Source organism: Trachurus trachurus (genome assembly GCF_905171665.1).
Source record: "Trachurus trachurus genome assembly, chromosome: 22".
In the NCBI taxonomy this organism is placed as follows: Eukaryota; Metazoa; Chordata; class Actinopteri; order Carangiformes; family Carangidae; genus Trachurus; species Trachurus trachurus.
The window spans coordinates 8,898,189-8,970,277 of record NC_139907.1 but is presented as its reverse complement, the minus strand read 5'-3'; the positions used below and the strand labels follow the sequence as shown (position 1 = coordinate 8,970,277).

At 41.6% G+C, this 72,089-nt stretch overlaps 2 protein-coding genes across 3 annotated transcripts; both read right to left on the bottom strand.

Annotated features, from left to right (window-relative positions):
• Positions 1–5,193: 5,193 nt before the first annotated feature.
• tmem229b (transmembrane protein 229B) lies at positions 5,194–5,790 on the bottom strand (the record flags this gene model as incomplete). The annotated part of the gene is made up of 1 exon (XM_083997547.1): positions 5,194–5,790. One exon carries the CDS (start codon positions 5,788–5,790, stop codon positions 5,194–5,196), a length of 597 nt encoding a protein of 198 aa, XP_083853673.1.
• A 15,757-nt stretch (positions 5,791–21,547) lies between these two features.
• Positions 21,548–65,159, bottom strand: mta1 (metastasis associated 1). Of its 2 annotated transcripts, none has more exons than XM_083997889.1 (18): positions 65,039–65,159; positions 53,145–53,212; positions 49,843–49,936; positions 37,756–37,882; positions 36,347–36,410; positions 35,931–36,048; positions 34,125–34,227; positions 32,922–33,021; positions 32,278–32,466; positions 30,687–30,761; positions 30,230–30,288; positions 29,682–29,914; positions 28,038–28,189; positions 27,447–27,636; positions 27,198–27,287; positions 26,432–26,587; positions 24,467–24,616; positions 21,548–22,172 (listed from the first exon to the last, which is right to left on the bottom strand). In XM_083997889.1, the coding sequence occupies exons 1-17, from the start codon at positions 65,064–65,066 to the stop codon at positions 24,507–24,509; spliced, it is 1,956 nt and encodes a 651-aa protein (XP_083854015.1). In that variant the 5' UTR covers positions 65,067–65,159; the 3' UTR covers positions 21,548–22,172; positions 24,467–24,506. The 2 variants fall into 2 exon arrangements, with proteins under 2 accessions (XP_083854015.1, XP_083854016.1); XM_083997890.1 differs by having other exon boundaries at positions 21,548–22,169.
• Positions 65,160–72,089: the final 6,930 nt, after the last annotated feature.

Below are 72,089 nucleotides of genomic sequence, written 5' to 3'. Positions count from 1 at the left end.
CATTGTTTCCCTGTTTTCTATAACCTAACCACAGGCCTCCTGAGTCCTACCCACTCATACTGTACCTGGTGTGATTTTTTTTGCTATTAATAAAATTCATTCCTCGCCTTTTTTACCCATTCACATTTCCTGTCAGTGACAGTCTGACTGGAAACTTGACACTGAGAACAATGAAGTCACACAAGAAAAGCGCGGTGAAACCTAAGCTTAACACGCATTACAGTACACATGTGAACGCAAACCACACTCACATTACAAGCCCTAAAATCTGCCTCAGGGAGGACACTTGTCAACTGCAGTGCACTGATTACAGGTTGGGGGATCTCCATATTTGGAGAACAGGTGACTGATTGGAGGAGACATGATGAAGCCACATGTTGACAGTGTCAAATCAGGCTCGGCCACAGCAGGTTCTTACCGCAGAACGTGTGAAGTGGACACACCCTCGTGAAGACAGGTAGGCACTGCTATAGCCGAGGGCCCCAGGGGCCAGAGAGAAATAACAGCCTATTAGACCATTGCCAAGACATGTTAATGACCCAGATTCTCACTACCTGGCCCAAGGTGTGGCATTAACAGAAAGAAGAGATGAAACATTTTCCCCGGGGGCCTCTAAAGAAAGAAAGAAAAAAAAAAACTAAATCTGTCTTCGCAGCATTTTTAAAACAAATAAACTTGATTATGCTTACATAATGTTGATGTCACAACCTGTCATAAACGCATGATGAGTTAAAACCAAAGAGTCAACTCTTCATATTGATCGCAATGAGGTGGCATGCTGTTGCACATAAAACCATACAACAACTGCCCCTGCCAAGTTATATTATAAGCCAATATTTGTCCCTCCTTGGAAAGTCCAGTCATAAAAAGCAGTTTCCTCAACAAACTAATCTTTGAATGCAGAGACTGATGATGACTCACAATCAACATGTGTCCTCGAGCGGTTTGATCACAGCCGCTCTGTCTTTTTTGGTGAAAAAGAGCCATCATGTGGCCACATCAATGATCTGCAGCTTAGGACAGAAATAGACAATAGATGATAGATAATAGATGATAGATGAGGGGGTTGTGTCTTACACCAGGGCAACAGGTGGGAGTATGCAAATGCAAATACAGTGTAGCCTACATAAAGTGTAAGTATAGGCCTAGGCCTATATCTTCATGTAACTTGTATAACTGGTGCTGTGACAAATAATCACAGACATGCTTACAAATCATAATGTTTTACTGTCCCAAACCCAACCGGTTGAGGCAGACCACATCCCCACCCATCATCCTGAGTCCCAGTTCTGTGGGAGGTTTCTTTACGGGAACTGCTGGGTTTCCTCACTAATGCTTGACATTAATGTGTATTGTGATTTATTGCAACACTTAATAAAATTAAAATGAACTGCTGAGGTTGAATCTTAGATAAACACTGAAGGTCATTAGGTCATTACAACCTCCCATCCTCCACAACAGACTAGTTGCCAAGCTAGCAGCATCATAAACTTTGGCTAATTCATTTTCTCTAAGCTAACGTTTGAATAACACAATAAATAGTTGTAAAGTAGGTTACTTACCACTGCTGACTGATTCTTTCGGATGAATAAAACACATTTAGTCCGCAACACGACAAAAACAGAAATACTTTTAACTTTTTTATCCCTGAGTTCCGATTCTTTTTTTGAGTTTCTGATCCAGGTAGCTAATGGGCCGCCGCCATCTTTGTTTTGATTTCCCACTGGCCTTGCGACCTGGGAAGTAAATAAAAAGTAAGAAGAAAAAGAAAAAGAAAAAGAAAAAAAAGAAAGAAAGAAATACAATAAAATTAACATGCTAGTTGATAACGAGAGCAGATGTCAATGTCGTAATAGGCTATAGTAATAATGTTACAGCAATTCAAGGGTTAGGGAAGGTTAGGCTTCAGCCTCTTTTATTATTGCACTTCTGCACAGTGTAGGCTACTATTAGCCTACAGTACCATCATTGTAGTGTAGGCAATATTCAGGATATAGAATAGCCCAACTATGACTTGAGTCTGTAGGCTACTTTGGCTTCTAATGTATTTATGACTGCATATGTATGCATCAGGGTATGTTTTGTCAGCACACATAAATGAAGATGTTTCCAAAACACATTTAATGATCAAATAAATACATTTAATCCCAAAGTTTGATAAATCATACATGAACATAATCAAAGTGAGTGATACAGTACAGTCAGTTCACTAAAAACCTGTACATTTTTATTTAAAAAATAAGTAACCATTACAGTACATGGGGATAATAACTTCTACTTGGATAAAGTCAGAGTTTGGAGGAGAAATTGAAAAATTTTGGACATGCAGCCTTTAGAATAAAATATCGGAGATTTAGTTCAATTGTAGTAGACTATAGGCTACTGTACATGCACATACAAATACAGAGACCATGTCTCTGTACAACACACTAAACACACTCACTTAGTAGGCTACTCCTCCATTCGCATATTGCAGAGAACAAATACACTTTGTTTTGCATGTTCTTGTGATTTGTCTCATCAAAGCAGTAGAATTTGATTAAGATATAAGCTGCATATCAGTTCTCATAATGTAGTGTAGTAGGTTTTTAAGAGAAAAAGGTAACGGCCTTGAGCTGAATTACATTGTTGGGTCAGAAGCCTCTATTGCTTTTAAGCCTGTTTGTTTGTGTATGAAAAATATGCACATTAGACATTAAATTTAAATAAAAAATGTGATAGACACCACATAATAACTTTCTTTTCATTGATCCCGATCAGGATTCTTGATCTTCATGTGTTTTGTGTTCATTTCTTAATTCTACCAAGACCATGCATAATAAGTTTCCAGTTCTAGTATACAAATTGTCCACTGGGTGGCAGCACTTTATCTGTGATGGCTAATAACTCCTGCCATACACTCTGCTCTGAGCTCCCCAGCAGACAGTTATGGAAAACGCTGCATGGCATTGCAGCCACACTGATGGAGGTCACAACTTCACTTATTAGAGTAGTGTTGTTGGAACATGAATTTGGATTAGATTTTTTTTTCTTCTCTTTTTTTTTGCATTTGTCCTATTAATAGTTACAATGGTGAAAAGCTGAGTTCATCTACTGTCAGCACAAAACGCTGTCATTAAATCTCTCATAAATGCTCCTTCTAAGGAATTCTTTTACGGTTATCATATTTTCATCTCATGCATGCTGCTAATCCACTGTCCAACCTGTTTTATATTTAGCACCAGATTCATTGACTGAGGCTAAAAACGTTCCAGTCAGCTCCTGCATGCATGGAGGTGAATGTACTTGTATTTCTACATTAGAGGTCATCTCAGGTTCCACATGGAAGATACAGTAACAACACTGGAGGACTGAAGTGTTATTCTGTGTGTTTTTACCTGTTTGAAGTTAAGAACGTCACTAAGACATTAGTGCTGTCAAGTTAAGTTTATATTATGTTAAACCGACTGTGATCACCCTGAAATCTGCATAATGTGCAACTTCACTTTTGCTGCTTTTTTTTTTTGTTATAAAAAAAAAACAGAGTCAAAGTCCAGTAAAATACCTCAGAGGTCGTTATTCACCAGGGCAACCAAATCTATTGTTGCTGCACAAATCATGCATGAGCAGCCAACTCTGTTTCTTGTTAATCCTGTGATATGTCAGTGTCTTCTCATTAAATAATCACTGAGAGTTGCTGCTTTTTTCTTGTCGTGGAACGTGTGAAAGTGTCAAATGTGAAAACCAGACAACCATAAACCTATTGATCATGTGCTCTCATGCACATGTATACCATTTCACGTGCTTGTCATTCAGCTCTTATATTTAAATATTGCTGTCACACTTAGAGTGTAAGAGGAAATTACACAGTATTATATCAATGAATGAACACTTTGCAAGAGTTTCTTTTTCACCGGAATGACTTTTGACTTCCAGGGAATGGGAATTAAGAAATGAAGTTGATATGTCTGAGACGAAATGAAATGGACACAGACGTTCAGTTATGAAAAAGAATTACGAAAAACTGTCAAATGAAAAAAAAGGAAATTAGCGAAAGGTTTAATGCTTTATGCTGATGGTCGTGACTCATAATTACAACCATCAACAGAAAGTCTCCCCTGCTATTATGATGAATGGATTACACATATTTAGTGCCTTACAGTGGCTGATATTAGCCTGCACACACACACCCATTCATACTTCAACAGCAGAGAAGCTGCCATGCACGGCTGTGACCGGCTCACCAGGAGCAGTCTGGGGTTCAATGTCTTTGACACGATTTCAGGATGAAAACCAGGAGTCAACTGTGATAACTAGTTGTCCGGCTCTAACTCCTGAGCTCCTGTCATCCCCCTCACACACACAAACACACACACACACACACACGCATACGAGCAGCAGACTACTTTAAAAGAGACACACGGTATGACTTGCTGAATGAGCTCTGTAAAAAATGTATATATTATTATATAGGAAGACAACTTGTTTTTTTCCATGCATTTTTTCCAGGCATTGTGGGTATTCACTAACTGCAGAGAACATTCATAATGGCGTAAGCCGACACATTGCTTCAGGGTGGACATGTTCTTAAAGAGCCTTTTCATAGCTACATTACTACAGTACTTTGAATAATACTAAAGGACAGTATGTACATTTTAAAAAGGACATATTATTATAAATGCAGCTACTTTTTTTTTTTATTATGTTTCCTACGCAGTAAGCATTCTGCTTTCAGATAGACTGATGTGCCCTTGAAACACAAACATATGTTGTCTTTGTAATCTTTGCAACAGCTGTTTGTTTTTATCCCGAGTTCTTTTGCAGTCTATGGGACAGCAGGGACTGAGGGTGTAGTCCTGGTCATTTAAGACCCTGATCTCCTTAAGGTCAACCCCACATGGAGATGGGTGGGTGTGTTATGAGATGCAGCAAACGCAGCAGCATGGAGATATTGTGCCTCCTGTTGACAATAGAGGACACAGTGAGTGATATGGGCGTTTTAAGCCCTGGTTAGGTTTAGTTTTCTGGCTGTTTCTGGGACTCTGCACACCTCTGCACACCAACCCAGTCTACTTCGCTGTCTGTTTGACTTTACTCCAGACAGTTAATGGGGAGGACTGCTCATGGAAGAGGCTGAGGAGGGCAGAAGAGGTGTAGCAGAGCGATTGGGCTGGTTTCAGACTATATGTTCTTCGTTCATCAGTATATATTGTTTCATTCCCCTTTTAGATAGCCATTAGAACTATTTCCTGCCCCTCTGCTCCTCTCTCTCCTCCTCCCATCCCCCAATGTTCCTCCTACCCCTCCTCCGCCCCCAGCATCCGTCCGATGTTTCGACCAACCGTCCTCAGGCCCCCCGTGGAAGCGCAGCCGCAGCGTTTTGCGGATCACCAGGCGCTCCACGATGAAAGAGGCGCAGAACCAGGGCACGGCGTATTCTGCCGTGATCAACCCCATGAAGTTGTAGCGGAACTCGGAGTAGTCCCAGGGGCAGGCGTTGAACTGGCGCAGCAGCAGCCCCGTGCCAAACTCCCACAGGTATGTCCATAAGGTGTAGATGATGCAGCGCAGCAGCACGGGGCAGGACCCCCGCAGCTGCAGGTACATCCGCTCCACGATGAGGATGCAGGTGCCGTAGATGAAGAGCGCCCACACGCTGGTCACGCCTGGGAACTTCCAGTTGCAGTTCACCACAAACTCCCAGGCGGCGGTGAACATGACCTCACAGAAGTAACCGTGGATGGCGTAGAGATACCAGCGTGACAACGCCGTCAGGGGCACCGGAGCCTCTGGGGTTTCCAAGGTCACCATCTTTCCTCCCCTGCTTGGGTTTCCTGTCTAATGCTAATGGACGCAGGTCTCTGAGGAAGAAAGAGAGAGACAGGTGTAAGAAGGTGAAACAGCAACACACAATGTTTCCACTCTGTGCATAACGTTTTTCTGCAGGAGCCATTTAATCCATCCGCAATTGCACAAGGGAACCACTGAAAACTATGCATAGATGTAATTTAGAATGATTTCATCTCATTGATAACCACCTCACCATTAACTGATGATTCTCTATACATCATGATGTCAGGGCTGTCAAACGCCAGGCAGTAATTTTCACATTAGACCAGTTTCAAATATCGTAGGGGCATAATGGATTTTAAAAAGCAGCTTCAGTGAGCTGCTGACAGGCCTCACATCTCCAACAACTCTTCAGAAGGGAAACAGCTCCTCTCACTGCGCGCTGCTGTTGTATAGAAGACTTATTGTGCTGTGCACAGCATGAAATTGTCAGGGTTGCTCATGACTTAATGGAAAAACCTGATTACTGATTCTTTATTAAAACACAACTTTTGTCTGTTTCCTTTTTGTCTGTGACGACATGTGCTGTTCCAGTCACGGATGCACACGCATTGACTTAACACACTTGCTGTTCACTACAGTAACCATTGCGTTGCCAAACCTGACCGACATCTTAAAGATTACACCTTTCAAACAGTACCAAGGCAAAGTTCAATGAAGGACAAGGCAGTGAAACCCTCGATTGACATCATGAAGATTAAATTAGAGACTGCAGGGCTGCGGAGCACTTCAAACTCTCCGGCCTTTCCTCAGTTGATGCTATTTACTGACTGACTGAGGGGGCTTCTTATGTAAGATATAGCTTTATCATCTGACTGCCTACATCATGTGCTCTTTTTCCAAATCCCGCAGCTTGACGCACACGGTCTTTGTATCAGGTGTCAGGAGGCCCACGCAGGGTTGGATCCTTCCTCTACTCTATTCATCACAGCGCATGTCCAATAAAAAAAAAAAAAACACTGAAGGCAAACAGCATCACACTGAGGTGTTCAACAACCACAGAGCTGAGAAGGCAGCTGAGTGTATATCATCTACTATTCAGTGCCTCCAGAGAAAACTGTGTCATAACAGCAACCATTACGCAATGGATCATAACTGCTGTGTAAAATACAAACTCAGAAAGGTTAGGAGTACAAAAGCTTGTCTGAAGAACAAAAGCCAAGTTTTGGGGCTTTTTTTTTGTCTTCAAAGGTTGGCTGGGGCCCAGGGAGGGCCCATGGGGATTAGCACATTTCCAAACAAGGAACAAGGATTTCATGTGAGGAACTGGGCCACAGCGATGGGCCAACTGACCTCCCTAAACCCTTATACCATCTTTCCACTGCCTGCCGAGGAAACTCTTCCTTCCTCTTCTCATTTATCCAAGTCTGGGTCAAACAGTATTTTGCAAAGATTATAAATATATACTCTAACAGAGCATAATAAACTCACTTTCTTCTTTTCCTGTCTTTTATTTTGAAAACTGATATTAGCATCAATGCAAATAAGTTCAAGGGGACACAACTATATTTGGGAAATGCTCTTTTTCCCGTAAGAGGCCAGATTTTCTTTCCGATCAGTCGTTGCCTGACAGGTTGTTTGAGGCGGATGTGAGCTCAGATTGGTTGCCTGGACGATCAGTGATCCGGCTGTTGAATGAGCAGCTGAGTTTCTGGGCTTCAGGCTCAAGGTCTAAAACAAAGGTCCCAAAGACCGATTTCCTACATGGTGACAAAAGATTAGTTGTATAGTGAATTTATTTTAATATTAGTAATAATAGTGATGTGGCTAAAACTGTAGCTACTCTCGAATTAAACTGTGTGTCTTTCTCTCTCTTGAACACTATTGTTTGATGTCACCATCTTGTTTGAATAAACTTGGAATTATCAATGAACAAACCAACTGGAACTTGGTAAATATAGTAGATTTATCGAACATATTTAATGATATATATGCACAGATTGAAAAGCACATTATGTAAAAGTTACACGCTCAACCTATTGGACATTAGACCAATCTCATATAGTGACACTGTCAGCCCATACAAAAGTTTATGTTTGTATATGAACAGCATGTTAGATAAACCCATCAATATGTTGATATCATATACAGTGGCCTCCTAAGTCTGAGACTTCAGCTGTTCAATTTGCATATAGGTTAAGAATATAGGCTATTTAATTCAACATATCATCATCATCAATCATCAAACATATGGTTTAATATATGTACAAATAGATGGGTGCAAATTACATGTCTGGTTTTCATATTAAATTACATCTTCATGCACTGTCTGTTGCCCATAAAGTTGGCATAACTGTTTTCAGACATATTCCTCTTTTTATTTCTATTATAGAGTATATCCAGTGAGTTTTTACCAATAAAGTTGGAATATTTTGTTTTACCTCTTCTCATGAAATAATTGTGACAATGTGATTTATTCTCGACAGATAAAGTGTATATCTTTATAACTTTATTGATCAATCTCTTCCAAACATATCACTGTGAAAATTAAACCACATTAACCTTTAAAATAGGAATGAAGAGAAGAATGAGCCTGAAAACAAAATCCCTCAAACTTATTGGGCAATTGTGTAGGTGATAAAATGACAGAATCACTCCTAATATACTGTAGGGATAGGGACATGTCATACATTGCACTTCTCTGTGGGCCAGGTTGTGGATGGTCAAGCATGCAGTTTAGTATAGCCTGTAAATGTGTACCGATATCTTACAATAGAGATCTGTGGGTTTTTACCCATTTCCATTCTTCAAGCTATGCTAAGTGGCTGATTCCTCAACAGCCTGAAATCTGCCACACAGATCAGCATCAGTGATATCTTCTCATCAAACTCTCACCAATGTAGAAAAATATTTCCCAAAACATCAAAAGTACACTTTCAACCAAAAAGCTTAACTTCCATTTGTTCTGCATCAAAGCAACACTGTCAGTGATCCAAGCTGTCTCTCTCTCTGTTTCCCACCTTGTGTTTTTTGTTTCCTCTCATCTCACCAGAGGATCACATGCCTTCACCCCCCACCCCCACCCACACCACACCCCCCCTTTTCTCTCCCTCTTTCTCAATGCAGTTTTCCTGCTTTCGTTCTACTCACCTCTCTTTCTCCGCCGCCTGCACAGACACCATTTGTTCAGCACTCACATGCCCACTAAGCCGCTAATGATGAAAATTTTTGGAATGCAATATTCAGCCGTGTAACACTCAGCCTCCTGCCAAAAGGGCCTATATATACTCATAAAGGTGGGAGAATAGAGTTAAGAATGCTGGCAAAGTACAAACTCATTCACTGCACTTACAAATCAATCTTTCATTAAATCTTTATGCATTTTGTTTATGTAAAAATGTGTCTGGATGCACTCGTACCTCTGGCGAATAGATTTCAGGAGAGGTAAAGTCAGGTCATCTCAAACTTTTACACTCTTTGAAAAGAAATAACTTTTCACTGCAAGTATTGACAAAGTGTGGGAGATCTCTTTGTCTCCCACACACCTGTTTTTTTATGTATCTAATATTTAAACATCTTGTGTCCTCTGTGCCTTTTGTTTGCTTATTGTATGACTTCTTAAGAAGTTGGGCAGAATGTCTTGTTCTAATCTATACAATGCATTTTGTGAGCACACAGTTCACCGGAAATCTGAAATTGTTTATTGTGCAAAGGCCGATTTGTTTGTACTACAAAACAGGAAGAGACACTTTTACCACACTTATACTCTTTGATAAAGTGAAAATTGGGAACTGAAAACCCAAGGTCCAACATCCTCTGCTACAGAAATACAGAAGAACAATGACTAAGAGCTAGTTTGAAACAGACTCTATAAATAACCCTAGTACTTACAAATTGTTATTAGAATAAGCATAACCAGGATGTTTTAATGGTAGTAAAACTGATTTGACATGGTTATTATTTCTGCTTTGACATTTTAGACAGTCTAAGTTTAAGCGGATTTTTATCTTAACTATGCTACATTTTACCTTAATTGATTGGTTGAATTGAATGGTTGTAACTTGTTACAAGGGAGAATGGAGGCTCTCTGCCTTTCACCTAGAGTCTCTTGGCTGAAAAATTACTTGCTGCTGCCCCGGTGTACCAGCTCTCGTCTCTTCACACCACGACACAAACGCACCCCGTAACCCGTAATCTCTTGTTTATGACAGATTAAACTACACAAATATACACGTCAAAACATCGTATATGATATACAGTATGTAGCCTAACGTTATCTATCGCTCTATTGATTGATTTCTTGCCATGCAGCTTTGTTGTAAACAAATGCACATAGCAGGAGGAAGGTTAGCAAAACGCTTCCCCTTTAAAGAGGAACTATCAAGTCCAGTTATCACAATTACTCCAAAGCTGTTTGATTAAGGTAAAAATTTAGCAAAGTTAATTTACAAATCCTGCATAGTTCCTCTTTAATGTTACGTGGTTTAACATGTTTAATGGGTCGAATTTGCTTGATGATCATCTTTTCAAATGTTAATTCACATGGTGCTATAAGTTTACAGCAATGGAAGTATTACAGATGGCCCTAAGAGCTCAGTGCACTGTAACTTAAAAAAAAACATATCCAAATGTGTAAATGCGCTACAAATTCAGAAAGCACCCTAAGCAACATGACAACACCTGCACTGCACAACCGGAAGTGTTTCCAAGGGGGACACTGAACAGCAATGGACCTGGCTGGGACTTGCAGTTTGATTGTGATTTTAACCATTTAAAAAACCGAACCTGGGGGCCTCTACAGTTTACATCACCAGACGATTTCCAAATCTCAACCAATTTTTAAAAAAAATGAGGGAGCCCACAGACATGAGGAGAGTTTTAACCAGTTTTCAACATTACAATCCTACGAAAACATCGTTACCATTCACGTCATGAATCATAGTAAAATGGTACGCTGTACACAACATATGCTTGCTCGCATTGGCTTTGGTGGATATTTCCATCAGAGGTAGTCCAATCTAGAATAAAAACCTGGGAGGCTCTGACTTGATTGGGAGGATTAAACTTAATTGTATTGACACAACTCACCTGGACAAGTAGTAATTCAACATAAGCCTCGAACTGGGCCACTCCCCCTAAAATAAAATACCAGCCTAAGCAGTATATGGTCCAAGTTATAAAACAGTCAAAAATGTAGCCTAGCATTGTGTTCATGGTAGAGAAAAGTCCTGTATAGCCTCATGTGTAGCACACAAGCGGTGTAGCCATGCTGTGTTTCTGTAAAATATGATGTGAACACAGCATCAGTTTTAACCACGTACTATAAATGTCATTAAGTTGCTGCTCACCCTTTATGAGTATTTTTGGGCATTTTTACTTTTTTATGAATTATAAAGTGCCCATACAAAATGAGAGGAGACAGATCAGGGATGGCATTAACCAAAGGACGCTGACTGTAGCCTACTACCTGTGGCTGCTGTGATTACATGGTCAGTGTCTTAATACCAAAGGCCTCTGTGACACCCCCCACTTACCCTTTCTGTGTGTATTTGGCCATACTGTATCTATTGACTTGTTGCCTCAGCACGACACAGTTCACACACTGGGTGCTATTTGACTCCACTGCTGTTGTTGTTGTTGTTGCAGCTGTTGTAGGATATCGCCCACCAACCCACCGCCCCAACGGCTCTCTCATCGGCCTGAGATATTGATCGGCAAGGCTCCTGCCAGCGATCGCTGCGGCAAACCCGCTTCGCCGTTGCACTCTATTGAACCCCGCTACGGGACATCACAGTGTGATTGGTGATCAGAATGGCAGATGTGATAGAGCTGCCTGCTTTGTAACCCTCATGATGACCGGTGGGAGACACGACACAGGTGGGGTGCCGTCTGAAGTGAAAGGGAGCCGAGTGTGACCACGCAGTGCCAGGGGTTTGTCTGAGGACACAGAGGGAAGACACTAACTGAGAGTGTGTGTGTCTCTGTGTGTGTGTGTTTTAAAGAAAAGAGAAAGAGAAAGAGAAAGAGAAAGATAGACTGAGGGTGTGTGAACAAGCTTTCAACTGAAGGTTCAGGCTGAAAACAAGGCCGACAGGTCTGTCACAAAGACACACCTCTGACAGCAGGTAAACAGACGAGCATGAGGTAAACACAACGGTATCAGAGTCAGCCAAGGCTGAAGACACACACAAAAACAAGAGGACGCCATGACTGTGCCGACAGCATGCTGACAGCTGTGAACCCTGACACCGAGATTTAATCAGAAACCTAACACATTGCTGACCTCACATCACAATATAATCCCTGTTCATGTACTGTGGCTCTGTGGCTCTGTGGCTCTGGCTGTGGCACCGATCCCAGGCCTATGCAGACTTAGGGAAGGTCACTTTGGGAGGCTGCAGTGTAGCGTATAGGAACCAGCAGTATCCGATGCAGTGAGGTGCCAGTGACCAAGGTGACCTGACCATCGCCTCATCCCCGTTGATGAAAACGCCAGCTGTGAGAAACATGCCCTTGCTGCTGCAGCCATGAAAACACAGCAGATTTAAAGCAATCAAGCTAAAATGCTGAACAGAAGCAGGCTCCAACATTTGACCATTTACTGCTCCTCTCTATTTCATAACATTGTACACTGAAAACCTCCGGGTAAATATGACAAAACTAACTATCTCAAAACATCACCATCAATTATTCAAAAAAAGATTATCAATAATTCAACTAGTTGATGAGAGAAACTATTTTTTGATAACAGTTTCTTTGTCATATGACAGTAAATTATAATTGTACTGTACAAAACAAACTCATTGAATACATCACTGTGGTCGTGTCTGCACACCACATTTCACGGACTAAATATTTAATTGATTAATGGAGAAAATAAGTGGTGGACTGATCAATAATGAAAATAATTGTGAGTTGCAGCTCTGGTGTAGTAACTGACTGGTCGTAAAGTACGACAGGTCGCTTCTTTGAGTGATGAGAGGCGGGTGTCAGGTGAGGAGGAGAGTCAGGAAGATGGACGGGACGAGGGCCGGAGGGGTGAGGGTGGGGGTGGATGGGAGAACCGAGGCAGCACAAAATAAACTGATCGCGATCAATTGTGGGTCAGGCAGGTCAATTAGCCCTGAAACAGCGATCTGGCTCTTAGCCTGAAGAGCAGCACACGTGCCGCTCGTCCAGCCTCAGCAAGTCTTAGACAAACAGGGGTTGTAATAATCTTTAAGGTCTGAGTATGCTTGGAATTTACAAGTTCATACAAAGGGTCATCTATATGCAGAGATGGAAAGATTATTTTGACAGACTGAAACTGTTTGACAAAGAATTAATAGTGGCGGGACACTGTCTGTTTTTGTAGTAAACAGAGTTCAGATTGTTGTTGGAACAAAATGAGACATCTGAAGAGGTTTCCTTCATCTCTAAAGTTGTGAAGGAATTAATTCACAAAAGAAACAACTGACCAACTCTAAGGACAAATATGTTGGGAGCTGTTCCCTGACACCACATAGTAGGTCGGTGGGGTGAAAGGTCGGAGGTCACAGAGAGAGCTGAGCAATGATACCACATTTAAATATTGAGATAATGACAGTCTTTCCTTACAGATGTTCATGGTGTTGCGTAGTGTAAAGATTGTTAACAACTGGCCAATCAAAGCTCTTGATGCTCAGTGGATTGTCAGTTTTGGAGAATTTACTAAATTTTCAGGTGTGCACTTGAAGTTGATTTTAGCTACAGCTTGGCAAACCCACACACGCCTCCTCCACCACTCCTCCACACCCCCCTCCCACCCCGTTATCCAGAGATTCCCCCGGAGACATATAATGTACCAAAAACAAGTTGGGCCTCTGATAGAGCTGGAGAGACGCCATGAGGGCTGAGACTAAAAGCCCTGACGAGTACCGCCAGTACAGGCTCATATAACTTTATAGTAGGCATCCTTTCTATATCTGCAAGGTGAAAGCCTGAACATAACAGGCAGAGTGGTGGGGGAGGAGGGCTCTCTGTAAACAGAGTGCTAGGAGCTGCACTCTGGGGCTCAAATCCAAAAGGCTCTATCGCCTGGGGAGAAATAAAATCATAAGTCTTTGTCTCCGAGATAGTGTACGAGGTGCATCTGTAAATGTGTTTACGTCACCTGATAATAACCTTTTAAAAGAGCCTTTTAGTGACGCACCACAATATACTGGATCACCATATAGACATGTTATTCAGTCACTGTTGTTCGCAAATTGAAAAATTTGCAATTTAATGTTGATAGACTGATAAAAGATATATGTTCTAAATTTAAATATCACAATACTTGACCTCTTAATGTTGCCTATCATGTGCTTCTGTTATCTACAAATGCTGTTCTAAGTTGATTTTTCTATACCAAGAACTGTATCACTATTCTGATTCATTTACCGTTACATATACCACAAGATATAGATAATATATTATGTATTGACAAATTAGATAGACTTTTTTAGAACCATACTGTACCAAAAAACACTGTTTTGAGTTTTAGGTTATATTTTGTTATTTAAACCATATAAATTTTGCTGAATTTAAGCAGTTTTTCTCTCTGCACCAAAGTATATATATATATATATATATATATATATATATATATATATATATATATATATATATATATATATATATATATATATATATATATATATATATATATATATATATATATATATATATATATATATATATATATATATACAAATACAGAGAAAGGGTTATGATCACATGATACAGGAGAAATAAAACACAATAGGTTCACAAAGACAAGGTGTTTGGTATTGGATTGGTACTCACTGTATAGATCACCTCTACTGATGGTGGGCAAATCAAAATGCTGGAGCAGAAAGATCTCCTGGTCGCTTCAAGTGTCACATTACACAGTGCGTGTGTGATCGGACTGGGAGCGCACTGTGGTTTCTATCTGCTCTGACTTTTAATCTATTCTTTCCAGTTATCGGCCTGTGTGTGAATCATCCCCCAATAAATACCCCGGAAATTGCCTTTAAACACAGTGACCTTTACAGTTCAAGCTTCTTCTCCTCTGTGATTCCCCTCACCCTTTCTCCCCAACACAACTCATTACTGCCCTTGAGTTCTGTGCAGTTTAATAGGAGACCCTAAGACATGGGAGCTAAGCCCTCTGTCCCAAATAACATGTGGGTCATGCCCTGTAGATTAGAAATCTTGGAGCAGCCACAGAGCAAAGCAGGAGATTTACTGGTCATCATGGTGCCTCTAAGGGGAGAGATGCATGTGCATGTTAATCTGTCCAGACAAAGAAGCCTTATAATCAATCGTTGACAATGCATAATTGATGCTGGCTGCTGCTGTGCAAAGGTTTTAGGGCCAAAGTTCTTTGAGAAACAAAAGAGGCCCCGGGGCTAAACTGGCACCTGCTTTTAACAAGTCGTTATCATGCTGTTAGTGTTTCCATCAGTGTGCAAAACAAAGTTAATGTGGGCGTTTGTTAATATCTAAATGAGCAAACAGGTGCCAAAATCTTAACACTAAACTCACTTGCATCAAACTGTACGCCCACTCTTACGTCCAACTAAGCTCCAACAAACATCACTTCATCATTAAAGCAGAAGTAAGCGATCCGGTCGTTTTGGCTAACTTCCTGTCAGCCGATGGAGTTAGCAGTCCCCGCCCTCGTCCCTACGTCACCACATTCACGCGCATCCCTTGTCTGCACACACAGAGAGGACCGCCCCTTTATGCTGTTCTCTCTCCTCATTGGATAAAGGTTGTAGGATACAAGGAAAGTTTTCTCCTCGGCTTACAGCAGAGCAGAGTGACTGACAGACCCGTGTTTCGGACCAAACACTTATAAGTGATTCCCGTTGGAAGATATAACTATTTACTGACTTATATTAACACAAATATTCTGCTTACTTCTGCTTTAAGTTCAAATAAAAAGTAAAAATGACCGTTCACAATGAAATTGCAATATCACATATTGCAAGAGTAATATCTGCTCAAAAAGCTCAATTGTGATTTTAGAATACGGTGCGGCAGGCCTATAGTTATAGTTTGTTGTTGTCCCGTTAATGGTGGAGCATCTTGAGGATGCACTCAAACAGCTCTACAGCACATAAATAAGGTTACCTGACTGGGATCAGCATCGTCAAACACAAGGTGAATACTCATTTAGTAGGAAACGCCTTAACCTACAACTTACAGCTGACTTATTGTTGATCATTAGCGCATAAACCGGATTACATCTAACTTCTGAAACCTGAAGACTTGAAAGGATGGTGAATGCTTTTCATTGTGCCTTTTATAATGCTGCATGTGCATCATGAAAGACACCACAGCCACCTGTACACAGCAGGACACAACAACTGAGATGGCCTGAAATGTTTTTTTTTTCTTTCTTTCTTTTGTTTAAACCAGTGTTTCTGTTGTGGCTCTTTCTGGGATTCCTCACTGTGGGTTATAAATACATCCAAACTGTCAATACAGCCAGTGTAAGGCTGAGAGGGAGGGAGGGAGGGGGGGGGGGGGGGGGTATAGGCTGTGGAGGCAGCAGAGGGATTATCTCACCCCAAATGATAGTGAACTGCAGGCCTTATATGGAATAAAATCAATGAGGGATTTAGGAAATCCATCCCCTGGCCCCCATCTACTCACTTTTTTTTTTCCTGCACCAATGAATGTAAAACACGTTAAAGAGTGGTACAAAGGCAGCAGGGATACTTTCTATGGGGATGTGACTATGCTGGATGGACAAAGTCATCTTATTTTGTCCCTGGAAACTACATCCAGTGCGCAGGCCCGGCCGGCTGCTGGGACTCCGCTGCAGCATCACGCCTCCATCCCGCTGAGCAGTGCGGTACGTTCACCCTCCACAAATAAAAATGAAAAAATAAAAAATAAAATAATAGCAACCCTGACATGTAACCTAGGGGACTTGAAAACAAATGTGTGCAAACCCCACACGTAAAGCATGAATGAAATCCACAGGAGTCATTGGGACACACAGACTGCTGCTGCTGCTGCTGCTGCTGATAGTGTCCTCAGCACAGCTTACATCGCAAGTTATCCATATTTTAACAGGTGCAACAGCCCGAGTGTGCACAGCACGGACATCCTGAATGAAGAGGAAGTAAATCAACATCCAGCTGTTTTCTTTGCATATATATGTTAATGCACATTACATATGGGACATGGCTCAAAAACATGCCTTGCACTGCTGCCAACTTGGAGCAAACACTCATCAAGGATCAACGAGCGAAATTCCCCCCCATCAAAAGCCTGCAGGATGATGAAAAAACCTACAGATCCAAATCCCTCAAAGGCGTCATACAAGCACACAGCACTTGCACTAGACAGAGCAAATAAACATGCTTCATTCAGCCTAACATGTTGAATACATGTCGCTGTGTCGGCTCCTGCAGACGGACATGAATCATCCTCAGTGCAGTGTTTTTTGTTTTTTTGTTTTTTCCTCTCTTACCTCCAGAGAGCTCTGCGGTGTCTCTCAGCACACAAGCCGGCCGATCACACTCAGTGCCCGGTCAGAATGTCAAGGATGTGTCGGTGGCCATCAGCTGCTGGTGTGTCGTCCCCGGCTTCTCCTCCACGGTGTCTCTGCTCTCGGATGGAAATGGACCATTTTACTTCACTGCAGCAGCAGCAGCAGCAGCGGCAGCAGCAGCACATGCTCAGACACACTCGCGCAGTTCTTGCATTTTTGGTTTAACCATTTGTTCACCAGAGTCCAGTCAGAGCTCAGGCTGAGTGACTGAGCCCCGGAAGTGTCCTCAGTCAGCCTGTGAGGATCCGCAGGATGTAAACAGCACCAGTTACCTACTATTATAGCACAGTGGTCAATGGTCATCCAAATATATCCGTGCACTAAGAAACCACATTACACTTCCTCTGTCAGTGAAAAGAGCCTTTAGTTACTTTAGTAGCCCAGTTGCATTAAAGTTAGGCCTATTTCATAAAATTATTTTGAAGCTGTCAGCAGATTAAATTAGGATTTAACCGCGCTAATAGCACACTTTTTTAATTTACAGTATTGCAAAGATGCAAAACATAACATCTTCACACACTGCAATATTCACAACACAAAGGAATTCTGGGGACACTAAAAAAGTGATGGAACCACCTGGGCCACACTTTTCTTCTTGACAGATGGGTGTCTGATAATAAATTCAGTTTGTTTGGTTTATTCAGTAGGCCTATTGCATGTTGGGCTGCATGAGATGCAACAAAAAACATCATTTTATTGTGATTATATGGGCAGCCGCAGATTATATTTCCAGTGTGTACCATTTGAATTAGGTAACTTGTATAAGATGAAGGAGCAGGTTCTTAGGTGAAATATGAGTCATTTCATCAATGTTTATTTCAAACCACCATGCTTTTACTTTCAAACTTATTTATGCAGTTTTTTATTCAACTATTTATTCTTATTTATGTCATATTTTAACATGGGTTACATGTAGCCTACAGCTAGTCAAACAATGGCTGACAGGGGTGGGGATGGTTGTAACACCTTTTATCTTTGTTGTTTTATTAAGTGTCACCATCTTTCCTAGAATTTTACCTGGACTATGAGCTGCTTCTGACTTCCTGCTGAAGCTTTCCATTCATACATGTTCACCATTCACTGGTATTATCAGAAGATGATCTTTAAGACAGCTTTCTAATGTAAGGATAACACCACTGTCACTGTTCTTCATTTAGCCATCAGTGATGAGTTCTTTTTGTTCATGCTGAACCACAGAAATATACTTTAGTGTTGGAACATGCACAATAAACTTACATGGATGCATGTTTTTTTTGGTTTGGTCTCAGTTTTTAATCTCACTGTTACAATTTACCCCAGGTTGTGTTACAGCCTACCCTGGTAGTGGGGTAGGTTGTAACAGTGGCACTCCTTGCATTTGACATCAAATCGTGAATTCAGTGATATAAAGGCATTGCTATTTGTAGAGCACAAATGAGGGTAATTTGAGAGCCCTACCATTAACACTCTGCAAGTTATGGGAGCTGAGACAAAAAGTGTTACAACCATCCCCGGTCTCCCCTATTGATAAAATGTGCTGGAATTCTTCAAAAGCACAATTTCCGCCTTGTTTCACTGTGTAAACACACCTTTATTGCCTGCCTGCCCCGCAAGTATGGCTGCAGTCAGTCATGTGCAGGACTTACCTTCTCTTGCTTGTTATGACCAGGAGGTCCTGGCCTCAGGTGGAGTCGGGCCTTCCCATGAAAACATTATCATTATGCTAAATAATACAACTCTCCACTGCAAAAGAAGAGAGCTCTTCACAATACATTAATGAGAAACAACTTTGCTTTTATACTTTCACTTGACATCAACTCAGTCAGGTGAAAGTGATGCAGGAAGCTCCCATCAGTTTCAAAGGAGGAGGCTGCACACGGCTCCAACTGCTACAGATTTCCCTTTTAAAAGATGACACAATTAGCCCATCATTGCTTCATGGTGTACATGTATTTCCTGTTACAGCAGCATTGCCCACTCCAATGAACCACGGAGGAGTAAAAGGCATCTTATGTAAAACCATTAAATGGGATGATATATGATAATGTAACAGAGGATGTAACTCAAATAGAATAGCTGCATCCACTCCATCTGGTTTTAAATGGTCTGTCTACAACAATATATGAATGGTCACTCAGTGATGTGAAGAGCATTGTAATAATGTTATGTTTGCTCAGTTCATGGAAGCACGAAGCTGATATGATTTCAACTGGACATTAATGTCAGATATTAAATACCAGAGACGCCATTCCACAAGGCATCATAAAGATGAGAAGGATGCTCCCTCAGCATCATAAAGTTCTCATCAGTGTCAACCTGTATGGACAGTAACAGTCCACTCTTTGGTAAGCAGAGAGTCCAACTTGCGGATATGATAAATATTGAGTTTCTCCAATGCACGGATAACCTCAGTGACCCCAGTGTTCCCAGTAAGATGACACCGGAGATCAAACAGTAATTCAAGCCTGGACTAGAACCCTATTCAAAATCTATAAAGAGGTGCAGGGTGGAGTATCATGACAATGCTTCTTGTTTGTGTTGATGAATGACTATCTTTTCCTGTGTCTATCTTCTGTAAGTTTGTTCATTGCAGTTTATAAACACAACATTTAATTTGGTCAGTCCTGACAGCAGTTGTCAGGACTGACCCATGTTCTACTGCTGTTCACATTGAACCCTTCTTTTGGCCTTCAGAGTTCTTATTGGCCAGGAGAATACAAGCCGGGATTGGCGGATGCAGACCAGCAAAGAAATGGAAATACAGTCTGAGTGAGGCTCTAGAGTGCCGGGTCTGGCACCAGCAATAGAGCTCCGGACCCCACGTGACCTCCAGCGTTTGAGACGCCATTTTGGCAGGAAACTGGCCAGCTCCGAAGCATTGACTGTAAGCGCCGAAGCAGTCTGAGTTCACATGATCTCACTTAAATTCCAACGACATTGACTTTATATTAAAAAAACATCGTGTCATTTTTTGAGTATTTGAAATGGTACAAAATAAATAAATAAAATTAAATAAACCCAATTAAACTCGTCCGGCAATTGGAGACAGGTGATTTGGGGCTTTTTAGGCTCTTGTCTTTCAGCTAAATGTGGAAAAAATATCTTTTCTTATAATGTTTTGTAAATGAATTAGTTTGTTATTTTTGATTTGTATGTCTCCCTTTTTAAATTTTTTTTATTCGTTTTAGTCCCATTCTTGACTTTATTTTAATGATCCAATTGTATCGAATTTATTGTGCTGAATTGATTCAATTTTATTTTCTCATGTAAAACACTTTCTGATTGTTATGAAAAGTACTTTGCATCTTATTTGAACTTCTGTTTCTGACGTCACGATCTACATTGATTGATATAGATAACACAAAAACAACTGTCAGCAGCAGACATGTTGGACATTCATATATTTTCTCATAAAAAGTGACATTTCCACTGTGACTGATGTTTCTATCAGTCAGCTGAAGAGTCTGTAAACACAAATTAAAGAGAAACACTTTGACAACAAGGACAGAGGACATTCCTGCTTTTTAACTGTTTGCAGACTCGGCTAACAAAACATGTTTGTGTTTGAGCATTGAATCTTTTTCTGATACTGATAATCATTTAGGCACAAAGTACAAAGCTCAATATTGAATTTAAGGGATTGGTGGGGTTGTTTTTGGCACAGGATTGTGTGAGGTAGTCATGAATAGTGGGTATATTACCTGCTTGTGTTGTTGTGCCATGAGGCCACTAGAAAAAAGCTCTTGTAGACATTCTTAAAAATGACCATCAAAATGATCCAATATAAAAATCACAAGCACGCCTCATTGTGCCAAAGTAAAGTGTTATTTTCACACCCCTGAAAATATTCCACATGAAGCCAACATTTGAACAAGTAAAGGATTGTTTCGGTGGCTGTTTTTAAAAAGTGTCTAAAACGTGTTCTTCCTTGTGACCCTGTGCACAGAAACGCAGCTCAGCTTGTCTGTCAGTGCTGCTGGTTGGATCTCTGAACTGGGAGTAGGAAGTTTTGCAGGTAATGCACCAACTATACATCACTACCTCCAACAACCATGTGTCAAGAAACCTGAACTGTCCCTTTAAAAGCCTTGAGTCGTTTTGACTATACTGTACCCTGTTTGCATACTGGTGTGAGAAATAGTAGAGACTGGTTTGAGAAAGAACACCAAGTGCAAGTTGTGACACCGTGCACAGACACCAAAAGAAGAAGGAAAATCAATTGTCTTTTTTAATTACAATATCGAAGCATAGATGCATTACTTGTGAAAAAGGTAGAAAAAACAGCAAGTCTTTCTCAATAAGTTAAACCTCTCTGGCCGAAGAGCGGGGGCCGGCTCACAAAACAGAAGATTTCCCGTAAAGCATTCAAATTCAATGAAACAAAAGACAAGGAGTTAACTCTTGTCGCTGAAATAAAAGTGCGTCTCCTTGTTGAATTTAACTTGTTAAAAAAACAAAACAAAAAAAAACGAAAAAAAAAAACATACAAGATGCAAGTGGCTTATGTTACAGTCCTTCCACCCTTTTCCACAGGGTCTGCAAGCATTTTTTATGAAACTTCACAAGTTCCATCGTTTGATCGACAAACAATAAGCTGAGTTATAGTTGGTAAAAAAATTATAATAACAATAACAATAATTACAATGAACAGTAATAACAAGAAATGTAAGTAATAAACAGTCCTGTACAGTCAGTCTTCTGATTGACCACAGCCAAACTGGTGGATTATGGATCGGTCTTCAGCAGCCTGACGGAGCCGCACTGACTGAAGAAAAAGTGGCCAACGGTGTCGTCTCCTCTCAGCTTCACCCTCCCTCAGCTGCCCTCGGCTGTGGTTTCCTGGAAAATACATTTTCCGTTTCATCCCCTTCTGCTGTTGAAAAGACAAAGAGGAGAGTGATTAAGAACGGGTTGATTGTCTGTTAACCTTAATGAGATCTCCAACTTATGGCGACTGTACAAGTTTCACCATTTCTCTAAAACTGTGACCAGTGTGCATCACAATGTCCCCAACACATCGTTAAATAAATGTCCAGGTTTACGCAAGAGACATTTAAGACACAGAAAGTAGCAAATCCTCACATCTGGAAAACTCAAACGTCATATTTCTGCCATGTTTACCAGAGAAGTGCCTTGAAATGATTATTAAAAATAGTTGCAGAATAACATGTGGCATTTGTCTGTGTTGTTTATTTTACTTTTCAAGCCGGTGTGAAAGCTTTTAGTCAAACCCTGGTATGGACCTGCTGAAAAAGTGGGCATCAGTCAGCAGTTCTGGGCGTTAAAGGGATACTTCACCCAAAATCGATAATTCACCAATTTTCTACTCGCCGTCATGCCAAGGAAGGGTTGGGAGAACTTTCGGAGTCATCAAAACACTTTTGGAGTTCCAGGGGCGATCCGGCTGGCAACGGATTTTCATATAATGGCGGCGGATAGAGCTCACTTTTGAATAGTCCAAAGCACACACTATGAAACATCCAAAACACCTCCATACTGCTCATCTGTACTGACCCAAGTGTCCTGAAGCCGCGACATGAAAACGTTTTTCGAAACAAATTACTTTGATCTGTTTTTAGCCTTGTTGTAGTAGTAGCTGCCAGTGGCTCTGTTGATGTTTGTGTGCATGCGTGAGATTTGCTGCGAGATGTTCTTCCTTGTTTACATCATACATCCAATGGTTTACAACGACGAACGAACATCTCGCAGCAAATTTTGATGACCCTGAAAGTTCTCCAAATCCTTTCTTGGCATGACATTGAATAGAAAATTGGTGAATTATCGATTTTGGGTGAAGTATCCCTTTAATTAGAGCTGAAATGATCAGTTGACAGAAACAAATCAGTAAAAAACTAACCAGTCAGTAACCAACCAACAATAAAAAACAAAAAAACAAATGTCTATCTTTATATCTTTAAAGCAGAAGTAAGTGATCCGGTCGTTTTGGCTAACTTCTTGTCAGCCGATGGAATTAGCAGTCCCCGCCCTCGTCCCTACGTCACCACATTCACGCGCATCCCTTGGCTGCACACACAGAGAGGACCGCCCCTTTATGCCGTTCTCTCTCCTCATTGGATAAAGCTTGTAGGATACAAGGAAAGTTTTCTCCTGGGCTCAGAGCAGAGTGACTGACAGACCTGTGTCTCAGACCAAACACTCTATGTAAGTGATTGCTGTCGGAAGATATAACTATTTAAGACTTATATTAACACAAACATTCAGCTTACTTCTGCTTTAAAGGGATAGTTCACCCTAGAATGATATTTCGCTCATTATCTACTCACCCTCATGTTGACTAAGGGCTGGAAGAATTATCAGAGTCCACCGTCCCTTCTCTGAGTTACAGGGGGTCTCGGCGTAGCAGTGCATTTCAATGCAACGGTTGCAAAGGGACACCGGAGCTCTTCGTAAAAAAACACACACAAAAAAACATCCAAATACCTCCATGATGCTCGTATGTAATGTCCGTCTTGTGCTGAAGCCCCAAATTGCGTAATTGTCCCGAAAAAAATTAAATAAGTCTATATTTTAAGCTTGTTTGTAGCGGAAGCTTCTCGAAGCTCCTCTTCCTGGTCCGTCCAAATCTCGCGTGATTTGCGCCGGCGTCAGTGCGGTTACTGCGAATCACGCGAGATTTGGACGGACCAGGAAGAGGAGCTTCGAGAAGCTTCCGCTACAAACAAGCTTAAAATATAGACTTATTTAATTTTTTTCGGGACAATTACGCAATTTGGGGCTTCAGCACAAGACGGACATTACATACGAGCATCATGGAGGTATTTGGATGTTTTTTTGTGTGTGTTTTTTTACGAAGAGCTCCGGTGTCCCTTTGCAACCGTTGCATTGAAATGCACTGCTACGCCGAGACCCCCTGTAACTCAGAGAAGGGGGGGTGGACTCTGATAATTCTTCCAGCCCTTATTTAACATGAGGGTGAGTAGATAATGAGCGAAATATAATTCTAGGGTGAACTATCCCTTTAATGTAAAATATATTTAAATCCATGACAAAGAAAACATGGATATCAAATTGGAAACCTGAGGAGACACCTGACGGCTTCTGGAACGACACCAACGTTGCGCTGGAGGAGAAAACAACACCTGCTGCCAAGTAAACAAGCCTAACAAACATGGCCTAGGCGTTGCCCAGCAGAGCTCCATGTCTCACCTCAATGGGGTTCGCAGTAGAGGCGGCTCCCACAGAGCGCTCAGTCCAGTTCGTGAACCTCGTCCTGCAGGGAGGCCGAGGGCCGCCCCGCCTCGCTCATCCGTTTGGCCATGATGTCCCACTGTGGAGTCAGGGCTTTGGATTTAGAGCCTGTGGAGGAGGGGGAGAGCACAAGACATGCTGGTTTGGAAAACACACAGAAACACACGCACAGCCGGAGCCATGTGGTACCAGCAGATATGTTAATGTTAAAGTCTTCTGCCCTCTAGTGGCTCCATTAAATAGTTTTATAGCAGCTATAGATCTGCCATGTTCTGCACTCTGGTCTCTGACCCTGTTTCTACAAACTCCTCTCAGACTCCCACAGCAGCTCACACCAGGTTCCCACAGCTCATGTTCCTGAGCACATTTAGGTTGATTCATTTCTTTTCCAGTGTGAAAAACCAATGTGTGATTTACAGAAGTTTGAAGTGATGTAAGATTTGTCTTTAAACTTTCACCCAGTTTCAGCCTCACTTCTCTGAATGGCTCATGAGTAGTAGTTGTAAGTGAACACACTCTCTCCTCTTCACCTGCTGTCAGTAGAAACAAACAGCAGCCGATTTGGTCAAATTACCAGTTTACAATAGAATACATGAGTAAATTAAGATTCATGACGGCTACACAGCCACTGAAGCCAAAACCGGCAACATAGTAAATAAATAACTGTGAGTTGCTGCTGTGCACAGATTACTGAAACAAAAAATGTGACGTGTCCTCATTTAACAACTAAAACAAAAGAAATAAATGCAAGATTGTCACGATTAACAGTTTAAGAATAATAAAATAAAAAAAATTTAAAAAAAGCCAGCAGCGGCGTTTTTTCACCCTCTGCCAAATTACCACGATATGAATGAGCGCGTCGATAAGTTTGTGTCAAAATAAAAAATAAAAACTAATCCCTAATCCTGGAGCCTGGCTCATTTCCAACCCAAATCTCCTCCTGGTGCGTTATTCAAGCCTGGGCCTGAGGTGGGCTCACAGACCAGTGGAGATGCTCTCCCTCAGGATACACTTACTGAGCCTTGCACCTCCTCCTCCTCTTCACTGTTACCATGACGACATAGACTTGTAGCCTCCAGCTAAAGCAGCAAGGCCGATCCTCTCTCTCTCTTTCTGTCTCTCTCTCTCTCTCGCTCTCCCTCTCTGTCTTTCCCTGGCAGACTCTCAGTGTCTTGATCTCTCAGTCTGTCTCTTCCCCTCTCGTATCGCAGGGGAGAGGGGAAGTGGGACATAACCCAAAAAACAAAATAAGAGCCCCACACAAACTCTTAACCCGTCAGCGGTGGAGCTTAGCCATGCGTTGTAGCCACGGAGCTCAGATGGGCCTTCACACTTCGCCTTGAATATTCAAATGACCCCGTGTTTGTACGTGGTGTAATTGAAAATATTAAGTTGGTGTCTGAGCCACATTTGTTCATTGACACTGAATAAAAAACTGCAGCAAAGGCTAATTCCAGTTATTTCCTTCATTTAATCACATCTATCTAATTAAAAGTCTTATATTAAGTCTACCAAGTAATTAGTGCATATGATGAGGTGATCATAATGATCAGATCTGAGCAGGAAAACTTGGAAAATTATATTTCATCATTCTCATTTTCAACTACAACACAAATTTATCGAGTTTATTGCTTGTTTGATATTATTTGCAATAGTTACCAGCTCCTACATTTCCCATAATGCAGTTGCTTGCACACCTTGCAGAAAATATCTTCCTTCCAAATGTTCATGTCTTTGTTCATCATGTTTTTCTGAGGCAGTGTAACCTCAGGCTGATCCACTGTTTTCATCATTTCCTCTCATGGAGACGACACTGAACCAGACTCTGTGTGAAACTGGTGGAGTGGTCTTGTAACAATGATAAGTGTAACTTTCTACTAGAAGCTGAGGAGGCAAACAGGTTGTCTCCTGTAGCTCTCTCACCATCCAGTCCGTTGTGCTGTTCATAGGTGCGTTTACCCAGGATGGTGGGCGAGCCGTTGTTGAGGATGGGAGAGGCTTTGATGGGCGTCAGGCTGGCTGTAGAGATGGACGCTCCGCGGGCCGGTGGGTCGGGCTTGGGTGGACAGGGATGTGCTTCTGAAACATGAAGAGATAGAGAGAGAAGGCAGAAACAGGCCATTAAGAGAAGAGAAGACAAGTCAATGCAAGTGACGTATTATTGTCAACTGCTGATCTTGAACAAAAGGTCAGACTCATGTTGTTGTTGCTGTTGTACTGAGGTCTGTTTCTTCAATATTATATCATGCAAATGTATATTTATGACATGAAAATGCAGATTCTGATGTCTAAATCTAATTAAATCCAAGCACGAGAGTCCTTGAGTTCTGCAGGATCCACAGATTTATCTGTAATTCATAGACATTTACAGACATTTTTAAATGCAGTGCTGCCAACATCAGTGACCTCTGTCAGCACTTTTGTAAAACTGGTCCCTGATCTGACAGATTAATATTGAGATTGATTTGTGGCTTGATGTTGATAATGAATTCAAAAAGACATAATATGCATACACTTGCATGTTTCTGAAAACGTAGTTTAACATTGTTTTACTTCTTCTGAGAGATTTTTTCTTTTTCTGAAAACTAATGTGGAACAAAGTGTCAAAAATCTAAACACCACAATGATCCATTTACACCAAACCCAGTAAGAACAGACTGAACACAGCAGGTGAACGACTTCTTTTTACCTAAATACCGAACCACAGACTCCAGAGGTTTACGTTCCACAGGTTTCATAGGCGAAGGCTTTACCGGCCGTTCTGGCAACCGCAGGGCGCCTGCAGAAATCCATGGTGGGAACACAGTCAACACAAGTTAAATCAAAGAAACAGAAAAGTGTACAATAATAACACAATCTGTCTTGCTACAAATCCTGTCATTCGCTTCCCTTCCATACATCTTAAACATAGAGTGATCGATGTGTGTGTAGTTCTTACATTCGGCCTTGATGGCTGCTGTGTTGACGGGGAGGTAGGGGTGCCGGGCCAGAAATCGTGGCCGGATGATGTCGTGGCAGATGCGGCGGGTCAGTCGCGTCAGGCCGGTGGTCTGCAGGTAAAAGGCCTGTCGCGTCTTCACTGCAAACTTGGGGCTGCCGCTGTGCCGGAGCGGCAGGCCGTGTGGGCTCTGGAGGGACAAACACAACAACATCACATCACAACACACCACGGTCACAATCGACACACAGCAAAAGGCCACAGGTCGGACTCTGACCCAGATGATTTGACATATTAAAGCCAAAACATTTAGTTTACATTTGATTTATTTAGATTAAGCAATGATGATAACAACCTTTAGATGAGGCCTTAATGTACATAACAAACTTAAACGGTCACATGTTACATGTTGACTGTGAGCAGAAGGGGATTTTCTGTGCCTTTAAGGTCAGGCTAAGGCCTTAAGGAAAACAGTGAGGCTGTTGTTTGTGATTTACACAACTCAAATGTCCAATGAGGCATTCATAGTGGTGTGTGTTTCTGTGTGTGTGTGTGTGTGTGTGTGTGTGTGTGTGTGTGTGTGGTGTGTACCATTGCGTTGCGGTTGGGTCCGGGCCTCTCTCCATCCAGTCTCGTGGGCATCTTCAGCCCGCCGTACTTCTTCCAGTACGTCCAGCATGAGGCACACAGGCGACACTGCATGTTGGGAGGTCCCCATGAGTACCACTGGTATGAGCTGCTGGCTACACACACACATACACACACACACGAACACACAGAGCGTGAGTACATAGTATGAGAGAGCCACACGCACACATACGTTACAGAACGTGCACACGGTGAGTCATACAGTAATCCACATATAATCAGGACTCTGTTCTCATGTGCGAGCAAGCGAGAGCAAAACCTTTAATCATTCATCACTGAATTAAGTACAACCACTAAAATAACTCGAACAATACGCTGCTGCAGGGCAGATAACGCTGTTCTCTCCACTCTCCATTTTCTAAATCCAATATCAGATGTGAGCCACATGCAGTCGCCACAGACTCGATTTCAGCTCTTTAAATAAGTTAGAGCTCTGTTGCTGAGATTTTTAAGATCGACGAAAGAAACAGAAGTTGGTCGTACAGTTCAGTGTTTAATATTTAGTTTTTGGCTGAAATCTTACAATGACACAGTACAAAGGATACTGTAGTAATATCGCAGCCTGTTTAAAGCTTTTTAAATACAATTAATGATATGTAAACAAGCCTTTGATGGCATCAGATCGTCCACATTCCTCTGCTTCAGCTCTTCATATCGACTCAACTGGAGTTTCTATCAAGCCTTTCCAAAGCTGGTTTTCCAGAGTGGATAAATATGGCTCAGTGGCTTTGTATGTTAGCGTGTACATGGGAAACTGAGCTACTGCCAAACCATGAAATAAGCTTGCCCAGGCACAGCCTGACACAACCTCTAATGCTCTGAGCGATGGCTCTTTTAAAACTGCCCATGCAGCCTATCACACAGCACCTTCCCTCCCTCCAGTCTTAAACATTTATGCTTTTATGTTTTGTCTAATGTATTTAGAGGTGGCAGACACAGTGGAGAGGAGGATGCCGTTAGACGTGTCCCTGTCTGGGGTTTTGCAAATTGATGTTCAGAGGTCTGAAAATGTTTCAACTACATTTAAAAAATTCACACTTTGGTTGAGACTTTCATAAACATAAAGAGGTGAATGGAGATGGTGGAGCTGGATCGCATCGCAAATTCATATAGTACCTTTCCTGTTCAGGGCAAATTAATAGAAACAGATCAGTGGCCAAATCTGCATAATTGATTTTTATTTATCATTATGATTATTTGTGTGCATGTGGCCTTTATTTCACAGTTGTCAGTCTTGAAAGACATTAGAAAAACTCTTGTGGCTGGGAATTGAACCATGGGTAATGTAGTTACGTCGTGTGTTATGCCCCCAAAGTCCCTGTATTTTCCATCTGAACACACCTTTCATCTATTAAATCTTAAAAAGTTTCTCCAGCTGAGGAGCCGATAAATTGATCCATGAAGTGACTTTTTCAGATTCTGTTTTTCATTTAAGAAAAAAGCACATTTAACATCAAACATTAAACATTAAAGCAATTAATAAGTTCATCATGTACAATTAAGCAGGACTTACTGGAATCTCTTTCAAGCTGCTGCTGCTGCTGCTGTTACATGTTGATTACTGTTAAACACATATAAAAGACTCACTGTAGCAGCTTTCACAGGCTCTGCCCAGGTTAGGGGTGGGGGTTAACCCTGGCCCCAACCCTGGCCCCAACCCTGGCCCCTGTCCTGGCCCCTGCCCCGGCCCCGGCCCTGGCCCCGGCACCGGCACCGACCCCGGCAGCGAGCCTGGAGGTCCCGGGACCCCTGCACCCGCTGCTCCATTCATCAGAGCTGGCTTTACATTGTTACTCAGCTGGTTGGGGTTTGGCTTGTTACTGTTATGGGCAGAGAAGCAGAGACAGGATCAGACAGTGCACAGTCACTAAGAGAATAGAAAACATTCATCAGGCTACAGACACTGACACTGTATTGAGAGCTGTCATGAATACTAATAGAGAGAAAGAGGCGTCTATTCTCTGACAACAGAAGCACATGTCCAACTACTGTACCAGAGATGCTGCTGTGGTCAGAACAACTCTCAACGTTTCTTTATATAATCAGATAAAACAGTGCTGCACTAATGACCTCTGATGAGAATAATCAAACCCAATGCTCCACAAACAGAGACCTGCATCACAGACAGCACTCACTAGTTGGGGATGTAGACCTGCTTCAACTTGCTCTCTGCCTCGGCTGCTTTTAATCGTTTCTGCAGAGACATTAGAGGGAGAAGGAGAAAGTTATGAACCTGGAGCTGAGCAAACTATTTAACTACATTTGAAAAAGGGTGATGGAACAAGATAGACATGTATACATTTGATTCATTTTTAATAGGAATAAAAACAGTTTAATTGTGTTTTGTATTGTTTGTGTATTTTTTAAAATGTAAGTATCTGTTCTATAGGGTAGAGACAAATCAATGAAGATCAACAGAAACTATTTTTAATTAGCCCAAGGTGTATAGTAAATGATCATCATCAGGTTTAATAAAAAATATAAATTTGTAACAGTTATTAGGCCACGAAGAAGTTAAAATCATCATGAAAAAGTATAACCAGTGATAAAATACTTCAAAAGAGACTTAAGCTGCTCATGTCAGATTTTTACCTGCTGTACATATCTGTCCGTGGTCTTCCACATGTAGTAATACTCAATAATACTCGTAAGGGACTTCCAGGGCAGCTGCAGAGAGAAAGGACAAAATCGTCATTATTCAGTCTAATGGTTATTGAAGTGGTGTCCGCAGTAACTGGTAAAAAAAAAATCTGAATGAAAGGAATGGGTATGATTTTTTTTTTTTTGGCACACGGGCAAAAGCAGAAACCTTAGAAACCTTCATTTTCTAACCAAGCGTTTTGTGAGTTTAGCAGAGTAACAATAAAATGTGACTCAATGCATTTATTTCACAATCATTCACAGACAAATAATCAAATGAATGTGTCAATAAAACTTAATAATAAAATAAAACATTCATGACGAACACAGGAGACTAACAGGAGATAAATTGAGTGATGCCAGACTTAACGATTTCACAGCACCGACTTTACATAAAAACTTAAGAAGAAGGTAAATGCAGTCAACAAAGAACAAGTAAGGTGAATATTTACATAGGTCCTTGGGAGAATGAATAGATGTAAGTGAGTTGGACAAATTGTTCCAGTGTGTTGTTGCTTTAAACGTCTCTACAAATTATCATTATGGGCACACACACAAAAAATCTTTGTATGCATGACAAAAACAACACTCTGGCCACAGGGTCTGTGTGGGCCGTGCTGAGGTTGCTTTGTAAACTTCCCTCTGAGAAGTTTCAAAGGAAAATGAGCTGTCAGGCGATGGCCCCACCCATAACGGCGGCGTAGTCCCTGTTGTTTGAGGGAAGGCCTGGGTGGAAACGAGAGCGGGCGGCACCGACGGCGGCCGGCCACCAGGTGGTGGAGTGACGCTCACAGTGAGAGCCGAGCACAATGTGGAGAAGAGAAGAGAGGTCCACAAAGTGCAGCTCCATTCTTCTCAGGCTGAGACGACGACGAAGGGCGGCAGCAGAAACATCGCCTCTCCACACAGATTTCAACCAACACCAAACAACTTACTTTTGCTCAAAAAACACGTCTTTGGTTTGTATTTAGACATGAACGGCCATTCAGTCCGAGTTCGACCATTTTTGACCTACTATCGTGCTTTATAAGTGACCAGCTGAAGGATCAATGTCTGCTGCAGAAGTTCAGCTCTGATTCTGCGGTTTCTGCACTCGCATGCAGCAATTATGGATGCACTGAATACTTAACTGTACACATCTCTTAATTAGATTTGGCCATCCAACACACAAGCAGGCTGGCTGATGAGCAGCATACTAAGTGCTCAGTATGTCTCCCATGTATATCTACACTATACTAATTGATTAAGTGGAAACGCCTTTGAAAAAGTCACTAAATGACCCCCACCACACATGTATAAGATAAATATATAAACGTAAAAACTAAAGCCGTTTCCACACTGGTTTTCTTAGAATAGTAATAAACTTACAAAACATTCATTTGAATGAATTAAAATGTCTTCTCTAGTCGATAATCGACAAAAAAAATTGAAATATAAGGCTTGTGTCCTCATGTTTTATGTTTACATTCTGCTAACTGTCACCTGGCGAACAGCAAGCATGTCTGCCAAAAATATCAAACTCCTCCTTTTTTTGGTTACTCACAAAGTCCTGCTGGATATCGGTGAAATCTTTGCCGTATTTCTCTAGCGCCTCCTCGAACAGGTTGGCCTCGGAGGCGCTCCACTCCTCCATTTCATCCCTGCAGAGGACGGGCCCGCCCTGAGGCACCAGTGCTGCGATGGCTCGAGTCATGTCGTAACCCGTGGCGTGGAGGGTGTCCATGGCGTGAAACTGAACAGAAAATAGAAAAATGTTGGTGTCAGGACTTCGTCGTGTTGTTTTGAACATTTTATGCAATTAAATGCTGCAACATTCTCCTACTTTCTTGGCTTAGTGTGTTTTTTATTTGCTTAAACCATGGTGTTTGTGTGCAGCTCCTTGTGCAAGGCTTTGGGCTTTGGGCTGTGAGTGTGTGTGTGTGTAGCTCGAAGGTCTCTCATCTATGTTTTTTACATGAGGATAAGATCTAGGGCAGAATAGAGCAGCAGAAGGCTTCTGGGGCCAAGTGCTTGTTAAGGATAACCAGGCACAGGCCTCAACAATCACTACACACAAACATAAACACACACATGCACACTATGGATATTTTCTTTGATTAACAGCCCTGTTTCTCTCCTACACTTTTCACCTGTGGTGCGATGCTGATTTAGCCAAAGGCCACTTTCATGTGTGAGCATGTATCTCACCAGGGTGATGTCTCTGGAGGCTGCAGCTGCGCTCATGTGAAGGCTGGGCTGCCGGACAGAACTACTGCAGTCCAAGGCTCTGGCAAATGTACCTACTGACCTATGGGACAAAACAAAACAGGACGCAAAGAGATGAAGAAACAAACTTCTCAGTTTACTCGTTTCATCTGGTCTTTTTCTCAACTGTTTAGGCACAAAAATGTTGAAAGTCAAACTGGCAAAAGTCCCAATTCTGGTGCTTCCTGGGCAAATATTGAGTCATGATATTGAGTCATGAAACAAGTCTAACCAGTTAATGCAAGCACAGAACTACTATACAACAAGCAAGCAGCTCTAAAAAGAAGAAACTATAACCAACAAATGTTTGGGAAAAGTTGGAAGTACCCCCCTCTACCCTCCCCATAAGAACTGTTGAGAATTAGGTGACTAGTAACACTTTACTTCTTGAGAATACGATTTCTTGTTCAGGGCGTCTGTGTAGTAACACAACACTTCTGGTGCTCACAATGTAAAACAATATTGCAACACATTTTTCCCTATTTCAAAACAAACTGCAGCTCTTACGATTTGGATTGTGCACTTGGCTTTATTTGTGATTTTGATTACATTGCAGTCAGTTGTGCAGCCCTAGTTGTGACCAACCATTAAATATGAAGCAGGAGAGACGGGAAACAAGGGGAAACAGCGAGTCTGGCTTTGTCCAAACAAGGCGACAGCATCTCTACTGCTCAGAGTTCACTCATCATTGATACTTTTTTTTTTTTTTTTTAATTCAGTGTTAATTTGTTCATCTTGGCTTCGAGTTTTTCCAGGAGACTCTTGTACCAACTTTAAAATTCCTCCCTCTCAGGTACAAGTTCCTGTTTACTTTGGATTCATGTTTATTTATGTTGAAAGACGAGTGTCTTTCTATACATATCTTTTATAATAAGTACAAACAAATACACAAATCTTGTGTGTTTGATTTGTATAAAAACATTTCACAGTAGAGGACTGTTTCCTGTTTGCTGGACACAGTGTCATCCTTGGACTAGCTAGCTGTTCCCCTTCTGTTTCCACTCTTTGTGCTAAGCTAAGCTAATCACATTACAACGACAGTGGTTTCAAACTTCAATAACTCATTTCTTTGCATGAAAGCAAACAAGCTAATTTCCAGAAATGTCAAACTGTTCCTTTAAAATAACACTTTGGATCTTGACTTACCGAGCTACTACTAAAAACTGGTCGATCTGTTTCTCCGTCAATGAACTGTTGGGGTCCCAGATCTTTTCCTCTAGTTTCTCCAACTCTCTGCCGTCTTCTTCACCTACATGAACCCAGAAGACACAGAAGACATCGACACTTAATTTCCTTCAGTTGTCCAAACGTGGTTCCCAAATAACACACATAGCTACATCCATCCAGTTAAATCCACGTTCAAACTACAAATTCTTCCTTCCTTAAAAAAAAAAAAAAAAAAAAGTCTCCCTTGTCTGAGGCGTTAATGAATCCCAGAGCTGAAAAGGTGCGGCCTGCAGCCAACCAGCCAACCTGCCTGAGCTTCTAACACATGTAAAAGAATTTCATTAACATGGGTTTAATTAGAGAGCTTAGCATCCCACAGTGCCCTAATTGGAATTTCAGAGGTTTTCCCACCTGCTAAGAATAAAATTCTGGCAAAACACTGAACCATAAATCTGGCAGTAGAGTAGTCACAGTTGCACTGAATATTGGCACAAAATGTCGCCGTTAACTATCTGGTAAATGTCGTTCAGTGTGCTCGAGTAAAAATGATCATGGGTTTTAGTTTTACATATAAATCGCAAAGTCAAAAAAGTGAAATTTGGTAGGTATAATGTCTAAGCTCACACTAATAGAATTTGGTGATTTTTCACATTTTTGTTATTGGGAACAGATTCCATGAAAAAGACAAAAACCCACAAACAACTGAACAAAATAATACGTTTTGTCTGTATAATCAAAGCCTGGTACAACAAACAGTGAAGTCCAAAAAACCCAAGGAAAACAAGTCAGTGAGCCACATGGCTGCACAGGCCGACATGTTTTCTTTATTATGACGAACCTGGTGGGCACTATAGTTTATTTTAACTCAGTTGAAAATGCCAAACACAACTCCAGTTTGAGTGACATTTGCTAAAAAACTACAAATATCCAAATGTTTAAGGAAACGTAACTGGGACTCAAGTTTAAAGGTTTCTGTTCTCACTGGGTGCGTGCTGAGTAGACCAGTCAGAAGGTATTGAGAGATGAACTATCACATTGTTGGATTTGGTCTTTTGTTTTTTATTGAATTTGCTGACAATGAGAAAAATGAAGAATGATGCCAGCTTTATCCTTCAAAATAAGAGCCACATTTCTAATCAGAACAATATTACAATATTTTTTCGTGGGTCACATCATATTCAGTTGCCTGAACGTGATTTTATACTTTGAGATAGTATTGTTAAGAAACATGAAGCTTTGTTGTCATGCTGTCACCAATATAGCATTTGTGTGGCAATTTTAAAACCTAAAAAAAACAATGAAATAAAAAATCTTCTCGTTGGGTAACATGCACCCTGTCCTTTCCAAATTCTCTGGATGACTGAAATCATCACTTGTGCACAACATAGACAGTAATTTGTTATTTTAAATGCTTTTATTATGTATAATCATGCTGCCACACTGCGGTTGCCATGGAAACTTGGGTTAGTTGTGTTATTTTTTTCGTTTAAACCAAAAAAAACCCCAAAAAAAACAGAAGTATCCGCGGGCTTGGGGCGGAAAAAGCTTGCTTAGAGTTCACAAAGTCTTCCAAAGAATTGAACAGTTACAAAACTATGAGTAGTTGAGTAGTTTATTATGGCTCAGTCTGCTACATTAATGCTGAGAAACTGATTTAAAGTTAAAAAAAAAAAAAAAAAAAGTCAGTACACAGCAGGGTAAAAAAGTCCCCTGAAGGAAAACATTACCGTGCTGCTCTGAGAATAAACTTTGTGTCAATTAAAACACGATTCAAGTTCGATGTACCTTCATTCAGGAGGTCGGTGATGTCGGCCTGATACTTGTTCCCCACGCGGATCTCCCCTTTATCGGCCAGCAGGGTCTTTTGCTGAGGGTCATACACCAGCGAGTAGAAGAAGGCATCCTGGGAAATGCAGATGGCAGGAAGGCGTGAGGATGCAATGAAAGGAACAGGAAGTGAGATGGGCAAACGGAGAGTGTATCTGTCTGTGTGTGTGTGTGTGTGTGCACGCATTTCCCCTCTGCTAGTCTCTCGTCTCCTCATTACTGTATGTGAAAAGAACATTCTAGGTCAACACGCTGAATAATTCATCTGGAAACAAGAATCTCTAAACTGGTACGTCTCTTACACATTGTCTCTTAGATACGTCCTGAAGCCGGTCGCGGCTTAGGAGACAACACTGAGCTTGTGCATGACATACCTCTCTGTCCAGGTAGGACTTCAGAGCTTCTGTCTCGTTCAGCAGCGTCACACAACACTTCCCCCTGGAGTCCAATGAAAAAAAAGAAAAAAGATGTAATAACAGGAAAGAAAAGAAAGAAAAGGGCAAAGAGTGAAGTGGAAAGAAAGAGCAGAAGGACACATGATTGATAAGAGGTAGATAAGGAGGGGAAGACGAGTGGGAGAGGACATAAAGGAGGCGAATATTTAACGTGAAAACGCCAGATCTAGTCTATGAGAAGGCTGGTTACATAAGCGCCGAGATGAAAGCTGCGAGCCTTGACCAAACTCCCCTCTGCGAGAGCACCCGTCCAAGAGGAGACTTTGAAGTGAATGCATCTCGAAAATCTGCTACGATCATATTGATTTAGTTCCAGTTGGCGCAGCATGTACCTTCACAAATCACGGTCCAGCACTGCTCCGCATCCCTTAGCTGAACTGAAATTATTTACCAGCTAATTACTGGCATCTCTCAAGTATGAGGCAAAATAACAAGTTGGCAGTGTGAGAAACACCTTGTGTAACCTCCCCGCACACTGGTGTCGAGTAAAGAGAAAAAAGAAAAAGAAAAAAAAAAAAAAACTCAATCCAGCTTGAATTCGCACTAAACAAACAGCTCATCAGAGGGTTTTTATTGGAGCACGTGTCGGGTTCCTCTTCCCCAAGACTCCTCAGAAATGTCAAGTAATAATGTGGTAATGATTAGGTGGGTTTGCCTGCAGCTTACTGATGAGCAAAGGTTGCTCTATATGTAGAAACAGATCTCTGTTGACATTCAGTGCTCAAAGTGCACACCGAATATAGGAGGATCATTGTGTGTGTCTGAGTTTATTAGAAGCCACTGAAAGCTGAAATAAACGACTGCTTCAAAACAGACTTTCAACCATCAAATGACCACATTGTCTTCATTTGCCAAACTCGTCAGGAAGCTTGATTTTACAGCCCCATAGATAAAAATACAATATCACTGAGGCATCCCAAGTCCAGATGTTGGACATCATCTCCACCGTCTCTTCCATTGTTTCCTGTTTGCCTCAATTCTCTCTGCTATTAAATGAAAAAGACAAAAAAAGGCAAAATCTTCATAAAAATTGATTTTGAAGTGGAAAAAAACAAAAAAAAAAACATCATTGCCCACTTATTTCCAAGGGATTTATTTTCCTTGTTTTGAGAATGTTTTGATTTTTAGACTGAATAATACACACAAAAATAATTGTGTTGTGCTTTATTCATACGCCTGAGATACTCGATGTGTTTACTATCAAAATAGCATATTGAGTGAACGAGCGCAAAAAAACTGCACAAAAAAAGAAAGAAAGGTGAAATAAAAGGAAAAACAGAGGACATTTAGTGGTATGATACCAGGCAGTGAGGTGTGCGTCAGTGTACCTGATGTGTGTGGCCGGTAAAGACTCCAGTTGGCGGGACAAGAAGAGCTCTCTGTGTCTGAGCTGGTGTTTCTGTTTCTCGGGGAGGTCGGCCATCTCTGGATTCTCCATCTCCTCCTCCAGCTCCCCTGGGCGGAGGAACAGGGAGCAAAAGGTCAAACATACGCACATCAGATGAGGCAGAACAATGGCGTCCACAGGGAAAACTAGCAAATGCATTAGCTGCAGCCACACAAATATATACAAACAAACGCACACACACACACACACTAAGGTGCACAACATCAGCACACATAAAGCACATAGACAGACACTTGATGAGCCGGAACAATGAAGTCCCCAGGCAGCAGAAGACTTGTTTATAACACACATGTGTATATTTTACATTAGATCTCAGTGATTATGTAGGCTATCAACATGCAGCTTTGCTGGTTGCAGCTTTTTAAATGTGCAAATTTAATGCATTTCTTCACCATATACACAAACTGGATGTCTGTGGGTTGTTACCTGAGCTCTAGGAGACAATGAAAGTCATTTTTTATTTATAATTTTTATGTATATTTGCATTTTCTATGGACAAAACTAAGTGGCTGATGGAGAAAAAAACCTGCAGATCAACCTGTAATTAAACATTTTTCTTTTAATCCAACATCTAAATTTAAGGGTAGGTGATGGTGATATATCGTATATACTTAATTATACTGTGGAAAAATAGTGAACATCAAGTAGAAATTGTCACATAATTGTTTTCAGACACTGGCTGGCATGAGTCTCTCTTTGGCGTTTCTTTGTTTCACGCTCTCCTGTGGCTCGTCTCTCTCTTGGGTTTCCGCTCTGACCATTTAGTAGATGTGATCTCCTCTGTCTCTCCGTGCTGTTACCAAATGGTTATCTTCCTTTCATGTCTGTACCATATTTATATAAAGTCCACTCCAGACATTTAAACTGTAAGCTATAATGATGTTACTAGTATAGTAAAAGGTATAATTATGAACAAATGTGTCCACAGGAGCTGCTCATCACCAGTGACATCAGGCGAGATGCTGAATCACAAAAAGCCGCAGCATTTCAGAACATATACAGTTTCTATATCAATTTATTTCATCCACTTAACAATTTAAAAAGCCAACACAAAAACCTCAAATCTTGAAAGAAAAGGAACAGAAAGTGGGATAATCTTCTACTATCTGCCCCTCTTTCACAAAACATTAATTAAAAAAAGCAATTAAGATAATATATATATATAAAACTGCACTGATCACTCACAGCCCTCTATTAGTTCCTGGATCCATTTTATACCAATTTAAACAGAAAAAAACAAAACTTTATCAACCATTTCATCGTAATTCCTCAACATACTGGATATATTGTGATGTATCTGTATATTGCGATATTACTGCTGGTGTCACACACACACACAAAATAAAAGCAAGAATTTAAGGCAGTGGTTGAGAAACAGTGTGTGTATGAATGGACAGAGCAACTGTTGAAGGGCTATCAGCTCATTTGAGTAGGTCATGTGCCTGACTCATTCTATAAGAATAGATGTAGCTGCTGCTGGTCGGCATCATCCACCACTCCACAACATACTCCCCCTCTTCCTCCTCTTCCTGGTCTATGGACAAGGAATGAAACCGAGGTGGGAAATTTTGCAGGCAGAGAAGGTGAGACGGACAGGAAAACAGATAAACAGAGAGACAGATTAAATGGGCAAGAGGAGCGGAGAGAGGGGCAAGTGTGACAAAAGTGATAAAGAGCAAAGGGAGCACGAGATGAAGACAGAGAGACGTAAAGACAGCGAGAAGGAGAGAGAGACAGAGAGAGAGGAGGAGGGAGGGAGGGAGGGAAGCAATAGAGAAATCAGCAGGGAGAGCAAGAGAAAGGGAGACAAAGATGGGAGGATGGAGAGAAAGTGGTAGAGAGAGTTAAGAGGACAGTGAGAGAACAGAAGTTAAACGGGCAGAGAGAGAGAGAGAGAGAGAGAGAGAGAGAGAGAGAGAGAGAGAGCAGTCAGTACGTGCTCCAATTCATTTGGAGTTTCATTAGAGGAAGCGAGACAGAAAGAGGGAGACGGGGAGCAGAACAAAAGCAATCAAGGGATTTTCAGGAGAAGGGATGTGTGGCCAAAATCAATAAGTACTCCTTCACTCCCTCACTCTGCCCAGCACTCAGCACCCAGCAGACACACCATCAGTGCCCGGGCAGAGTGAGCACACACACACACACACACACAGCATGGTCCTCTCTCCATCTTCTGCCACGTAAAAGCAACAAAATATAGACCTAGATTATTAATAAAAGAAAAACAAGATTAAAGGGAATAAAAAAACAAAAACATGGTGGGAAGTTGTTGGAGGGTAACTGTGCGTTAAAGCAGCATTCAATACACCCTGCACGTGTATTACATCCAAAACATGTGTTTTATAGGTGCTTCGTTCTTATATCATGCCCGTGTACATATGTTTAACATTTTAAAGCCTTTACTGATGATGTTGCACTCGTTATCCAGCCGCGCAGCTGTAATTATCTCAGGACTAGTCGAGCTTGGGCTGCTACTGTTCCCCCAGACAAGGCGCTGTGCATTTGCATAAAAATGTATAACAAAGCAACACTGAATCAAATTGAAATTGCACAAGGAGAGTATTAATTATCGGTAAAAACTTGTTTGTACGGTACAAAGGACTCAGTTTAGATTAAACTTCATCCAAACCAAGATGTGTGCACTATATTTTTCTGTTGTTTTTTTCCGCTTCTTCCCCACAGCAGCTTAGTTGAAATGATAAAAGACGGAGAGTGAACTTCAAGAGAAATGAACGGCAGCAGCAGCAGCAGCATCGTAGTTACTCAGGAGAAGAAGCTGCATCAGAAGAGCATCGTGATAGAAGCTCATTATATCACTGCAACCAGGGAAGATACTAAGATGGAGCTTATAGATGTGTAAGTGTTCTATAAGTCCATATCATCAGACGCTGGTTTATCATACGTCATCTTAAACATCATTCAGGGAAACTGGTTTGAAGAAAGTATACCCACTCTCTCACACGTCAGCCTCTGATTGGACCTCTGTTCATCACTACATGTCACAGAGAAGCTGTTTTTTTTAACCCCCCATCACTGCAACATGCTGCTCTGATTAATCAGTAAATATACAAAGTCTCCTTGGCATGCAACTAATCAACTCCCATTTTCCTTATTGATTAATCCACCAATTATCTCAATTAATCAAGTTTAACTCAGTCTTTTAATCTGTTCAGTCTTTCATTCAGTCTATGAAATGTCAGCGAGTAGTTAAAATCGCCCACTGACACTTCCCACAGCCCGAGGTGATTGATTTGTGCATCTATTAGTCCGAGCCTCAGAGATATTCCATAAACCAGCGTTTCTCAAACACAGAGCAGCAAATTCTCACATTAATGAAGCCACAGCTGTTTGAAATGTTTGACATTTTTACTTGAAAAAAAGAAAAAACATGAATCAAAAAATAACTGCAGCTGATTTTTTTTTTTTATCCATCCAATAATGTGGCGCTAATGTGATCAGTCACTCATCTGTTGAGTTAAATCAAACAGATACTGACACATCTCACTTCATTATTTATGTAGTAACAGAGTCAATAGTAAAGATTCAACAGGAAAAGAACAAAAAAAAAAAGAAGAAAACTACACCAGATGAAAGTTCAAACAGCTGTCTCCCTAATTGAAAATGTGGCCTTTGGTGTGTGTGATGTAGCACCTCTGCTCATTGGAGCTGCAGCCTAATATTAGATTTCATAAAAATCTAATAAGGTGCGATTTTTTTTCCACCCAATGCAGAGAGCCTCCACTTTATAACACTGTAGGAGACCTGGTCATAGCAGGTGCAGCAGTCCAGAAAAAAACCACATACTGGCCGCTGAATGACCATAGTGAGTGAGGTGTTACTGCATAAACAAGACAAATGGAAGTGTAAGGATAAAGGGAAATCATTTTAACTTCCAGAGAAGAGCAAGGAGATCAAAGATATAAGAAAGGAAATGTGATTCAGTGCAACAGCTGCTCTCTCTTTAAGAAAGTTTTCAGCCACCGACGAAAAAAGGCACATATTCTGTCAAATACTGTTATTTCTGTCTGCACTGCATATGCAGCATCTATTGCATGTGTGTGCATCCTGGAGACACACACACACACACACACACACACACACACAGTTAAGCAGGATTATGTAGTGGTCCATCAGCACTCGGCCCCCCGGCTGTGTGTCCTTGAGTAGCGAGTCAACTCTCCAACCTCAGTCCTTCTCCTTCTCTCCTCCGAGCCAATCTCCTGGCAGTGCACCCACACCATACTCTCGACAAATTGCCTCTCCATCTCACCTGTCCCTGCCAATTATCAATTATTGATGAATGGGTCGCCTTACTGGGCTGAGAAACAGCGAGGGGAGAAGGAAAGCAGAGCGAGAGAGAGAGAGAGAGACGGCCTGAGGGCGACGAGTGGAGGTGCGGAGAGAGAGCAGCAATTGCCATAACAAACTGACTACACCTGCATGATGCAGTGTGTGTGTTTATGTGTTTATGTGGTGGTGACATGAAGATGCTACTTCTTCGAAATCTGTGTTTTTAATCGCCAAAGAGCCGAGATCAATCAATGTAAAATCAATAATGTGATACAAGTTTGGTTATGCTGAAATACAACATAACGTCATTAGACTGAAGTGATGAGCAATTTCCTGAGCTCATCTTACTGTCTTATCACTATTATCTCTCCAATAGTGACTAAATTCTTCATCCCTGTCCAAACGACATGTATGAAATGACCCAAAACATCAGCGTGCTCCACCCAATGAGGAGATAACAGCTTTATCAATACGGCTGAGCTCCAGCTCCCATATTAAATAAGGTGTCTGACTGTGTCTGCAGATCTGCAAGCTAGACTACATGTTTGCCCCAGTCAAGGACAAAGTCTGAAAAGCAAAAAAGTTATTTCAATTTTAATGTTGTTCGAAATCACACAAGTGCATCGTGAACATTTTTCTCCATTCACGGCACATACCGAACGAGAGTTACGAACAAGGCCGGCACAGTCAGTAGGAAACAACGACGACAGTTCGCCAGGACAATGTGGCGTAGTCTGTCCTAATGGGACGACGAGACTCCAAGTCTGCTCTGCATTCACTGAAACTTTGCATGAGGGATTTGTGCTGCAGCTGCAGAGTTCACAACTGTGTCGCTCAGTTATCAAACTCAAGTTGTACCTGAAGATAAAACCTTGTAGAAGTAAAGTGTAAACTTCAACAGTCTATATGGGATGAACTAATCCGAAACACTTATCGATATATTAGCAGCTGCACAATCACAGGCATACTAAGCAAAATCATTAAGTATTTCTGTATTAACAGAACCACATTGTTTGGGATAATGTGGTTTGATTGATCTTTTTTGGCTCTTATAGTTATTATAAATAAGCAGTTAAATGCCTTCTCAGTCACAAAATAAATCACTGTCAAATACAGATTCAAGCACTGATTAAAAATGGAGACTGAAGCCGAGGCTAATTATGTTTTCCCCTTTTCTACATAAGTATGAACTTTATGAACAAGCTACACATCTTGATTTGAGTTATATGTACAGTTTGAGCTGAGCTTTCCTCCATACAGGCAGATTATTACATCCACTTAAACAGGACTGTGTAAACACTTCAGATGTTTAGATTCTTATCCACCATCAGTACCATAAGGGAGGCATCTGATTGGTCCAAAATCAATCATCATGCAGCATGAAGATGAGTACAACCAGGCTAATAAAGAGACGAGAAGAACATGGAGTCCTGCAACTAATGGTCTGACCTCGGCGCCCCACACAGCCTTAATCTCAACATCATGGGAGTCAGTCTGAGATCACATGAGGAGACAGAAAACACTGAGGCAACCTGAACGCACAGAGGAACAACTGGTGAGTACAGAGTAAAACTGTGTGCAGGTGAACTGAGGAGAACCGGTGCTGTATTCATGGCACAGCAACAATCTGAGTCAAGCTGTAAAACACTGGATCCTACAGCACCTACATCCATTGATGCAAATAAATATGCAATATAACTGCATGTAAACGTGAGCACTTCTGAAATCAGTAACCAGATTTTGAACTATGACAAACATACTTCTCATTAAAACCAACATCAGTTTAGTTCACAAGCAGAAAAAAGGTAAAAACTGCCCCCCAAAAAACAAAAAACTGCTTAATTGCTGAACACACTGTGTGTACACACTGGGGTATATTTTAGCATAATTCTCTCTTTGTTTGCAGACTACAAGTGCGGCACACAAAGGTATTTTTTGGAATAATTTCTCTCCTCCTCCCAAAACAAACAGCGCAGTTGATTGTTCCTAAAGCTAAAAAAGTCAGAAAAGTCTAAATCGGTCGGCTGCTTTACATCTATTAACGACAACATGAGATCTCCCACGTGCTCCCATACAGAAACAACAACATCATCATCATCATCATAAGGTGACATGAAGTCTCATGACGAGAGGTTGCTGTTGTCACATTGCAGCTTACATGTCCACAGCTCGTAAAGCTCTGCAGCCTGAGATACAGTATGAAACAGAAATGTATTCTCTGACCGTCGGCCGTAGAGTCCCTTTAGACCGTCTAAAACACAGATGACCTTGGGCAACACCTCCCACCCACTGATGCGCTGGTTAAGCACAGGAGCACCTTCAGGAAAAGACTAATCCAGCCACCGTGCACCACAGAGGGATACAGGAAGTAACTATGGACTGCCCGTGGCCACTAAACTCTATAACTTCTTCTTCCTCTAAATGTCAGAAACTCAGCGCCAATAGACTGACCTTAAACCACACAAACACTCTATATCCCTATAATAAATCAATTTATTCATTTACTTTTTCATACAAATAGTGCAATATTACATATAATTGAAAAAATAGAATAAGCATATTTTGGTCTGAAATTTGGTTTCATCTTTATCTTATCCTCTTCATACTCTCGATTCTTGGAGTAACTGTAATGTAATGTAACAGATTTCTGATTGTGATCGTTTAATAATCTCATGTCTCCTGTCAAATAGAGAGTGGTTGTGTAGCTCAAGAGGTGCAACATGGCAGGATGAGGAGTTGTTTCCATGTAGGCGCTCTCTCCTGCGCTGTGAATGAATTCACTCACATCCATTTGTTTCTGGATTATCGTTCTGTGACAGAGGTTTACGGCTGTAATTAAAAAAAAAAAAAAAAGTGCTTAACCCTCCATTAGCTCGACTTCATCTGAACCGGTTCTGCTCCTGTGCATCACTTCACTGACAGCCATTGTTGTCGATTGTTTCGGGGAACTAGGAACCACATTTCAAAAATAGAAAAAGGTTTGAGTCATGGCAAATTCAAAATGTCTGAAGGGAGGGGCCACGGAGGTAAAATGCCAAGTCCGCCACAGAGGCTGACCACTCAGGAGGCCGCTTCAGTCTCAGGGGAGGGGCTAATGCTGAAGTTGGAGGCCCCATTGAGGGAGTGCTCCGTATCCGTGCAAGCAAAATATTTGATCAATGACTCACAGCAGACACACATAAAGTCACACAGGCTGATACGCACACACACACACACGACTGCCATTCTCCACTGATCCATAACGAAACCGAATTAAATGTAGCCCTCCAGCAATTCCTGTGACAAGGCCCAGAGCTAAGAACTGAGGTCCATCATGCATATAGGCGCACAGCAGCAGCACACACATCTACATACACACATAAAAGAGCATGTATTGTGCACACACACACACACGCACGCAGAAGGGCACATACGGCGAGGCTGCAGCTACAGCTACAGAAATGCAGACAGGATACAGCCCACACCCATGCGGTGTGCAGCCATTCCTGCCATGCATTTTTTACATATTGCAAATGTCTGGAAGCCCCTCACCAAACTGCAGCTGGCAGAGCAGAGCGCAGCCCGGACTCGGAGGCCTGCACAGGAACAGCCGACAGGAACATTACTCCAAAGCTACGCTTACATCCATCACTTTGCCGATACCGTTGTGATGCTGCTGCGTTCGTTTCACCAAAAAAACGTGACAAAAACAAAAAAAAGTCCTGAGTTACAACTGAATTATTCATCTTTAATTGATGCTTACCATGCAGCAAGAAAAAAAAAGCACAAACCCAAATTAAACAATTCAAAATTATTTCCTTCTTTTCTGAATGTTGGGTGATGATCGGACCTTTAAGAAAGTCATCACTGTTTTAGCAGACACACCAGAGGCAGTACATCTTCAGCAGCACCATAATCAAATATCCTGTTTATAAAAAAAAGAAAGAGATGAAGCAGCATGGGGATGAATACACACAAACACTGCTCAAAAATAATCACAGACTTTCTTAAAGGGACACACACACACACACACGTACACACCAGGGGACTGATGCTGTGTGGTCCAATAGAACAAACAATCCTCTCCTGCCACGGATACGCTCCCCCTCCCATCCCCCACCCCCAGCCCCAGCCCCAGCCCACCTCTGTGGACTCTGTGGTTACATACACACACACACACGCACACACACACATAGACTTTCACACCCCAAGAGCCAACATTTAACGTGCCACACCCAGTCAAAGTTTAGCGGCAGCAGCCTGGCCTGTACGCTGGCAGCAGCCGTTCCACTGGTCTGACTGTTGTAGTGAGCTACACCACCAGGATGCATCAGAATTGAAATCACCCCTTTTCTTTCTCCCCCCTCCCCACACACACACAATTATTTGATTTATTGCATCAAGCTGAATTGATGTTTGTTTGTTGTTTTCAAGTTTTTCCATATGGTTCTTCTAGTAAATGTGCGGCTGCAGTCTCAGGCAGCAGCGTGTGCACAGGTAGGAGAGCATGATGAGTGCTTACACTTGAAGAAAATGCCTCTTAAACCTACATAGCCATTAAGCGAGCCTGCCACTGCTGTTGACTCTACTTACACTGCACCACAAAGACACACATCATGCACACATACACAGGTCATCTCAGACCAAATGTGGAACACACACAGTCCACTCAGTCACTGTGTCACTGTGTACTTAAATTAGTGTTTTACACAAAAGGTTTTGCCCCCCTTTTTTCCCCCCAGTGTGCATGTGTGGTCTTTTGACACTCGCCGTGTTACTCAGTAAAACACACACACACTCAGTGCATCCGGCGGCACATTGTATTTGCCAGTTTTTAAAGCCGACAATCTGACAATCACGCTCGCCATTACACAGTGACTAGCCAGGTGTGCAGTAAGGAGGTAATGCAGCGTTTAAAGTTTAAACTGCTCGCTCTATCTCCCTTTTGTCATTTACTTCACAGCTACTTATGCCGTCTCTTGTGCGCACCACTGTAAATGTCTTTCAGAAGACACTGTGTGAAAGTGAGCACCACTGTTCTCATATGTACCGTTCATCGTGTCCTGCCCTTCTCCATGGCAATACCTTTATTAAGTTCTGGCCATTCAGAGCTGATAGAACTTAAAAGGGATAGTTCAACATTTTGGTAAATTGGCCCATTGCCATAATCCCTGTAGTAATAGCAGTAGGTTTGTTACCTTTAATTGTTGGTGCAAGCTATTTTTAGAAGCTGCTCAGAGCTACACTACGGAGGCTCATGGTATTTCTTGGTTTCCTTTATCAAACTCATCAAATACACAATCCAACAACTCCAAAACGCTCTCGTGGACAAGTTGTGATCTGCACATTCACCACGCTATGAGATAATAACGTAACGTGTTTTCGAGGCAAATACAGAGACTGCTTGCTGAAAAACTGCCCCTGAACGCAACACGCATCAGCGGTTTTGCATGAATTTACCTCAAAAACAACTCTGTCTCGTAACGTTCTGTTATTATCTCATTGCGTGGTGAATGTGAAGGTCACAACTTGTCCACCAGAGCGATTGTGTATTTGTTGAGTTTGATGAGGGAAACCAAGAAATCCCATTAGCCTCCGTAGCGTAGCTCTGAGCAGCTCGCGGCTCTGCCGTTCTAAAAATAGCTTGCACTGACAATTAAAGGTAACAAACCTACTGTTATGACTGGGATTAAAATGTTGAACTATCCCTTTAAGACACAAAGTGTCAGCACCTCAGTTACATACATCACAATATGTCTACATGCAATCTTAAAGTCTCATGTTTTTCCTGATTCAACATGAGGCAGAGGTTCACACATGACGTACACGTGTGCTGCACATTCAACCCTGTAATAACCAGGTGATGTCTGCTCTGTTTCACCTGACCTCAAAGTCGTTCCTGATTGGGATCATGTAATATTAATTTGAGAACCTGGACATGTGTTTTGATACAAAAACATTATTTTCTGTTTGAGTAACCATGAAATTTCAGGGGAGCGCAGCCTCACACGCTCCTGCTGTGGGAAACTAACACTCTCTGTGGAGGAAATTCCTTGAGGAAACTTGTGGCTGTTCTCTCCTTTGGTAGTTATTGGCAGTGTGCGCCGTGCCGGTTACGATACAGCGCCATCACAGCGGCGTTAACGCTGCACCTGCTTTTGCAAATGACAGAAATCCACTGAGTGCGACACTTGTTGGAAAATAACCCGTCCTAATTTATCAAGAGCTGAAGGAGACACGAAATTCGACAGGAGGTGGCCACTTCCTCATTCTCTATGCAGGAAAAAAAAAACCTGAACACACGCAGGAGGTCCACCACATTCATATACAAACCGTTATTCATTATTTTTTTGTCCAACATGGGCGCACACACGAGTCTGTGAAGAGCAGAAATCATGGAGCATTATGAAAGACTCAGGACGGGATTCACTCAAAGGTTGTTATCTTTTCTCTCCTCTTCCTTTTTTTTGCATTTTCCAGATAATAAAAAATTAAATGGCACTGGAAAGGATGACTAAATTAATCTGCCAGCATGCGTGTGCCTGTGCAGTGGGTGGTGGTATTTTCCCACTAAGATTACACTAAGGATGGAGCAGAGTGTAGACAACCAATAGTTAAACCTCAAGAACGAATTCCGCCTACGGTCAGGTCTTCTTTCAAATTAAAAATGCAGTTTATATAAATCCTCGGCTGAGACACGCTCATTTCACAATCTATATCAACATCTACTGCGCTGTGTCTGGCTCGCAGACCGAGATCTACAATGGATTTGGGTGAGAATAGAAAGTAGTGACTGACTCCAAACAGCGTCACAACACATTTGTGGCAGCTTCTTGTCATGTTCAAGAAAAAGTGAATTTCCTACAGAGAGAACAAATCACAACATCTCTCTCTGCGTCTCTCTACTCTTTGAATTCAGGCGCTCTAGAGCAGTGCCCCGAAGGCATCAAGTCCAACTGACCACTGGGCGACCCGGACCGTAGAGAATGGCTGTGGCCTTTAAATGACACACTTTGGTTACAAGCAAATCAGTCTTCTTCCGTCCTTTCTTTCACTCCCAACCATCTTCAACTGACCACCTCCGTCCCTCACTTTCTTTCCAATCAACGTTTATTTCACAATTGTTTCACTGTCCTTCCCCTTGAGAGAAAAAAAAAAACACATCCTGGTACCCGGGATGTTAAAAAAAAAAGGCCATACAATGCTGCTCGAGCCCATTCAAAGTCTGCCAGCTGTTCCAGATACTGCAGGGCTCGCTCCAAGCTCTTGAGAAACAGCACCACATTCAAGTAAACGCAACACGCCCACGCTCAAACAGGAAGAGCACACGTGCGTGGACACATGCAGGTGCGGTGCGGTGTCGTCATATGGATACATCCAAGCAGATCGAATGCCGTCTGAAAATCAGACCTACGAGAGGAGGGGCTGCAGTCTGGACTCTTTTCTCTCGGCTCACTAGCAGCTCACAAACTCAATTCAATTTTCTATCAACCCCTTGATAAAATCTGTTGCGCAAACAACCCTCACAACCTGAAACCTCATAACAGAGTTGCATTTTCCCGTTCAGGGGGAATCGTCTTCGGTTGGATGAGAGGGCACTACAACTTTGCAGTGGAAAATAACTGCAGAGGGTTGTCGAAAAGAACAGATTTTTTCTTTCTTTCTTCTTTTTCTCTTTTTGTTACGTCTTTTTCTACGCCTGATGTTTTGCTGCTGGCGGTGGGTTATGGTCACTCACTTGCATGTTTGTCTGCCAGGGCGATGAGTGTGCTGGAGATGTCCCTACGTCGGTAAAAACACACCACTTTGGCCTCCACGTTCCCATTGGCTGTCTGCAAACCAGAGACAATCGGCGTTACCACGGCAACAAGTGGTGCCGCACACAGAGCACCCCCACACACACACACAGACACACACACAGAGACAGACACACACACAAACACACACACACACACACAGAGACACAAAAAAGACCAGAGATGAGGCTAGTTTTTTAACTTTGGCTGCAAACGCAGTGTGAGACGACGGCAGTTCAACCAAAATCACAATAAGTGTTGCTGTTATCAGGACGGGGAAGATGTGTTGGGAGGGTTTGTCTGTTCAGGCCCAAGATTTGTGTCTCTTACAAACTGATATGTTGATGAAACACTTTTTCTTTTCTTTTTTTTAATTTGGAGCTGCATGTCAATTTTTTATTATATACTAGCTGAAAAAGGAGAACCAAAATAACTTCCACTTGCAGTTCAAAAGCCTAGTCTCTATATCACCGTACACATGAAAGGAAATTGAATAGCAGAGTATGAATTACGATATTGATAAACTGTGATTCTTTGAAGTGTTAAATATCATTGACAATCACATTTGTACCCTATTACAGGCCGGGCATATTGGATTAGGAGCTCTGTCACCAATCCCTCCAGTGAGGTATAGAGTGAGAGGAAGATGGATGTAGAGATGACGGAGAAGAAACAAACACAGTCAACACATCGTGTTTCTTTACATTCTGCAGACACTTATTTCAGGCTGCGATAATTATCAAAACAATTAAAATCCAATTTCCAACAGTTCTAAATTTGAAGAAAGAACATTGAAGAAAAAACGTTATTTGCACAAACGTTATTTGCACATTTATAATTGTTTTAGAGAGCAAACTGTAACATTTTTCTTTACAAATTAAACATTTGACAGTGACTCGTATTCCTAATTTACCTTACATAATCTAAAGGCCAAGTGAAGCAGGGCTTGCAGAGGATATTAACAAATTATACTCCATATCCTCAGTCAAAGGGAAAACATCAAAGTATATTTTAGAAGTGGAAAAACAAAGAACTTTCTAAAACTTAAAGCTCTGTGGGGTTTCTGCTGCTATTTAATACCTGATTGAATGCAATTTAATACCTATTCATACCAGCCACCAACTCAGCTTATCTCCAACCATTTCCATTGTTATCCTTCAATATGAATTAAAAGTGTTAGAGACGATAAGCCTTAGAATTAATTCTGGCATTTATTTCTCATTTTCCTAGAAGTGTGTAACAGGGGTAACTAATAATATCATTAATAAGACGCAACCTGAATAATCTGCAGCAAATGGATGGATTGATGGATGGATGAACCAATTAAAACTAACTATTTAAAGGTCCATGTATGAATTTTACATAAGGTCTGGAGATCTGGAGTAATAGTACTGGAGATTACTGGAGATTATACACGTTTTTGGTTTTTGCTTCAGTGTGTGTGTCTCATGGTAAATGGTGGTACAGGAGACACCTACTGCATGAGGAACTACCACAGAGTCACAAATGTCCAGCACTAAGATGGGGGTGGTCCGATCCATGACTCCCACTATCGCAACCAATTAGACTTAGTTCACACTGTGATCAGTGCTCAATTTTCTTTTCTTTTTTTTACTCTTAGACTCATCACATGGTCTGAACTTGAATTTTAGGGGATTTTTTTGTTTTGTTTTTTTGAGTAAAAAGCCTTTTACAACTTCCTTCAGCCTTCAGATACCCCTCACTGCCTCAACAATTATATTTTAATAAGTTAACGTTACACCGTTTTGATGATTCTTTTACATTTACGTATAGATATTTATGTTGACACACATTAAAACTATAAACCTAGACAGAACAGAGGATGATGAGAGAAAATGGAAACATGCAGATAGGAAGATGACATGAGTGTAACACATACAGTACATTATGTGGTGTGATGATCACAAATATATGAAAGCGTAGTGTGCCGTTAACTACACAGCACGGTTGATTAATTATCTATGAGCAAGTCACTGTCATATAATTTAAATTTTTTTAACATTACACACATACATGATGGCTGTTACGTGCAGTCAGTTCAGCCCAACTTTTAATTTCCCATCTCTCAATAGTTTTGGAGCAGCTGGTGGTTGTCAAGTTTTCTCCCAACACCGTTCTATACTTTCTAGACATGCATCTCTGAAACCTTATGGAAGAGGAAGTGAAAAGATCCCAGAGGAGCAGAGAGACTGACAGTGACAGGCAGAACAGAGGGCTCACTCTGAGCTTTGTGTCAGTCACATTAAACAGTCGCCATATTATCCAGCGCAGGCCTGGGACAGACGGCAGACAGACAGCAGGCACCTGTAACTGGTCTGCAGGGACACGGCTCTTTTTCTGCTTCTTTGACTGAACAATGACGGAGATGGCAGGCTGGGATTTACCCAGTCACCTCCCACTGAAACATTATCATCACACTAGTGACATGATAATACAACAGTGTGTTTACAGCTTTCATAACATGATGAAAGAGACATATATCATTTTAAAATAGTGTATAGCCATTTTATGTTCTGCCATTATAAAATACTGGCTTTATGATGACACATTTTCTTTCTTATAAATAACAATCTGAATTGTTTGTTTCAACAATGCCCCATTCACTGTGATATATAACAAAAAAAGACTTGAACAAAGGTTGTTTGATATTTTTCCCTTCAAACAATTATTTTATCGATATTCAAAAAAGTCGCAGGCTAAGTTTATTACGGCTTTAACTGTTTCCTGGTGACATCTTCAAATGTCTGTTTTGTCTGACTAAGATTACAAATCAAGTTTACAGTGATCTGAAACAGGTGCCGGAAAAAACAACAACAAATCTTCACAAAAAAGTTGGACACACTTTTGGCAATAATGACACATGAAGGCAAATTTATAGTTTTTAAAAGCTGCATCTAATGAGTTTTATTTTTGCCAGTTATTTTTTTGGATAGATCAATTTATTGTTTTGTCAATAAAACGTCAGTAGAAAATATTTATAAACCCCTGTTATAGTTTCCCACAGCCCAAAGTGACGTCTTCAATTGTTTTTTTGTTTAGTAAGATCAACAGTGTTAAACCGATATATTCAGAAAGAAAGATTTACTGTCACGTGTGAAGCTGGAAATTGCAAATGTCTGACAGTTTTGCTTTGAAATGCTTAGAAATGCGCTCTTTGATGTACAGAGGTCAGGATCTGTGCTGCGTTCAAGGGCATTAGACTCATCCTCAGACACGCACTCACCTTGTTCAACTCCTCTATCCTCCTGATCAGCAGTGGGTTACTGGACGAGTTCTCAAAATAAACATAATCTGCAGAGGAACAGTAAGAAGGAGGAGGAGGAGGGGGAGGAAGAGGAGGAAGAAGAGTGAGGGGAGAATGGAAAGAAAAAGGAAAAACAAATGTCAGTCAAACATTGCAAGGTCATCCAAATATTCAGGGTGATTTCCAGTTGGCGCACACAACGACAGCTTAATTAGTCAACAGGACAAGTGCAACACAGACATACACAAAATGTTGAATTAGCTCCATTAGGGTAATTTTCATACACAGGAGATCCAGCTGTAGTTGGGAGGTCTGACCGACACTCATTCACCAACTCACTGAGACACACATACACACACACACACAGTCTTTCCATTCAGACTGCTGCAGCCTTGGATTTCCTCAGCCCTCGTGCTTTCTTTGTCTTGTTTATTTCTCTCTTCATTACTCCCCCCCACCCCCCACTCCCAACCTGCATGTGTTGTTTGCAATGCACGGTGTGTTTGCATTTATATGGTTTTGTACAGGAGACTGCACAAGCTTTACCGCGCATGTGTGGCTTTGCTATGCATTTGTGAGTGTGTGTGTGTGTGTGCATATGTGTGTGTATGTGTGTGTGTGGGGCTGCTGGCGCTGCTCCAGGCCCATTGGAGGCTTAGCTCTCACCAGGATATCCCCACAGGCCCCAGTCTTGGTAGGGTGCCTGGTCTTAGCCCTGCATGTGTCTTGGCTGAGTGCTGTCAGATTATACCCCACACTTGGTAGGCTGCCTGGAGCCGGAGCTATCCTCCCTTCACCCCGAAAACTCTCCCCTCCCATCCCCCCATCCCCCCCCACAATCCCCCAGGCCCCCAATCTTCTTGACCGACTAAGCCAAAGATCGGTGAAATTCCACCAGCAGAAACCGCGCTACGCAACCGACTCATGTGTGTTTCCTGAAACCTCATGTGTCCAGCACTAACTGGTTTAGGCATGCACCCATCATGTTAGCACATCCAGCATCTGCACTGACTCCTGCATTTTCCACTATACAGTACTGCCAGTTTAAGAAGATATCTGCCTACACTTGTTAAACATTGTGCAAACATCTATCCATCATGTCTCTTGTATTTTTGGACAACTTTCCTGTTTTCATTACTTTTCTTTTACACACATAGCTCCATAATATTAGACACTGTTACCAACTGGGAATAAAAGTATAGCATATAACAAAAAAGATGCAAAACAGAGGAAATCATCTAATCTTCACAGTGTTGGAGTTTGCATTGTTCACAATGATTTAGATTTCATCTTTAGTCGCAAGTTGGTTCTCAAGACATGTCTAGCTTAGGCGTGAAACTGGTCTCCTCTGGATTTTTGAATGCAAAGGAGGCCAGTTTCACATCTGAGCTCGACAGAGATGTCAGAGATAAGGCAGAAATAAAATGTATCAGCAACTAGTTGAATTACCAATCTATTGCTTTTCAAACAAAAACACCAGAGTCTGAATAAGTACAGTGCCATAACTGCCTGCAACAGACCATGATGCAAAGCAGCAGTCACATGATGTGGTGGTGAGTAAGGGGCACACCTTTGACTTCTGCTGAAAAACAGGTCCACACCCATTCTCTGGAGCTTTATAAATGATACTGTACATGTAAAATATGTAAAATATCTACATTCAGGGATTCTGCAAGTCAAACTCAAGACTTTTTCAACACCAGTTGGACCGACAGTCAAACCAGTTGGGACAGTGTCAGATTTTCATGAGTGCTCCTCAGCTGTATATGACAGTATAATTCTTAGCAACATTGATAAATGATTAATCGGTTAACATAACCTGGACCAAGATACGTGGTATAAAATTATATATAAAAAAATATATTCAAAAGAATAGAATAGAATAGAAAAAGCCATAACTAATGTAACCGTCTACAGCAGGCAAGATAAACTATTCAAGGTAGTAAATGAAATTCAGTGTTGTTCAAGACCTTTCAGTGTTTTAAAAAAAAACTTTGACACAGCTCACTGATTGAATTAGAGATACGGTTGGTAAGCAGCAGTGGCTCGGTATAAAGTAAATTCACTGAAATCATTCCTAAGTATTTTATATGCAGCGAGGGATCAGTGTATAAGGATGTAGAAACTTCACACCTCCTCTCGTGGGTTACCCAAAGCAGCAGCAGCAGTTCAGAAAGCATGTACAGTGTAATTTCTATGACAGCTTATTCTGGCAACCACAGCAACACATTCACTTGCTCTACATCGCAGCGAGTCGAGGCGAGATCATCACATCGTGCCTATCGACTCGTCGCCCTGTAGCGGCCTGTTACTAGACTCCGCTGCAACTGTGACATCTTCGTCCTGCTGCTGAATATCAAATAGGCCAACTTGAAATTGAGCCGTGCTGAGACAGAAAATGAAGACAAGACATCTGACTTGCTCGTTTTTTTTTTTTTTATCTAACACGCGACGGGAGGAGGCAGCAGCCCAGGGGTCAGAGGTCAGCAGAAACAAGCTTGTGACTAGTTGTTTTCGCCAGACCGACCGCCTGTGAAAGCGTGGACTGGGAAAGTGAGTTAGTGAGTTGTCTTTTGTCGTTAATGGTTGAGGCTTCCACAGGCAAGAAACTTGATTAGGGCTTAACAGTTAATTGATTGAATTATTAGTCAATCAGCAGATAATTAATCTGGACATTTTTCTCCTTGTTTTGTCTAAAAAAACTAGACGAATGATCCAACAAATCGATCAAATTGATACACTGTTGGGTTTGGTGTAGCTGGGAAGATTCAAATTAATGAATATTCACAGGGTTTAAAATGGAGCCACTTTTTTTTCCCAATGGAAATTTCACTGAAAGTCAATAAACACAATTATCTCAAGTAATAGCAAAAAGAAGAATTGCCAAAAAGAAAGTAATGACAGAGCTCCCAATATGAGCGAAAAATACTGTGATGAGGTCGCAGAGCACATGCTCAGATCTTCAAGTTGCTCATTTTCTCTAACAAAACATCCAATGGCCAAACAGATTCTGTCACGACACAAAGAAAAGCAAAGTTTCATATTTGAGAAGCTGTAGCCAGTACAATATTTTCCCAAGAAACGATTTCAATGATTAATCAATTATAAAAAATAAAACACTTTAATTCAACATTAAAGGGAGAACGAGGAGTTTGTATTTGGTTATAAAAAAGTCTCATATTAATGTGGAAGAATCTACGTTACCCACACTTGTTAATGGGTTCATTTTCGATAATTATATCGTTTTGTCTTTATCGTTATTTTGTTATTATTATTTAGTGGTCGGCTCGCCCAGCATTTCCTAATTTCGGTTTCGCGGACGCTGACCGGCAGGCCATGGGAATAACGCCGCCAAATCGGCGTTTATGGTCGGAACTACGACGGTATCTAATCATCTTCGAACCTCTGACTTTCATTCTTGATTTGAAAACATTCTTGGCAAATGTTTTCGCTTTCGTCCCGCCAGTAATTCCACCGTGCGCGCGGAGGCTCATGGGAAACGTAGTGTGAGAACACTTTGCTTTCCGAAACTCCTCGTTGTCCCTTTAACAGGACTCCATGTTCCATACCTGAGATGGAGAAAAAAAAGAGAAAACATTCCCCGGAGAGACACAGGTAATAAAACTGTCAACCTTCAGAGGAACCCTGATCAAAAAACCTCAAAAACAGGGACAGGTCTGATGACAAACCACGGAGAGACACGTTGACGCTGAACTGCGGCCTTCGAGCGGTTGCCAGTTGTGTGAGGGACCCATTAATCAGGAGCCAAAATGCGTCATGACCGTTTTCAAACCAGAGCCGAGCCACATGTCCCAACATCCGGTTTTGCTGTGGTGTCGGGTGTGAATTGCCGCCACGCATTAAGATACTTTTATTTTGGGGCACTGGTGACGACACGTCTCCCGGTGCATTCACAAATCACTGCAAAGGTGGGATATTGGGCACAGGTCGCCGTCTTGCTTTTTTTTTCCTGGCATGGGGCACTGAAGTTACAGAGAATGGAATCGCTTTTAACATTCGACCCCGTGTCTCTTCTCCGGCAAAGTAAAAAAAAAAAAAAAAAAAAAGTGGGGAGGAAAATGCACGAAGTGACAAGTCAAGAGTGGGATGTTGGAGTGTTGGAGTTTCCACCATGTGAGGAGCCGAAGCCTGGTAGAGAGCGAGCTGGAGAGGAACTCAAAATGAGAGCAACAGAGAGAGAGAGAGAGAGAGAGAGGGGAGAGAGGGGAGAGAGGCCTGTAGGCACCGAGCAGCGTCACTCAGTCTCTCCATTTCCCATCAGCCCTCCCGCCGCCTCAACCCGTGTATAACCCCCCCACCACCACCACCGCCACCCCTCCTCCTCTTCCCCTCCCTCCCACCCACCCACCCAACCACCTTCCCACCCCTCATGCTCTCCATCCCCCGCTTTTTCCCAGCGTCAGCCAATCGGACGGCCCCGGCGCCTATGATGTCACAGTGCAGTCGAATTTAGCGCGAGCCAATCAAGGCATGTTACCGAGCCCCAAAAGAGAGAGTCTGCTGGGCTGATTCAAACCAGGCCAGAGAAAGAGGGAGAGGTGGAGAGAGAGAGAGAGAGAGAGAGAGAGAGAGAGAGAGAGAGAGAGGAGAGACAGACAGTCAGTGAGGGAGACGCAGTGATGAGAGAGGGAAAACATGAGTTAACTGATGGAGTCTGGGTTTGGACAGAGCGAGAGAGACTGGAGGCTATCAGACACACAGCCTGATAGAGATGGACGTGGGCGAATGAGTACGACACTTAAAATAAAAGGCAAAAATCTAAAATTAAACAATAAAAAAAAAGTATGATAGTCAGCGATTAAGTGGAGGAGTAATTGGAAAAACCAGACCAACCAGAAAATTAATATGCATCTTTTTTTCTTTTTCATCACTGATTAGTTATTTTTAAAAGTTCCAAACGTCTCCTGGTTAAATCTTTCCAAATGTGACAATATGCGGCTTTGTCGTCATGGATGACTGTGAAATGAGTATTTCTGGGGTTTTGAGTGTTGGCAAACTAGGAGTAGCAATCTGAGTACAACGTCTTGGGCTGTTTGGAAAATAATAATAATAGCAGCCACTTTTCACCATCTTCTTCAACATTTCATACAGAAAATCACAAAGAGAATCAGTGGTTGTCGTAATTATACCCTATACTCATGGTTTTCCGCATCTTAACCACTTAGCTTGTCAGTAAAACATACAGTGGTGAGTTTGTCATATTGTTATCTGTGTTGAAGACTCATTTTAGGGATAATCTCCATTGTCAGCTGCTCATAAAATGTTTTAAAAATGACCAACATTACACAAACTGGACTTACAGAAAACCCAACCAGTGTTTGGCATTAGTCTTTCTACTCAGCACAGAAAACAACACACGTCACCTGTGCCGATATGAACACAGTAAAAACACAGCTTTGTATGTCTCATCACAGAAAATGGCAAAACTTGCTGTCTAAAGGTGAACCCACTGCACTGTTAAAAATGTCTTCACACTGATTTTTACATCTCTTTACTGCAGCTCAGAGCAGATCTTCCTAACCTAGTGGTCTGAACCAGCTTGTGTATCTTTTCCTACTTTTCTCAAAGAAAAAATCATTCAAGTAGAAGAAAATGTGCCGTGAACATTACTTTTTGCTTGTCAAACTCTTCCCAACCTGTAATGGATGGTTTACAGCACATACATTCAGTGTTTACATTACAGTTACAAAAACTGGACGAATAAAGTGCATGTAAACGTAAGACTGGACTTCTGGAGATCCGACTTAAACATCCAGATGATGCGATTGGTAACCGATTTTCTTCTCTACGTATTCACCTTAATCTGATTCTGACTGAAACGGGACAATGCAGGATGTGCGCATGCTCCACAACAGCAGCAAAAGCACAAAGTGTTGCATAGAAGCCGGCCCGAACCCACCTGGCCTGATGTGTCAGCACCGATTCAGTGCATTTCACAATTAACAACAACAACACACTACAACCAGACGACCTGACCCGACCCGACCTGAGTCGTTTGTAATCCCAAACCCGGCCCGGACCAGCGCATTCGGTCGGGAGCTGCAGAGACCTCTAATCCAGTTGTTTACTAGGTGACAGAAGAGTCAGTTGGATAGGGGCTCTGTATTAACCCGCTAAAATGATCCATACTGTATCACCACCTACGTTGAGGACGCGGACATGTTTCTGTCAACTATTCCATTTTCCCTGTTGCATGTAAACTGCGACGAGGACAGAACTCTGCCGAGACGCCCAACTCGAGCTATTAGCACAGCTCGACTTCGCTGTGAATGTAAATACACCGAGTGTCACAAACCTGTGTTCTAGTGTAATACAACTTATCTTACACTGAAAATTTGCCAGCGTTTGATAATGAAAATAATCGTTATTTGCAGCCCTGCAGTATATCCTCTGCTCCCGCAGTGTGTGTGTCACACTATCTACCAACATTTGCTGATCACCTGATAGAGAATCAACAGTTTCTGCTGCCATGCAATATAAAGTATGTCAGTGGGGGAGTGCACCCAGTGCTACAGACACATAGCAGAATCAAACTAAAGTGTTTTGGCTCAGGGAGTTTCTTTATAACAACCAATATAGTACCTGAGTACCGAAAACCTCAACAATTTAAAGCACAAACTTACTGTATTACATTAGAAATTATAATTTTAAATTTAATTTTTCAGTGCCAGGAGGCAATTTTCAACACAGACACGCTTGTTAATTCGGGACCCAAAAGCTACTGAGGCACCTTCCACAGCGTTAGTAAGCACCAGAGGTGGTGTGTCTATAAACAGTACATTATATATGACAGTAATGAAAAGGATTGGGCTCGAGTAACGACGAGGGGGCAGAGAGGCTGGATATGGAGAACGTGAACATCCGCCCACGCTGGTCCACGTGTGCATGCATACCCCCTCCACAGTCATCCCAATGCTTACTCATAGACACACACCAAGAGGCGTGTGTCATCCTGAGCAGCAACTGTGGAATAGACTGTGGCTCAGATGGAGCTTCTATAGTAAAAGGCAGGTGATTTAAATCTTCAAACTCTATCCGGACCTCTTTTTCAGACTTTGATATTGCTGACTATCACTATCACAGCTGCTCACATCTGCACAGAGTGAGACTTAGGAGAAATATCTGTCCACCCATCCTATGAATTCCTGCCGTCATCCCTGCATGCAGACAGTGAACGTCTAACTTCTCAGACACTTTCTGCTCTGCACCTCTGTCTACTGACCTGAGGGATAATCCACATTCAGCACCAGAATGTAAAACATTAATAAACGGGAGAGTTTGCTCTAGTTAATGTTATGTTTAATGATGTTTAAGCAGAGAGGGATTTCATCTAATAAAAAAGCATTAGCATTTTAACTCCCATCGCGCATCTGTCCTGCAACTTCCGCAGCAGCAGACACGACTGCAGCCTGTTCTCGTTGGACTGTGACTAACCAGCAAACGTGTGCAGGTTTTATTCAACAGCTCAACTATTTTATAGCAATTTAGATGACGAGATGTTGAATTTCAATGAGTTTCAATGAACCTACGAAGATGCCACAAGGCAGCGGGCCCGTAGCAAATCCTGGTTATTACTATGGATGTATGAGCGCTGCGCAATTTGGCCTCTAAACAAATATGATGATAAGGCCGCTCTGTTGAATTAATGCAATAGCCGTCGTGTATCTGTTAAACTGACCGTCCCTGTATTTGGCAGGATGGCAGCCAAACAAGCCTCAGATCTTCTTCACTCGGCGAGCACACCCACCAGATCTGTGAGAGAGGCAACTGCCAGCGTGGGCAATTAACACCAGCCACCAGCCAAGCGATGTGTGGGCACTGTCAAAGTTTGTAAGTTAGTCAGTTTATAGAGTAGTAAACACAACAACACCTTTAAGGCAGGTTTCTGAATCATAACTGGCAGCACGGGGAAAATCCTCACCAGCCGTCAGCCAAGAGAAATGCGGGTCCTGACACCAAAGTTTGTCACTTTTTTTTAAGTTAGTAAACACTCCGGCACATTTAGCACATTCTGCACAACAGTTTTTCACACTCCAGCAGCCTCGGTACAAGTTTTAATTTGATGGAGAGGTGCATACATTTTCAAACAAGTCTTAAAAACGCACTTGCTGTCATTGCTCCCACCTATACGAGCTATTAGGGATGTGATGATACCAGTGCAATTCCACTATTCTCAATACCAGAGCACAGAAAACAACAGAGGCTGCTGCTGTACAGCGTGTGCTGCTGACACATGCACACACCTCCATAGAGCCAGTGTGCGAGCAGCAGTTTAAATTGACTAACAAGGTGACAGGCTGGTGGTGTGAAAACATTCATTTAATAAAAAGTCAGTGATATATTCCGACAGACTGAACAGTAACGACGGTTTGCGTACTTATGATGCGAGCGGCTGGCGCATGTTATGAGCCGTCATCACGTTATCCTAAACAAGATAATGTTAGCAACGCTCCACACACACACACACAACTTCCACAAAAGCTAAGAAGAGATGTCAACTGTCGCAATTTGCAAATAATAATAACTGGAACATATATTCTCACTGTGTCTGCACTGCTTTCTTCTTATTCTTTTCAGGATTTGACTCCTGGAGGAAACACGTCTCCACTATGGTATGACAGAGAATAAAAAAATGTCTGGATAATTTTGGCATCAACCTGGTACCAACGTTTTACCTCTTGTGACATCCTTTCCTTACTTGTTTTCACTGTAAGTGATGTGGAACGAAATCCATTGTCCTTGTTCTGTGCAGAACGACATTAGAAAGTCTAATAACAGGCTTCAACAGTCTGTCAAAAGTAGATCTTCCAAAGTTACAATCTTTATAACAATAATAATAAAAGGAAAAACCTCCACTGCAGCTCATGATAGAAACAATGTTTGGAAAAACATGGAGGGATTTTTTTGTACTAAAAGCTTTTTACTGTGGAGGATAACCATTTGATCTGTTGAACTAAGGGCATTCCTTTGAATGGGGGCAGGCTGCTGGTGCGGCTGAGGTGCCAATGCAGGGACTGTGGCAATAAAAAGAAAATCACCATTGTCGTCCAGCAAGGCGTTGTGTTGGCCAAACATATGCACAGTCTTATATTCCTGATAGTTTAAGGTGACGTGATTGTTTTACGTCTTTCCATTCAGTTAATATTATCTGGTACTCTGGACTTCTATGGATCACTGTTACCTGAAGCAACCTACCCCAGACTGACCCCAGTCTGCTAAAGCCTGATATTGGCTTCAGATCATTTCAGGAATATATTTTTGCACAAACTGTTACTGCGTGTTTTGTTCTTCTTTTTTTTAACTGCTTACATCACTTACACTGGAAGTGCATTAGTATTTAATTAACAAGTGTGAACAGGAGGAATGATTACAGCGAGAAACCCCTGTTTCAATCTCTCCATCAGCACATGACTTTTGTTTGAAGACAGACTTCAAGAATTGTGAACGGATCATTTAGAGCGTTCAAATCCAACTTGAAACTATATTTCTTTCCTCATTGTCTCAAAGGAGAGTAAATTTCTGCCAGAGCAATAAATCTGCAGCAAGTCTCTGTGACTCTCTCTGCAGGTTCATACTTAAAACTCCTGTGGCCTGCTCACTGCTCAACACTCTGGACTGGCTTCTCTCTTCCCTTCCCACCATTAAGATGATAAGACATATGCTGTTTAGCCTATACTTAGTCGCAAACACTTTCCTGTGACTAGGGTAAAGTGACGAGGAAGAAGCACCGCAGGCAACGGAAGAGTGGCTTGTGGCCTGCACGACAAAAACAAAGACATCAAGGCCCACAAAGCCGGCTTTTGTCCAGGGTTCATTCACAAGGAAGTCATTGCTTTTCTAAGATGATCCTGCATTGTCTTGCAAAGTAGCCGCCATCTTTCCAAGGGTTGGTGTCAGGAGAAGATTCAGTCAATTATAAAGACCTATTTTTGGCTTCAATTGTGCCTGGTTTTCAATCTCAAAGTGACAAAACAATTTAATAGTATGTCAATCCAGTGATGTGTTTTTTATGCTTTGTTTTCGTGTTGGTTTAGGTTTTTACACAATTGTAATGTTTTGGTTTTTCCTTGCAAGTTGGATGGCGACTGTGATCAGATCTTAGGGCATTCATGTGAACTGTTGAAATGATTGTGATGAATTAAATCTCATTTTAAGCTGCAGAGTGCAGAAGTATGGCGTTGAAAATACACCATCGTAAAACTATGAGGCATAAATCACTGATTCAAATGAATTTTCTAGAGGCAAGACATAATGGATGAGTGTGAAGACACACACCAAATCCTGCAACATTTAGGCAGGTGGAGTGTTAACTTTCTATCCTGCACTGGATATAATCCTGTTCTCACTCAGGTAGGCCTCGTTTCATTTGACCAAATAAAGAGGGCTGTGTGACGTTCAGCACCACAGGCTATTTTCTGATGCAGGTGCGGAGTCAAGCAGAGCATCGGCCTTCCTATTACCCCAGACAATTTACAGTCATTCCATGTAAACATTTCCTCAAAATGTAATCAATCACTTTCCTTCTTCCTGCCTCTTTAATATACATTCAAATACGACGTAACGGAAGAAAAAAAAAAGGATCATTAGGAGGGAGAACTGAAATCACGTGAAAGGAAATACTAATGAAAAAAACCCCAGACTGACCAGCTTTCACAGGAGAAGGAAACCAACCTAAGTAAATAATCACACCTGTCTTCTCCAGTTTACCTGTCACGGTGCACCATGATGTGGCTTTTCAGACACTTAGTGAAATTTGTGGTCAACATTTTAGCAGTAACCTCACATACAGAGAAAATTGTGCAGCACTGATATTTCTGTGCACTGGGCATCCAAGTCTTCCCCATTTTATTCTATTTCATTTATTTATTTAATATCCAGTCATCCAGGGGAGCAAGCCTCCCCGTATTATAAAACAAACACTACTTTATTTTAAACTATATTGGACAGTAACTTTCCTATGACTATTTTAACACAGTACCTACAGGATGTAAATCAGAGCAATATGAGCAGTGGGAGGATAAACAGCTAGGGATCTTAATTAGGTATTAACTGGAGTTGTCTGCACAAAAGAAGGAGATCTTGCCCTTACATGTTTTATATATTTAATAGGCTAAATGCATCTTTAAACATCTTTGCTTTCATTTCTATTCCTGCTTTTCCCCTAATGTAGGTGAGAAGTGTTTAACTTTTATATATATATATATTCATATATTTTCCTTGCAAAGGCATCCACTACTTTCTGTTTCCTTAGGGATTTCTGTAGGTTTAATGAAATACTGATAAATGTTACTTATTACGACTGAAAAGAGACGACCGGGGCCGTAGTTTACTGGTACGCAAAAACTTTTCAGCATACGTCCGCCGCGTTACCTTGAAAAAAACACACACACACGCACACATTTACACAATGCACGTTACTTTAGATGCATCTTTACATTGGAGTAGTTGTTTTGGTTCAACCTAAGTTGCAAAAGAAACACAAAAGAAACCGAGCGAAACCGAGCAGGAGAGGGGAAAGAAGGAGAAAGAGAGAGAGAGAGAGAGGAGGGGGGGTCAGTTCAGTAAACGAAGCACTACTCTTCATCACCATCCTCCTCTTCACTCAGTCACCACCACCACCACCATCATCATCATCATCTGTGAAGCACAAGGCTGGTTTTAGCTTTAGGGAAATAAAGAAAGAGAAGGGAAAGGGAAGGAAAAGACGGACCACGCTCTTGTAAATACATAAAAGAACCGCGGCGAACCGTGGCGAGTCCGCCATAAAAAAAAACACAACAAAAAAAACAATAATAACACGGGAAGCTCCCACAATGTTGCCCTCCCCCCCTCTCCGCCAGTCACCAGCTTACCTCCAACCCGGTACATGTTGGCTGCCATGACTGCCCCCGGTCCCTGGCTTCCTCTCCAGGTAGAGGGGAGGCTCTCTTCTCTCTCTCGCTGCCGGAGCTGTGTTAGCACTGCCGCCGCTGTGTGTTGGAAAATGGTGGATTGATCAATACGAAACAGAGCAGCCGAGAGACCTTAAAGAGACAGTGCACTTTTTTATGGTCGACAGCCTGAAAAAAATTGGCGGCACGGTTTAAAATAAATAACTAACCTGACCCTAGCGCACAAAGCCTAGAGTAGTAGCTACTTTGTAATTAAACATAACAAAATTATCCATATTGATTTGTATAGTTGGCACCAAAAAGATTTGCACATGCAAGTTGGCAAAATTGAGCTCAGGCATGAATATCAAGCTCCGCCCCCTTTTGCCATAAATATAGGTGTTTTTCTTTTTCAATGTTAATCTTTTTTTTAATTATGTTAATGAGTAGGTACGGCATAGTAAAGCATAAATGCATGGACTACATTGGGAAACGTCCAAAAAAAAAAGTTTTGTTATGCACTTTGACCTCTGACACACCTGTATTGTCTCATAAGGGAGTGGCCATCTTTCCAAGACTTTGCTGTCAGGAGATGATTCATGAAATACTGATGCCTATTTTTGGCCTAGATTGTTTTTGATTCTGAATAGTTTATCTATTTAGTCATACAATTTTTACAGTACACTAGGCTAGATTATCCACATCTTCTCTAACATTATGCATTAGTTTGTCATCATTTAATTGTTACTTACAAAATGCTTAGGTACTTAAATTGCCTGTTTGTTTCCATTTTCTACAATTCTACACTTACAAGTTACTTTGATTTTGTATAGGCTTACAAAACAAATGATCACCGAATATGATTCGTATAGGTCTATAACAATAGCTCTTGTCTCTACTTTTACTTGTACCTGTTGACATTGTCTTGTTTTTGTTTTCTACACTGTGGTATTGTTTTACATGCAATAAATGATATAAGCACTTCTTCCAGCATTGTCAAAAACTAAAAGCTAGTCATCAAGTAGGCTAAAGTCCCATTGCCCTTATTTGAACAACAAAAACATAGTGATATTTTCAGTTCAAACCTCAGTTGTGCATATTTTAACAGTTGACTGTCAGAGAATTAAATGGTGTTTAAAACTAAAACTAAAAATTAAAACTCAGCGTCTGCATCTTCCACAATGACAGAGACATATTGAAAAAAACAACTTACCTACCTGGTACTGGATGCATCAGAAAATTTAGCGTTCCTGTTTCATGTCTAAAGCCAAGGCTGAGATCCTAAATCCCTTAGCTCAGTCGTGTCAATTGAGGTCTGTGGATTAGATCTCTGGGCACGGCCCCATGGGGGCTTGTTGCAAAGAGGGATAGGCTCAGTTAGATTTAATTAATGTGTGCAAGACTGGTGACAGTGACCAGATAAGTGTTAAAGATAATGTCATGTTAATTCTTTGGATGTTTATGTGATATGGAGTTGCTATGCTAGCATATCTAGGCTACTACTTTGATCAGGGATGAACACATAAAAACACAGATTAATTAATTAATTAATTGATCCAATTGGTTTCAGTATGCAACACCGTATGCACCAACATTATCTTATGAGCAGACATGCTTTGTGACTGATGCTATGATATTACAGGATTCCCAGAAGACTAACGTTTGGGACAATAAAGCTTATTACAACATTACAGCAACGTACTTATCTCATTATAGGAAACTGCATGTATATGAGTAAATTGGAAAAAGAAATTAGAGTAAACAAATGGGTGATTCTGCTCTGCAACAAAGACTAGATAGAAGCATTTTTTTCTAGCCTACTGTAACACCTACTGCACATACAGCTCTCCTTCTCCATGGACGATATCAAACGACAATATAATGGCATCTAAAAATAAAGGAACATACACAAAAGTTGAGCTCTTGATGTGTGTTAAAAGATTTTTTTTTGCAAAAGGTATCTTCTGCACAAGACGAGAGGGCAGGAGTAGTCTGCCATTGACAGTTGTTTGATTAGCTCAGCTTTCACTGTGGAAACAGGAGTACTGTAGAGCCTCCATGCTGAAGGAATGCTGTGGTGGAGGCTATATCTGATCTATACCATATGGAAGCCTCAATTACTGTGGCCTAACACAGGGGACTACAGTCTGCAGTCACATGACCATTATAAGCCAATCGTGTGTAGCCTACTTACAGTATGCACTCCTGCTCAAGTGTGCAGTCTCAGGGTTGGGACTATGCTGCATTGGAGGGATACAGTATTGTGTCTCCTAGGCTCTTTTATGGGGACGAACAAGAGACAGATAGTGTGTGTGTGTGTGTTTATGTAAGACTGTGCACAATCATTTATGTCATTTAGACTGAAATATAGAGGATTTTAGAGTGTTTTTCAATGATAATGTGCACAGCGGGAACAGAACTAAAAAGTGTTTTGACATGGGTAATCATTTTGGGTTAAAGAAACGAAAGAGCATTATTACCCAATGCATATTTTTTTTGAGCTGTGTATTTATTGCCCAATATACAGCACGCTGTTACGTGCAACATTTCTGAAAAGTGCTGCTTTTTGCTGGGAACATTGCTCACTGTAGAGTACTTTATTTCAAACGCTAATAACCTCCCCTGTTTCCTAAAACGTACAAATACATAAAAAATGTAAATATATCATACATTAGTTGATACAAGTGATCTGTCTTTGTGATAGCCTATTCCCTGATAAGCTGGGAGGAAAATGGTGCCAATACGTAATGTGGTCTTAATTAAAAGAAAATAGGTGGTCAACAATGTAGCCTTGTATTTGGGAACTGTGACTACTTTCATTAGGACTGTTTGTTTACTTGGCTGCTTGGTGCTGTGCAGATGTTCTTTTTGAATCCACTTGCTCCTCTGCCAGATGTTGCTGCAGTCAGGGAGACAGGCAGGCGAGCATGCAGGCAGAGCTCCACACAGCACAGTGCAGGTGTTCTCCCCGGTGAATCCCAGTCTGCGGAGAAGGATCAGCCGAAGACACAGAGCGTCTGCAGGAACTCCCCACAGTTATGGAGTGATTACGGTCCTGGAGGATCAACTCTGTGTCGACGGCCTCTCTCTTTCTGTCTCCTATACTTTCTCCTCCTCCCCTTCTCCTCTTTCTTTCCTCTGCTGCTCCGTGTTGCAGATAAATGCACAGGAGAGACAAAGACACAGAGGAAATCAATTAGCCCTGTTTCCTGGCACAAACCATTCCATATCTTTGATTGTGGTTCCTCATTTGTTCTCTCACTGGGGGTTGAGCTTGGATCCAGAGACACTATGGGAGGTATAGCAATAAAGACACAACAGTTACAGCGCTATCTCCTCCTGCACCTAGCAGTCAAACTGTGCATGGGTGTATTTCTGTATCTACAGTGGAAAAACACACAGGTTTTAATAATTTTCTTTAGGCTATTAAAAAAAAACCTGACTGTGGTCAAAGGCTGATGTTGGAACAATGAAAATGGTCAGCCAGATTCAATCTTTATTTGGTAACACCAGGCCGTACACCTCTCACTTTGACTCATGCTGTAGGTACCTATAGCATGGAAAATAGCACTCATACACATACAGTTAAGCACCAAGCCTGAGTCTACTGGAGATTTTGCAAATGCATACAACTGCTCGAAAAAGCATCACAACTACTGCAGCTGAATGTGAGAAAGTGTAACAATAGTGTCACACCAGTATAGTTGTTCATCGTCTGACAAATCCTGAACTTGACAGTTCACTGTTCCAGACTTCAGTTGTGACTTGCCATTTTGTCACTGCTCTGAAAGCTTTGACTCCAGGCAGCACTGACTCTTTTAATTGGGAATCTCTGCTGTAGGGGATCTGTCAGGCAGATTTCACAGCTAAAAATATCAGTAACTGAAGAGATAGGCTACACTCCCTCCCAGGGAATCTTGCTGAGGACATGCAGTTTGTAATTATATGCATCTAACAACAGGGGGAGCTATTGCACTTCTTTTGACAAAATGAGCAGTTGTTACAAAAGGGACAGATGCTATGAGACCGGACCGGTCACAGTTGGATATACTCTTATCCATAATCTTTAGCTTTTGTGAAACGCACAATTAAGCTCCAAAATCTCTGACAAAACATCAGGATAGCCTAATGCCAATTGAAAACATGATGGTCTAAGATGCAGTTACCTCAGTTTGCCAGAGGGGGTCATCACCTACATAGCCTTGTTTCCTTTGTCCTCAGTTGCTCCCTAAAATCATGCAGAGGGAGACAAATGAAAGGCCCGGCGATGCAGCCATCCCTAACAGCGGAAATGACACTTCACTGACTAGCATCAGGGCTAAGTGTAGACCTCAAGCATAACATAAATCAAACTTTGTCATTATGTCCTCATTATTGTCTCTCTGGTGGGGTGCTGGAAAGCTGGTTTATTGTGGGTGTTACTTCTGTCTGTCATCTCTTACTGCAGACATGGCTCGGATGGAAACATCCAGCTCTGCACTGAAAGCGCCACAAGAAATCTTGGCCCTAATCCAAAGGGGATTAACCACATTGCACTTGAGCGTTATTGATACTGTGACCTTCACAGAATGAAAAAGGAACGACTATGCCATCTAGAAGAAACACTGGGCCACATATGGATGCAGACAGAAGGATATGTGGCACTGGGAAACACACCCTTGGTCCTGCCCAGGCCCCACCTTGGAGGGGAATCCTGTGGCTAAAGTGTCCACCCTCCACCACAGGATCATGTGCCAAAATGCCAGGAGTCGCTGTATAGGAGCTACACTTTTTTTTTTTTTTTTTTGTGAAGCAGCTGGTGATCCTCCAAATGTGTCTCCATCTTCAGACACCAGCAGTTGGTAAGAGTATGGTGTCATGCGGGGGAAAACCCACAACCTCCAGACATAAAAAAAAAGGAATCACTGGAATGGCAAATGGTTCTTAGAAGTCACGCACTGAATTGCAGTCTAGCAAAAATGCCTTTCATTTTTATACAAGCCAGAGCTGCGCCAGCTGATGTCAAGAACAAAGATTCAGCAACTTGTGGCGTTCACAGCGGGGTGCTAAACTCTGAGACTCTTTCCCCAGCAGGAGCACTGATTAGAGTCTATAATATGATGCACCTTCAGGCAGTTATACTGCAACTGAACTGAGCTGCTGTTTGCACTTCTTGTCAAACGACTTTGTCAATTTGAACATTGCTGGATAGATGTGCCCAGTATGGATAATTGCGTGGTAATTTGCTTGTAGGCTGATAACCAGAGGGGCTGTTTACTATTTTGTGTTGTGTCTTCTGAGTCATTTGATTACATAATGAGTAGATAATTATTATATATAATCAGTGCTAATGCCCTATGGTCAGTCAGTTTTAATATAAAGGTGGCTGTGTCTAGGACATATGTACAATAAAAATGTCACTGCAAGAAATCTTTTGAACATTTGAATTGTTTCCTAAAATCTTCAGATGAGATGAGTCATATCTTTACTAAATTTAAACTCTTAACCTAGTCGCTGGGTTGACCTATAATGAAAATAAAGGTCAGTTTTCAGCCTTTCTATTGTTTATTGCTATGTGAATCAATTCTGTGATATGGTAGGTGAAACTTTGGGTCTTTAAAATTATATGGTAACATCTAAAACCCCCTATAAAACATTTTAATATGAACTTCTTTTTTCTTTTTGTCTGACTAGCCTGACAGTAGTTGTTGATTCTGCACCCTGGTAGCTCTGGATACCATGATGGCATCAGAGGTCACAGCAGCAAGATTTATATCATACATGGAAAACCTCTTCACAGGGATCAATACCACTATAATATATTACCGGTATAGGTCTTTATGAGGTGAGTGCATATGCCTGGGAGATTGACACATCCTGCTGTGCTTCAACACTTGAGTGACGTAAAAATCTATTCCATACATTAAATATTCCTACCTTTCATTTCACAATGGCACCTTCCATTCCACTTTGAGTGATATTAAAGAGAAAGGAGACATTGCTCACCTCTTTTATCCTACAGAGAACAGGGTGAGGGATATAATGAAGGCTTGTCTCTTTAAGGCCCTTACAAACACCTGAAACAGGATGGGACCTGGTAGAGCCTGCTTTGTTTTCCACTGCAGCACCACCCATGTTGAGTGGGGTCTAATTATACACCACAAGAGCTCGACTCAGGGTTCGCAGCAGGTTTCTTTACATCAAGTGGAACAAAATGTTTTATAGTCAGTTTGACTTGGACCAAAGCTGTGTAGGGGCAGTTTCATCTAAAATGTCCCCGTGCTGCATGGACCAAACAGACAGGCTTTGTTTAATGCTGAGGTAAAGAAACATTTTCCAGTGCTGAGCTTTTTATTATGAAGTTTGGGCTTGAGAGGGGCCGAGCAGGCTGGACCCTGTCACAGAGGCCGATATTGTTTGTGAACGGGCTCGGGCTGGAGCGCCTGACAGATACAAGACGTGAAGTTCCTCCAGGGGGTTTTCCAGCGAAGTATCATTTCAAATACTTCTGACCTCAAGAGTTCGTAACAGCTTAGAGCAGCAAATGTTGGGGGGAAAAATACCATGAAATACAGCAGTTGTCATTACCAAGGATATAAAACTACCAGTATGCTACCAAGATGCTGCCAAAACAATTATTTTGTATGAGTATTTGTTGTTATTTTGATGAATTATGCTTCATATGCAACTTTGGTAGACACTAAAATTAGTCAAGTTACAGGAAGTATTGACACAATATCCCAAGTGTTTTTGCAGAACATTATCATGTCACAATGAAACTGACCATTGACCGATTCAAAATGTCATCACTTCCATGAACCTTATTGACATTTGAGTCAAATAGTATCATGATTAGTATGTGAATCTGTGACCTCTGAACTGTGACCACTAAATTCTCATCAGTTCATGTCTGTGCCAAACATAAACAAATCTTAAAATATCGCCCTGACAAGGGCAAATCCATGTTTTATGAGGTCACTGTGACCTTTGACCTTTCAAAACCAAAAGCCAAACCTTTTGTCTAATTCTCTGGAGGGCAATAAATAAATGAAAT

What these genes read in the sequence shown, in the direction of transcription:
- mta1 (XM_083997889.1), bottom strand. Translation starts at nt 65,066, where the DNA reads ATGGCAGCCAACATGTACCGGGTTGGAG. An exon ending in CAACATGTACCGGGTTGGAG is followed by an intron (nt 53,213 to 65,038) that starts GTAAGCTGGTGA and finishes GTTCCTCTGCAG; the next exon opens with ATTATGTTTATTTTGAGAAC. An exon ending in CCTGGCAGACAAACATGCAA is followed by an intron (nt 37,883 to 49,842) that starts GTGAGTGACCAT and finishes TCCTCCGCCCAG; the next exon opens with GGGAGCTGGAGGAGGAGATG.